This window comes from Lepisma saccharinum, unplaced genomic scaffold (genome assembly GCF_977018435.1).
Source record: "Lepisma saccharinum unplaced genomic scaffold, izLepSacc3.1 HAP1_SCAFFOLD_524, whole genome shotgun sequence".
Classification (NCBI taxonomy): Eukaryota; Metazoa; Arthropoda; class Insecta; order Zygentoma; family Lepismatidae; genus Lepisma; species Lepisma saccharinum.
Window position 1 is genome coordinate 131,526 of NW_028143205.1, and position 62,475 is coordinate 194,000.

The 62,475-nt window shown below is 39.2% G+C and overlaps 2 protein-coding genes across 6 annotated transcripts in view; one reads left to right on the plus strand and one right to left on the minus strand.

Annotated features, from left to right (window-relative positions):
* The window catches only part of LOC145982990 (protein Mis18-alpha-like), a 16,173-nt gene extending 9,922 nt beyond the window's left edge, over nucleotides 1-6,251 (minus strand). The window contains exons 1-2 of one of the 5 annotated variants that reach the window (XM_083116274.1): nucleotides 6,228-6,251; nucleotides 859-1,029 (exon numbers count right to left, since the gene is read on the minus strand). In XM_083116274.1, the coding sequence (XP_082972400.1) occupies nucleotides 859-988 (130 nt within the window). In that variant the 5' untranslated portion in view covers nucleotides 989-1,029; nucleotides 6,228-6,251. Of the gene's footprint in view, nucleotides 1-858; nucleotides 1,034-5,959 lie in introns of all 5 variants that reach the window. The other 4 variants (XM_083116273.1, XM_083116271.1, XM_083116270.1 and 1 more) reach the window with 4 other exon arrangements.
* A 9,858-nt stretch (nucleotides 6,252-16,109) lies between these two features.
* LOC145982991 (phosphatidylinositol transfer protein beta isoform-like) lies at nucleotides 16,110-60,537 on the plus strand (the record flags this gene model as incomplete). Its single annotated transcript, XM_083116275.1, has 3 exons — nucleotides 16,110-16,430; nucleotides 21,349-21,379; nucleotides 60,374-60,537. Coding segments are annotated over exons 1-3 (212 nt in total), but the record flags the coding sequence as incomplete, so codon positions are not given.
* Nucleotides 60,538-62,475: the final 1,938 nt, after the last annotated feature.

Genomic DNA, 62,475 nt, shown 5'->3' on the forward strand with positions numbered 1-62,475 from the left:
CTCGAAGAGCCAGGGCTTGCCAGAGTGGCTCTTCGTTGGGTGATGCGTAGTCAACACGTCGGATCCCATCGCCGCTGTTTCCCTGGCTTCCGTGACTGCAGCCTGCTAATTTTTCTTTTCAAGTAGCTTTGCAATTATTCTCACGACTCTAGGTAAACACCGAAATTTTAAAGGCTCGCACCAGGAATTGAGCCCAGGACCACTCGCACCAAAGGAGAGAGTGCTTGAGGGCCAGTGCCTATTATCTACAGACTGGCAGCCTGACCTGCACCACAGCCATCAAGTACTTATAGGGTGACGTGTGGTCAGCACAACTAATTCCCAGTCATTGTTGCAGGTTTCTATGACTAGGTAACACTTATCATTTGTAGCTCCTCAATTTCCTCAAGATGGTGGGTGGGCAGCAGTCTCATATTCAGGACGAAATATCAGGAGAAAAGTTGTTACGCTTCCCCCCCCCCCCCCCCCCGGATACTTGAACCTGCACTTGAGTAGTAGCTGGAGACCAAAGCTTATGCCTCAGACTGCAAAAACAAACATGTATGAAGGATCTCTGCCACTGACTAAATGATTGGTTAAAACCAAAACATGTGACTTTTACCAATCTTGTCTTCCAATCACAATGACTTCTGAGCCTCCATCAACACCTTTGGATAGTAAATATATTTGGAACTATTTGATTCGAATATAATTTTGTGTGTTAATTCCTATGTATTTACATATTATGTACATACACATTACTACAACAAAATTTCCAATCATTTACCATTAAATTACTAAGTATGGTAATATCTCAGACAAATTCAGCTTGTAAATACAACATAAAATATATTAAAAGGTATATGAAAAATCACCTACCATTAAAAGCAATGGCGCAAACTTCATCAACTTTATTGATCATATTAAAGCTGTTTCCCAATGATCTCTTGCACTTTCTGCACCGAAATTCAAAGACTGGTGCTTTCTGTTCATTTTGGATGTATTCCATTGTGTGCTGTTGAAGGTAAGTTTCAAATTATGACTTCTTGCCTGTCTTGCAAAATAAGAAAACGTCAGTAAATATCGCAAAAATAACACCGCTTGTTATATTTCATTCTGAAATAATGAATAGGCAAAATTTTTACATGAAAAATTCATTAATTTCACCTTTGAATATAATTTTACAATTTAGTTGCTATATTCTTACCAAATTAAGAGAATTTAAAAAAAAGTGTAACACTTTACTATAGGGGTGACGGATTTCTTACTTTTTACAGGAAAAAGTACTTACGCAAATAATTTTCTTTAGTGTTGTGGAAGTTTGTGAATGTAGTTTTGATCCATTTTAATGCGAATGCTTGTTGTTTTCTGTGAAAATCTCTTGTCAACAGAGAATACCTTGTCCATGGGAAGCGCACATGCTTGCGTAAGGTAATCATTAATTTTATTATTTGAAGATAAATAACAGGTAATTGTCTGTTATATCGGTGACACATTTCTATCAAATATTTTCAGATTTAAATGGTTTGTACTTACCAAATGTGTATTGCAGAACATAGCTGAAGGTGCCATTATGCTTTTTACACAAAAACACAGTGGCGTCTCGTCCCTTGGGGCTTCCGGGGGTTAGCCCCTAAAGAAAAACGGACGTATTCACGTAATTATCAATCACCATAACGCATAACTATCACACAGTCTTTTAAAAGGCGATTTTTACCCACGTAAATTCATCGTCTGTTGCAATGGATACGACAGAGCTCCTAGCGGCATTGATGTCAATTATCGTTTTCCGGGGCACGTCGCAAGGGAAGGCGTGGCCTACACCCACCTACGCTACAGTGAAGGTCACATGCTAGCAGAGAGAGGAGGGAAGAGTGCAATGGATTTGAGTGCTGATTCGGGGCTAGCTCTGTTGCGTCGCGTTCGATCTCGCGTGATGTTCTGTAGTGGTTTGGTGGCTTTCATTCGCTATGTTTGAGTGAGTTTGACAGGGTTGATGTTCGAACACAAATTGATGAAGGACATAGGCTGTCAATTACAAGACACAATGAATTTGTCCAAAAAAATAGCCATATATTAAATAGAATTATCGATTGCTTAAAATTCTGTGGTCGACATGAACTTGCTCTACGAGGACATAATGAAAGAGAACAATCTTTAAACAGAGGCATCTTCCCAGATATATTATCCCTTCATAGAAGAGGGAAAACTAAAGAGGGAACTTCGTGTTCTTTATTGTAGTGAAGAGTTGAACAACATAAACTCTATCAGTATATTGCATTCATTTTTTATTTAAAATTATTTAGAGGGTAAATTTTCAGAAAGAGTAAAAATGACAAACATAGTTTTAATAACTCCAGTGGCAACAGCTGAATCTGAACGATGTTTCAGCACACTGAAGCGTATTAAAACCTGCTTAAGAAATGCAATGGGACAAGACAGACCAAATGCCTTGGCACTTACTTACAATAGAGATAGAATACATTTCAAACATAGAGGGTTTCAACGAAAAAGTAATAACAAAATTTGCTGAGCAGAAGAACAGGAGTCAATGTTCGTAGAAAGGTATGTTTCACAACAATACCTGTTTCTTTTGTAATCATGTGAATTGTCATTATTTTTTAAATTCTTTAAAAAAATAAGTCCAGTTTTGTAGTTTAGAAGAAGATAAATACCCATCTTTTTGTAATTCATGTAATTTGTCATTATATTTTAAATTCTTTAAAAAATAAGCCCCGGCCAAATTTGAGGCCACGAGACGCCACTGCGAAAAGAACTTCGATTTTTCACATTACGAGTAATTCTTTTGGGTCCTTTCTTCCATTGCGGAACATACAATATGGCACGCACAGCTGTGGATCATCGCACGTCATGCTTGTGTTTTGTCGATTTGGAGTGGGGTATGTAGTGTTCCAACCTTCTTAACCGAAAAATACCTACTTTTGTGTTCATTATGTCATCACAAACCATTGACGGATAGCACCAAAAACCATTCCCAATAGCCCCAAAAACCATTCTCAATAGCTCCACAAACCATTGACGGATAGCTTCAAAAACCATTCCCGATAGCCCCCACGAACTATTCACGGATAGCCCCAAAAACCATTCACAATAGTCCCAAAAACCCTTCACGTTAGCCCCACGAACCATTTCCGGCAAGCTTAGGTTAGCATAGTTAAAAAAGAAAATAAATAAAATTATGGTAAAAAAAGGCACGTTTGGAAACACTGGCGAGACCACATGACTTTCGACACTCGCAACATCTGCAGGTACATAATGGAAACAAGGGCATAATGTTGCCGCTTTGCACAAAATGAAAGATTATTATATCAAAAGTGCTTACGGTGAGAAAAAACCTCCAAGAACTTTCAAAATACTACAGAAACTCATTTCCGTAAGTAGTTTCTTCTGTAAAAATGAAGAAATGTGTCTCCGATTTAACAGACATTTACCAAATAACTTTTTATGGAAGGTTCAATTTTCGTCTGACAATGATTTCCAAAATTCTACGATAATTAATCTTGTGCGCTAGGAGAATTTGAAAAAAAATCATAAAACAATCGGAACCGTTACCTAAATACACTAAGGTTCCGATTTAATTCCCACTAGTATACGATACTTACTGTCACTCGTCAACAGAGAATACCTTGTCCATGGGAAGCGCACATGCTTGCGTAAGGTAGGGTGACCAGATATTTGTTGACCAAAAAGAGTATTGTCTATAGGCTAAAGGTGCGCATGCACAAAACATAAAAAGAAAACAAAAATAAGGGTGGCTATTTGTTATTGCTTCTATTATAGCCCCTATAAAATAGACCTACACTCTTACAGATTCAAATTACTTATGAGTCTAATGCAATTAGCTAATTACAAATACTTACTCACCAACGGGCATCATCATTCATACTTCTGGGATGATTTTGCTTTCTTGAGTATGTATAAATCATCCTTTATTTTGGTCATGTCCACATTGAATTTCACTTTAATTTCATTACTTGTTCGAGTGTTAAAACCAGGAGTGTACTTTTTTTCCTCTCATCAATACGTTTTAATAACAATGAAGAAATTTACACAATCAACATTTGTACCAGGCAGAGTAGAGTAAACAAGAATTTTATAAGAGACACATTACTTTTAAATTTGACCCGGCCTGTACTAAATCTTTGTACACTAACCTCCACTTACGCATCATTGTTTCTTTCTTTCCCCCCAATCTTCAAGATGTTTTTCAACGGGTTTTGAAATTGCACAGTAAGTGTCAAAAATATAATTTTCTTTTCCCCCCAATCTTCAAGATGTTTTTTAACGGGTTTTGAAATTGCACAGTAAGTGTCAAAAATATCATTATCATTAAATTCCAATGAATTTGAATTATGTTTTGCTTGTTGATGGATATAAGAAAATGACTCTTGAAATTGTTCATAGGAAATTCTTGAGTAAAGGAGTAATTACCTCAGTGTCTTGACATCTTCAAAAAACTAAGTTACCATGTTTCTAAGTATTTTACCACTTCACAATAAAACCTAATTGGGTAACACTTTACTATACCGGAGACGGATTTCTTCAAATTTACAGGAGAAAGTACTTACGCAAATCATTTTCTGTAGCGTTGTTCATGTTCGGGAATGTAGTTTTGATCCATTTTAATGCGAATGCATCTGGTTTTCTACGAAAACCTATTTCCGACGTGCTATTGCTGCTGCTGCCATTTGTTTTCCGCACGTCATCGAGAAAAACTGATGTTGTCCGTATATGCTAAATTGAACGAAAGGAGTGCTGGTAAAAATTTACTATCCTTCGGACACCTCTAATTTTTTCGTTTTGTCAATTTTTGACATTCGTACTTACGTATCTGCTTCGCGGAACATTCCTGAAGGTGTATCAACGTTGTTTTGATGAAATTTGAACTATGTTTCCTAACCTAACAGAACTAACCTAACCACGCGAGAATGGTTCGTGGGGCTAGCGCCAATGGTTCGCAATTATTTCCAATTTCTAGATCCTGATACTAACACGACACCAAATTTTAACTATGTTTCCTAACCTAACAGAACTAACCTATCCACGTGCCAATGGTTCGTGGGGCTAGCTATTCTCCATCGGAGAATTAATTTTCAACGAACAACATGAATTTCAGCTATGAAACATTCCCACATCACACAAAACACTTTCCCGATGTTCGACAATGCTACAGGAACCTATTATTACGGTAAGTAATTTCTTCTGTAAAAATAAATAAATGTGTCCGAAGGATAGTAAACTAGTACCAAGTAGGTTCTTCTGTAAAAATAAATAAATGTGTCCGAAGGATAGTAAACAAGTACCGAAACTTCAATTACTGTTATATCACCTCTTTCAATTTTTAAAATAGTATCATTAAACAGGAGTAGCTGTGCATGCACAAAAAATAGCCATAGTTCTTTTGTATAATCTTGAAAAAAAATTACTATTGCAATTGGGGCATTTTCCTCACTCAAAAAATAGGCCTTTATCGCTTCATAATGACGTATAATTAAAGTAAAGGGAGGAATGTTATCTTTGAGTGGTATAAAAACCCTCATAATGGCACCCAAAAAATTCAAAGCTTCTTTTCAAATTTTCTGTTCTCTCAGTAAAAATACTAAAATGATTGTATATTTTGAAAACCAAGTTCTGAACATATATGGGTGTTATTTTCGCACAAGGTACAGAAATTGCATTATGTAGAATATGAGCCCCACAACCAATAGGCAAAATATTTTTTTTCTATTCTGCACTCTAACTCTCTGTGCACATTTTTATTTCCTGATGTCTTGTTTATGCTATCAAAATTTAATGGTGCATTATCTGCTACAAATCCAAAAACCTTCGTTTCTAAACCATATTGACTTACTGTATCCACCAATACACTTGAAGAAACTATCCAACTTACGTGTCTCAGAAACCAATGAACATTTTATGTGCGACTTTGATTTTCTATGTTGTTCAATATAATATTTACCTTTGTTTTTATGGAAAAGAGTATATGGTAAAAATTTAAACCGTTACCGTCAAACATTTCAAATGAAGCCAAACTTACGATTGCTAGCTCTGAATTTTGGGGTTACACGATAATTAGTAACCTTGTCAAGAAATGCACGTAAATAAAATACAATTCACTTATCAACGTAAACTTAATTCGGTGCTTTAAAAATGACACAGACATGCACAAACATACAAATAATGAATCAAAACAAAATACTCTATCTAAATCACAGCATCAAATTTACATCTTTTGTGTGGTATCTTGTATGCAGCCGCGCTTGTACTCCAGTGTTGCCGGTAGCCTCATGAAAATTATAACCACATCAACGGGAAAACAATTTGGCAGAATTTAACAGGAATGAACATTTCTCGTCCGAACGCTGGGATTTTTCATTTCAGATTTCACTTCCAATCTCGTCTTAAGACATTTTCGTTGCGCGATCGCTTGATTCGTAAATAAAAGGCCGGTAAGTAGGAAAGAAGAGTTGGGTGAAGGGCGGCGATGAAGGAGCGACGATGGGCGCATCCAGAAACGCTCAACGTTGGGGCAAGGTGCGCTCAGTAAAAGCTGATATTCATGGACTTTCATCTTGCGATTCCTTGCTTTTCATTTTCACACTGCACCTCAAACTTGACTGAAGGGCCAGAAAAGTTAACAAAGGTGTATTTTACATTAATTAAGAACAATGTTATGTACCGTATTTATGGGGGTTATTCCTGATCCTGTGATAAAACAAAAAATAATCGATCAGGCAATTCGATTATAGATGGCAGGGAAAGAACTTCCAGATGCTTCCAGTTTGGGCAATTTTCCAATGTAAACAAGGGAAATACAGATCGTCACCGAGCTTATTTTCTTATAAAAGATGGGCTACAAAATGGATCACTTGAATTTTTTTAGTGATATGGGGGCTATTCACCGGATGTTTACATTTCTGTGCTTCTTGGCGCGGGCGGGAACTTTACTTCCGGTTTTCAATAGAATAAAGCCCCTATCACACGGAACTGGATATCTAGTAGGAATGCCCTAGTTGGCGATGAACAGACTTTCTAGGAAGAAATCATGGCCGCCTGGCTGACTACCTGACTGGTTTGGAGGAATAGGACATGTTCTAATTGCCAATAGCTTTCCTCGACTGGATTCTGTGGAACAGCCAATCAGAGCAAAGCTTGGCCATGTGAAAATAATATGTGAGTTTGCAAAGGAACGTTTTTTGTGTGTGGTTTCCGAGTGTTTCTCGATAAAAAAAAAAAAAGTAGTGTCTGCTGCCACGTTCTATTTCTGCTGGAATCTCAAAAAAGATGCACGTGGCAGCAAACTCGGTCTTTGTTTTATCGTGATTTCATCATGCTATGTATGCAATTACGTCTGTAACACATACTGTGAAGTTGTAGCGATTACTTTCACATAAATGTTTTAAGATTAGGTCCTTTAGCATTCTTCTAATTATAAATCTAAATGCTCTCGTAGTTAGATTACGTTCCGTTAGCATTAAAATGATATCGCTAAATGCTTTCTAAAGAAAAAGGTTCTAATTACCTGTACATTCAATACCACTAATAATAAACTTGCATTTTTCTTGTCTTCATCTGTTCTTAAGATTTCTAAAATACTTATAGCAGACGAATTACGTGGCAGGAGCAAATTTGACGCTTATTCTTACTGCTGACACGTGCGTGGCAGCAGACTCGGCCAAAAAAAAGGTAAAGAGATGACATGATGTGTAGGGGTGTGCGGGATCCCGAAAAGTCGGGAACAGGATCGGGAAAAAATGTTCCGTTTCGATCCCAACTTTTCGGAATCCCGAGCAGTCGGGAAATACCGAATGGTCATTTTAAAAAGTCGTGAATTCTCCACGTTTTCGGTACTTTCGGGACTGGAACTTATCGGAAATTGTTAGGTTTTGTACCTGAAATGCAAAAACAATCATTTAAGGTGAAAATCGCATATGGAATTCGAGATTTCCAGAGCTTCGGGAAATTTCGAACATTTCCTGTCCCGAAAATTTCCCGACTTGTCAAAATTGCGAATTTTTCCCGTCCCGAATGTCGGGATTTAAAAAAATTCCCATCTCGACTCAAAAAAATTTGTCGCGAACACCCCTAGCGCAGTGCATTCGTGTTCAGTTCATTCATATTTAGGTACTTATGCAATGCGATGAGATGTGTATGTGACAAATATGATTAGCTGAAAATGAAAATCCTTTAATAAATGTTTGATTTTTTTTGTGAATGAATGCTACGAATCTCATGTATGAATTTAAAAAGCTTGTTCGGTACGGATTGATTACCATATTTTTTTTCGAGCCTATCTCTAGTTCATACTTTTCCTTTTTTAATAAAAGCACAAAGCAGTAATTCTCCTACAACATTCTTCAAATTGCCCGTCCACGTCTAAATTTAAGCCGACTATAGACGAAAGCATAATTGCTACCTAAATGCTTCCAAAAATCGTATAACACATAGTACTTAACAGTTTTACACCAAAGAATTTCATGGATCATTTTGGTTATCTGTTCCAATTATAATGTATAATACATACAACACGAAAGGCACGTCGAGTTACACCGTCTATCGTGAGTGCACGGTGTTTACAATTGAAATAGCTAAAATATTCTTCCATACGTGGACAGTAAACGTTGTAAAGTGTATATTTTATCAGCGCCATTCTTCTCTATCTAAAACCATTTAATACGAAGCAATATTCCTCTCGGTTGAACAGTTATCGTATTTTAAAAGTGTGAAGTGATACGCTGTTTATATCTCACGCGGGCGCCATTATGGGAAGAAAAGTCTATCGACAAGTACGGTGTAATAAGTATCGTGTGAGCCGAAATCTAGCGAAATGGGTAGTCAGTCCAGCGTCAACTAGAACATTCCTACTGGATATCCAGTTCCGTGTGATTCAGGCTTTACATGGAGTTCAAAGGTGTAAAGGCAGTGTCTTAAGAAAAGGCGACAATCATTGTGTGGCTTTTGGTTACAACACAAGGTTGGGAACAAATATTCTTTCTCGGGTATCTATGCATAGTTTCCAGACAGATCCGATTCGGAAAAATCAGTTAAACCAGGCAGTAAAGCGAAAAGACTGAACACACATACCAAGGAAAAGGCTCTATAGTCGACACTATCACCGGAGTAATTCAAATTATAATATTTTACGTGTTTCGAAAATCATATGTGTTGACTATATTTAAAAATTGAAACTGTTTACAATCATCCAGAACTCCAAAAATTATAATTTTATAATTTAATGTAATTAATGTAAACTTTATTAGTAAAATAAAGTATTTTCTTGAACGACACTTGAAAAAGTTAATAATAAAATACAATATCTGTGCATTTCAGTATTGTAACCGTTGTGCTGGATATTCACTTGAATAGCATTAATAGATAAATTATAGTAATAAATTTCGAATAAATTTATTTCATTAGTTTAGTAATTATTTATTGTATTTATGACAGTTGTAATTATTATTATTATTATCTCTACTATTCTACTTTTATTACTGGTCTTTACCATCTACGACGCTCTCTGTAAGCAGTGTTTTCAAGTGATCCATTTTCTATCCGATCTTTTCTAAGAAAATAAGCTAGGTGACGATCTGCATTCAACTTGTTTACAATGGGCCCGTTCCGAAAGTCGCACGAGTTCAACGCGTTAAATGAGTTATGTATGGTAACTGGGCGTTCCATAAGTGCTTCCGTGCGTTTCGTGAGTTTCATTATGCTGTCCCAAAAGTCGCATTCCGTGCGTTTCGTGCAAGAACGAGATTCACCAAACACACGGGCCAGGAGGCTGGTTTGTTCTGTGAAAATCGTCTGCTCCTTACAGACAAAGCGCGTGCTGATGGATTCAAACTGTACTAGTTCGGAAAATGTATTATAATTTTAACAGATAGCGATATCAAGCAACATGCACAAGACGAGTATGCCTTGACCGTTCTTAGAATGTGATTAAAATGACTAACAGTGCCCATAATAGAGTTTATTTTTGCTGTAAGGACATTCCTTCCGCTGACGCCATGCGGAAACTTTCTCTAAACAAAACGCTGCGCCTGCGCTTTCGTCTAGAGTGTCCCATAAGTCCGTAAAATAACTGGTTTCACCAGACTTACGAGCCCAGTTATTTTCGTTGAATGCGCTCGTTTCGTTAAGACTTTCGGAACGCACCCATTGGAAAATTGCCCAAACCGGAAGTTCTTTCCCGCCATCTATAATCGAATTGTCTGATCGATTATTTTTTGTTTACTCAGGAATAACCCCCATAGAGTAACAAAGGTACATAGAAAAGATTGGCAATTTCCCGGATCCTTTGGATGAAAATTTACGGAAAAATAGTAGTATTTTCCGAGACAATGTTGATCTTCTACCAACCGTTTCGTGTTAAGACTTCCGCAGGTTGAAATAAAGCTTACGTAAATTATAAACATTGAAATACTTCAATTTTAGAACAGTAAAATGTATAATTTTCGATATTGTGTAATCAAACACAGCCCCTATAATTTTACATAATTTTTATCATGATATGGCTTAGAGAGAGCGTCGTCAGAATTTGTTTGTAGTGAGTAAAGGCCAGTAATGAAAGTGGAATAGTAGAAATAATAATAATAATTACAACTGTTATAAATGTTATGCAATAAATAATTACTAAACTAATGAAATAAACAATTTCATTCGAAATTTATTATTATTATTTATTTATTAATGCTATTCGAGTCCATATCCAGCACAACAGTTACAATACTGAAATGCACAGTTATTGTATTTTATTACTAACTTTTGCAAGTGTCGTTCAAGAAAATACTTTATTTTACTAATAAAGTTTACACTGATTACATTAAATTATATTTTTTGGAATTCAGGATGATTATAAACAGCTTCATTTTTTAAATATAGTCAACACATGTGCGTTAGACGATTATGATTTTCGAAACACGTAAAATATTTTAATTTGAATTACTCCGGTGATGTAGTGTCGACTATATGTAGAGCCTATTCCTTGGTGTGTGTCTCCAATCTTTTCGCTTTATTGCCTGAGTTCACTGATTTTTCCGTATCGGATCTGTCCGAAAACTATGTATAGATACCTGAGGGGGAAAAAAACATTTGTTCCCAACCTTGTGTTGCAACCACAAGCCACACAATGATTGTCGCCTTTTCTTAAGACACTGCCTTTACACCTTTGAACTCCATGTTATTCTATTGAAAACCGGAAGTAAAGTACCCGCCCGCACCAAGGAAGCACAGAAATGGAAACATCCGGTGAATATCCCCCATAACATTGATGACTTTAATCTAGGGGTGTTCGAGACAGAATTTTTTGGGTCGGGATATATATTAGCTGCCAATAACTTGCTGCTACTGTTATTCCATTCGCAAAAAAATAAGAGATATTTCTGGCTATTCTATTTATATAGGAATTTTTATTTAATCCTGACATTCGGGGCGGGAAATGTTCAAAATTTCCCGAAGCTCTGGAAATCTTGAATTCTACAAGTCATTTTCACTATTGTTTTTGCATTCCTAGTACAAAAACTAAAAATATTCGATAAGTTCCAGACATTTACAATTCAGAAAACGTCGAGAATTAACGACTTTTAAAAATGACCATTCGTATTTCCCGACTGCTCGGGATCCCGAAAAGTTGGGATCGGATATTTTTTTACTGATCTCGGTCTCGACTTTTCGGGATCCCGCACATCCCTACTTTAATCATAAGTCATATCTTACAGCAGTACCGGCGATTGGGTGTCAAGTGGGCAAGTACACTTTACTTCCTCTTGTAGACATGACTTCAGCATGAATAGGCCATAGTGCTGGGCTTTTATGCGGTGCAGTGCAGGGGCAAAACGTGGAGGGTAACTGGTGGCGCCGACACCCACTAGACATTGGTGACCCCGCCATCTATAGTGGAGCCCATGTTAAGAGTTAAGTATGGGCCCTTATGGGCTTTTACTTTTGTTGCCACCACCCCCAAATAACAGTGTTTCTGTCAGAAAGGAAAATGCTTAACATTCGAAGAGTAAAAAATAAATATGCAATAAGCAGAGGGATTGTAAGGTTTTGAAATTCTACACCTTCTTTTACAAGTCAGACCATCGAATAAAGACGTATTCTTTACTTGTGTTTACGTGATTTGGGGAGCTAAAAATAACAGCCCTCCGAATGTTGCCACTTGCTGCAAACACGTGTTGGCCTGTTGGGAAGAGGGAAAGGGGGGGGGGGAATGTCCAGGCAAAAGTTCCTCAATAGACTTCCGTCCTTTTGTCCCTTGGGATCAAGAGTTTTATTGTGTGCGCGCTTTATCGTTTTGGGTAGTCGTTCAAGGAGTTCATTATTAGCTCTATTATTATTGTACGTACAACAGCAAAATGGAAAGTGGAAGTGTTATTAAGCGAAAAAGTGGCCAGTGTCTTAAAAGTAAAGAGAGACAAATTGTAGTAAATATTTTTGATTATTTAAAGCAGAAAAATTCTGGCAAAAGTGTTAGTTGGATTGTGAGTGAAACCGCTGAAGCGACTGGAATTTCATGTAAAACTGTTTACAAAATTCGCAGCGAAGCGGTTCAAGGAATTCTTACAACACCAAACAAAAGGAGACAGAGGAGAAACACGCCAAATAACAGCAGGTATGTAAAATACAACGACTTTGTTCGAAGCGCTGTGCGGCGGAAAGTCCACGAGTTCTTTTTCAAAAATCATCCTCCAACCCTTCAATCTGTGCTGCGATCAGTAAATGCTGACCCTTCGTTGCCAAATTTTAAGAGAACAACATTTCATCGTTTTTTGAAAGAACTTGATTTTGTGTATGAAAAAAGGGGAAGCAAAGCAATGCTCATTGAAAGGGAAGATGTTGTGTCTATGCGTCACAAATATCTGCGTCAAATTAGAAAATTTAGGGCACATTGTGCAGGTACATTGTATACACGGACGAGTCGTGGGTTAATGCTGGTGCAACTGTGCAAAAAGAGTGGAGGGACAAGACAATAAACACTCCACAACAAGCCTTTCTTTGCGGCCTTTCCAGTGGTTTGAAAGCACCTAAAGGTCGGGGGGCGAGATTTGCTTTGGTGCATGCCGGTAATGAACACGGTTTTGTTCCAAATGCGAAACTCGTTTTTGTGTGCCGGAAAAACACCGCCGACGAACATGATTAAATGGACGGCGAGACATACGAAAAGTATATTCGGGACCAGATATTTCCAAATCTCCCACCACGGTTCGTCATCGTTCTGGACAATACATCGTACCACAGCCGTAAGAAAGAACAGCTGCCCACCAAATCATGGAGGAAGGATGACATGCGAAAATGGCTGCAGACGCACAACATCACTTATGAAGATGAGATGCTTGAAAGAGATCTGATGGACATCATAAATATTCACCGGTGCAAGTACGATATCACCGGTGCAAGTACGATATGTACAAAATAGACGAAATGGCAAAAGATCTTGGCCACACAATTCTTCGGTTACCCCCCTATCACTGCGAGTTGAACCCTATAGAACTTATTTGGGCCCAGGTCAAACACTACGTGAGCTCAAGAAACAGCACATTTAAAATAAAAGACATGGAGCGACTGATTTGTGAAGGTTTCGATGAAGTGAGAAGTGAACTGTGGAAAAAGTGTGTGGAGCATGTAAGAAGAATTGAAAGTGAAATGTGGGATGCAGATGAACTTCAGGATGACATCGAACCCATAATTATACAACTAAACGAGGATTCTTCGGATGAAGAGATGACCGCCAGTGACGATTCCTCAGGCAGTGGTGACCCAATGGACGGCGTTGCGCCTTTGGAATAAGAATTTAGTAGCATTGTAAGTACATACATCATTATTATTATTTTGCTATTCCCTATTATTTTCTCCTTTTTATTAAAGGGAGGTTTCTTTGTTTTACTGATGTGTCGTCGAATTTGCGCTCTTGTATCATGGCCGTATTTAGAGGGGGGGTTTCTAGGGTTCAACCCCCCCCGAAACTTCTGACATGTTGGATTAATGGAAGTTCAGAAACCAAAATCTGTAACAAATTTTCATTTTTTTTTTCGAAGCATCACAAAAATACAAGGAGACAATGTTGAAACGATCGAGCTAGAATGTTCATACATTTGGAATTCTGAAAGTTGAGTGAAACAGGAAGGAATATAGACTGAATATTCCGTTATGATTGTCCCAAAATTCCCTTTCCAGTTTTTAAATTCCCCGTCCGATAAAGTCGAAAATAAACCCCCCTTGACAGGAGTTCAAACCTAGGATCTCCAGTTTTGTAGCGCATTACGTTCGCAATTGAGGTTACAATCCATCACCAGGCTAAGTTTTTAAAAAGAATAACTGGTTCCACACTTTTCAAAATTCCAAAAAATTAATTTTAAAGTCAAACAACAAAAACTTTATGACTAAAATTTCCATCTAACTTTTAAAGCTTTTCTCTTGAAGGTATCTAAAGTTTAATGACGAAGTATAATAATTGTGCATTTCAGTACACACTGTGTGAAACGTAAAAAAAACAAAAAGAAACTTGTGCTGGATATTCACTCATTTGCTGTATTGAGTAAGCCCCCTCAAGGATATAACAAAAATATAATAATTATTATTATTAGTATTATTATGGAATAAAATTGTTTTATTATTATGAAATTTTAATAATTATTGTACAATTATTGTTATTATTTCTATTATTCAAATTTCTGGCGACGCCCATGTGGGGGAGGGGGTAATTGAAAAAATGTGGAAGACATTTTTTAAATTTGGTTTATTGGTTTATTATAATTAGGGCTCGGAAGTTAGGACCTATAAATTACCAAAAAAAGACCTAAAAATATCAAAAAAGGACCTAAAAACGGAAAAAGGACGTAAAAATGTGATCCAAATTAATTAATAACTCCAGTTTTAACCTCCCCATCCTCATCCTCTGCGCGGCACATTGAGATCTTTGCAGGCGCGTGCTGTCTGGTCGTATACACCGTGCTGAAAGCTTCAAATCAAGAGAAAGTTGCCACTTACAGCGCGACCTTCCACACACGATACGGTTAAAGGATCTTGTGCCGTACCTGCTTCAGTCGTCCAAAAATGTTTTTATCTCGTTTCAGGGATGGTTCAAATATATTTATTTCTCTCTTTTTTAATTTCTTTACTACAGAAAGGATGTTTAAGAGGTGATGAACTGATGATGATTCGAATTGAGAATGGGCAGTAAAAACGTAGTCGAAAGAACGTGAAGTTGCAAAAAAAAGCCGTTAATATCTAAAATAAAAAAGGCTAAAAAAGTACCAGTAAGCCATAAAACGCCGAAAAAGACAAAAAAGGACAAATAAAACCTGCCTTTTTGTGGCCTACAATGACCCAAAATGAACATATATTATGTTGGGCCTCGTCTTTGGACACTAGGAAAAAAAAAAGATTTTTCCTCAACTTCCGAACCTTAATTATAATATACATACAGTATTTATTATGTTACATACATAAGTAAATTACTAAACATTATGCATAAAGGAATTAATTTGTTACTTTTATATATTTCAAATATTTAAAATGTTGAAAAGTAGCAAACTAACTGGTTAAAATACCAGATTGCAAAATGTAGTTGAAATGCTTTCATTACGTTTAAGTTCTGCTTTCTATTAACAAAATCAATTAATATTCCATTACTATATTTATCTTGCATTCTTGTTTTACTTTTATTGCTTACAGTGGTGGCGATTATGGGGTCGGGGGGGGGGTGCATTGCCCCCGCGCTATGCATAAAGTAAACTGTATTCCGCAAATTAGAGATATTTTAAAATTTCCTTTTATACTCATTTACCAGTATAATTCTATGTTTAGAAAATAATATATTTATAAATTAAATGATACGTATTAGCAAAGATTCTTGTAATCTTCGAGGGGTGGTATGGCTCCCATGCACCCCCTTGAGTATGGGCCTGGGTGCACCATTAACTTTCGTGTTGTCATGTACTACAGCAGACGCTCAACGCGCTCTGCTGCGCCCCATGCGGCAACGCTGTCGTCATAAGCCCCATACTGAACTCTTAAGTTGGGCTCACCAATAGATACTAGCAGACAACTCTTGCCGCAGGTACCTTGTACCCAGGCTGCAAGTGCCTCTTGCTCCAACGTTGAGCGTTACTGGAGGCGCCCATTGTTAAAACCCCTCTGTGAAGGGTGATCGCTTGATTTTATTTTTAGGTGTCAAGGAAGAATCATCTATTTTATGAGTTGATGAAAGAGATCGTGAGATAATAAATTAATCAAACTGATAAGCAATCGATAGTTGAGCAGAAATGTTCAGTGAATGTGAGTGTGTGTAAAGCGAGTGTCACTTGTTCCTTCCTTCCGTTTACATTTTGGTCGCCTTTTTACGTGAACATCCGGGTGAGGCGCTTCTTACGTCATTCTATATTGTCCGCCCCATGTGTGTGGAAGCTGACGATGCTCATCAAAGAATAGTAAGTTAATTGTAATTTACTGTAATTTCATCATGATGCAGTAAAATGTACTCTGTAGGCAATAAACTTACTGTTTTACGTATTTATTCTGTACGGAATATTGCAGGATATTCATAATGGTTGCAACCGGCGTGATGGTTTTCAAAGTGTGAGCAAGAACTGTCGCTTACTCGTACTGTTAAATGCTTATATTCCTATAATTAGTGGAAGTCGTGTTGTATTATAAGTCTATACAATGCGTTTCGAAGGTGTGAGTAACGAGAAATTGTCGTTAGTTATTCACTGACACTTTTTATTTCATTAATGTAACGCTTAATTGATCCCAACCCGGGGGAAAACAATCTATTGAAGCCAAGCTATCAACTTCTGGATGGAAATTACATTGGAAATTTAAGCGATGTGTCATACGATTTCTAAGGGAATGCCAGAAATGCGGGTTTAACGTGGCATGTAATGTCACGTACATTGTGTAGGCGGCTTTCGACGACGTAAAATGCCATTAGATCTGTGAACAGGTTATTCCATTCTAAAATATAAATCTTGGAAGGGGGAGGTTAATTAGTATCTACAGGTATCTCTCGTCGAGTCTTGCTGCCCTTGTGTATGAAGTGAGTGGACTTCTCACGAGATCCCCTTCCCCAATTTGAATATACTGTAGACAGACAGTTTATGCAAGTTTTCCAAGGTTTTCCATATTCTTTTGACAATTTCAGTGTAAAAATTAGATTGATCTGTTACAAAACAGAAATTATTGGTAACACTTTACAATACCAGAGACGGATTTCTTCAAATTTACAGGAGAAAGTACTTACGCAAATCATTCTCTGTAGCGTTGTTGATGTTCGGGAATGTAGTTTTGATCCATTTTAATGCGAATGCATGTGGTTTTGTACGAAAATCTATTTCCGACGTGCTATTGCTGCTGCTGCCATTTGCTTTCTGCACGAGAGCACAATACGTTCCGTATTGTCCGTATATGCTAAATTGAACGAAAGGAGTGCTAATGGAACCTAACCTAACAGGCCTAACCTAACCTAGTAGGCATACCTCGTCCCTGTGATGGTTCGTGGAGCTATCGTGAATTTTTGGGCTAATGTCAAAGGTTTTTGGGGCTACCCATGGATGGTTTGGTGGAAATAAGGAACAACAGTAAGTACTCGTTAATGTAAGAAAAAGACATTATTTTCGTTAGAAATTCATTATTTCACCTAAATAAATGTTCCGCAATGCAGAATAGTACGTTAGCAATGTAAAAAATTGCAAAATAAATCATTGATAGGTGTCTCTGGTATAGTAAAGTAGTACCGGCAGATTCAAAAAGTTGTTGAAACTGTCAAGTATATTAACTCTTCAAAGTTTGAAAATGCTCTAATAATAAAACTGTATCACTGAATGTTGAAAAAAACAACTTGAAAATTACCTTACGCACTTCTCACGGACAAGATATTCTCAGTAGACAAGCGACAGTAAATATCGTAGAAGCATGGGAATGATTGTAGAAATAAATCGGAACCTTAGTACAATGCATTTAGGGACTACGTTAATGCTAACGGAACCAAACCTAACCACGAAAGCAAATATTGAACAATATCTTAATTAATCGCTAAAACTCTGTAGTATGTGTTAACAGACATACATCGAAATCGAACCATGCAAAAATTGCATTCATAGCATGATGAAATTGCAATAAAACAAACGGAACTTGGGCCTTTCCTTGAAAATTTAAATTTTCACACCTGTAATTGAGATTTCAGATGACTTAAAAATTTTGTTTTAATTTCAGTGAAAAATGACAATAATATGAATAAGAAGATCAGATTGTTTTATGATTTTTTTCAAATTTTCCTAGCAGAGAGACTAACTATCGTGGAATTTTGGAAATCATTGTCACATGAAATTTGAACCTTCCTTAAAGTAGTGTGCACTGTTTGGATTCCAAAAAAAGTTATTTATGTTATTAAAAAAAAAAAAAAAACTTAAAAATTACCTTACGCAAGCATGTGCGCTTCCCATGGACTATTCTTTTCCGTTGACAATCAACTGTATCATAGACTAGTTGGAATGAATGTAGAAGTAAATTGGAACCTTAGTAGAATGCATTTAGGGACTATATTTTAATGCTGAGGGAACTTTACCTTACCTGCCTAACCTAACCATGACAGCATATATTGAACAAAATATTAAGTGATCGCTAAAACTCCGCAGTATGTGTTAACAGACATAAATCGAAATCGAACCATGTAAAAATTGCATTAGTAGGACGATGAAATCTCAATAAAACAAAAGGAACTTGGGCCCAAGGAAATTACATATAAGGTAGCAGCACTGAGTACTATTCAATTTGTGAAAATAATGGGTACTAGTTTACTATCCTTCGGACAGATTTTGTCATTTCTACAGAAGAAACTACTTACTGTAATAACTTCCTGTAGTATTGTCTAACGCCTGGAAGGTGTTTTGTGTGATGTGGGAATGTTTCATAGCGGAAATTCAACCACTGACGCATAGCCCCACGAACCATTCATACATAGCCCCGCGAACCATTTCCAGTAATGTTAGTTTAGGTAGGGTCACAATAGGGTACAATAGTTAAAAATTGGTTTCGAAAAAAATATGCGTAGCCCCACCCACCATTCTCGCATAGCCCCACGAACCATTGACACATAGCCCCACAAACCATTTGCGGAAACGTACGTTCTTCAGTTACAAAACACTTATTTTTTTAAAAAAAAAATTGATCAAAAAAACGTGAATACACGTTAACAAATGATCCGCGAAGCAGATAGCTAAGTATAAATGTCAAAAATTGACGAAACTCAGAAGTTATAGGTGTCCGAAGGATAGTAAACATTTACCTTCAAATTTACAGGAGAAACTACTTACAGAACTGAGTTTGTGTAGATTTTCGGAAGCTCGTGGAAGTGTTTTCTCCTTTCGTTCAACTTATTTGGCCGGTAAATCATGTATTTTTCGACATTAGAAAAATGCACAATAGCTCTTGCCACCATTACCATCGACTACATGAATCAAATGTTCTGTGCCTTCGATTATGTAACTCCCTGTTAGTGTAGTAACCACACAGTAGTTTTACAAGATGACGTGTGAGCGTTTTTTTTAAAATTAATTTTCTGCTTGCCTAACCTAACTGAACCTAACCTTCCGTGAATGGTTTGTGGAACAATTTTCGCATTACAAGGTGACGTGTGAGCGGTTTTTTTTTTTCCAATTTATTTTTCTGTGTTTGTCTAACCTAACTGATCCTTACCTAACATTTTATGAATGGTTTGTGGATCAATTTTCGCTTAAAAACCTTCTGTGAATAGTTTGTGCAGCATTTTTTGGTTCATAAGTTTTTAAACACTGCATATCAGCTGACGATAGACATGAGTCAAGATTTGCCCACTATATTGTGTGTAACGAATGCAAATTAGCAACGAATAATAAATACTTGTAATGTGAAAAATTATGCTTTTTTAAAGTGAAAAAAACAAAATCCCACGTTCAAAAATGTTCCGCTATACATAACAGGTACGTACAAATGTAAATAATTAGGAAATAAACGAAATGAAATGTGTTTTCACTATACCATACTGTTACCAAAAAAGTCATACAAGTTTGTGTAGCACAGCTTGGTGTCATTCTAGTTTGCTGCACTTTTTGACACTTGGTGTAGTGCAGGTGTATTCCAGTGTCAGGGTGGTGCAAGGAAATGATGTTCAACCAAGTAGACCGAAAGTGGTGTTCAAGTTCAGAAGATTCAACAAATGCCTGTCTGTTGCTTTAAATGTTCATTTGATTAGTTAGCATACACCACACATACACCAACCCAAAATGTAGTGCAAACGGTGCAGACACCAAATACACTACTTGACTCCAAATCAATGAACTAGATGACTCGGTGTTGCATCGTGTTACCAACTAGATGCTTCGGAAAGTGCAGTGAACTAGACAGGGCTAATGAGATGTTGAATTTTCGGTACTACTTTACTATACCTGAGACACCTGGGAATCATTTCTTTCGCACTTTTTTACATTGCTAACGTACTATTCTGCATTCCGGAACACACATTTAGGTGAAATAATTGAATTTGTTAGGAAAGTAATGTAAATTTCTTACATTTACGAGTACTTACTGTTCTTGTTTATTTCCACACACAACATGGTGATAGCTTACCGTTGATCGTTCCTTGAGCCAGAAAAACCATTGACATTAACCCAAAAATTCACGATAGCCCCACAAACCATCACGGGGACGAGGTATGCCTACTAGGTTTGGTTCCATTAGCACTCCTTTCGTTCAATTTAGCATATACGGACAATACGAGAGCGTATTATGCTCTCATGCAGGAAGTAAATGTCGGCAGCAGCAATAGCGCGTCGGAAATAGATTTTCGTACAAAAACACATGCATTCGCATTAAAATGAATCAAAATTACATTCCCGAACATCAACAACGCTACAGAAAATGATTTGCGTAAGTACTTTCTCCTGTAAATTTGAAGAAATCTGTCTCAGGTATAGTAAAGTGTTACCGAATTTTCTATGTGACCATGCTGTGCTTCCCTATTGTTGCTTTTAGAGATTTTAAAGAAGATATTGGTATTTGCCAGTATGTCACATCTTTTGATTTGTTCTTTAGCTGTAAGATTGATTTTTACTGAGAACAGGATTTTCACTAATATAAAGGTGCAAGAATAACATAAGATTCAGTAATATACATGTGAGCTTTAAGATGGTGATGGTTCGTATTTCCTGTATTTATTAATTTCGTATTATTGTTGTGCATAACCATCAGTTTGTTCTGAGTGATACCATCATTATAATTGTGTTAAGACATGGCAGAAAAAGACAATAGCATATTTTTGCATTCATCTATAAGTTTCATACTGTTTTACTAAAGGGTTCCTTTCTTTTTCAGTCGTGTAACACTCCCTCTGACTGTAGAGGAGGTAAGTGTTTTTCTTTTTAATGAATTTTTTAGTAATATCAAACAAGTGTAAGGATGTTATTTCTATTGCGCTGCAGTAACTTGAATGTACCCCAAATGCATTGCTTGGATACACGTGAGGGACACATTTTAAATCTGTTAATTATCACTGTGCCATAAATAATTAAATTGAAATGTGCCAGAACACATTTTAACTTCATCAGTACCTTTGATCCTTGTGCCCCCTCGAGTAAGTAAAATATTTTGCATGGTTTGTGAAGATTTTGTTTATGAACGTTTTCAGTTATTTTTACCTCGCAGAAGTGTGTTATTATGAAGTAAAGTATGCCCATTACAGTAACATGTTACCTTACCATGAAGGGGAAAGGCCCGAAAACTTTATGCAAGTGAATATAGCACCCAACACAACATTCCATAACAGCAGCTGTAATAGTTAGGTTAAGATTGTTAGATTTTGGACTGATAGTTATTTTCAGTGTGTTCTTTTGCTATTTGAGTTAACATACAAATGGTGTTTACTAATAAAAAGTGCCAAAGTTCTTACTTACGCTGGCCATACTTTGGGATCAAATATTTCTGTTTGTGTTTTCAATCTGCTGGAACCAATTTTACATTGTCAAACATCGAAATCTCTCAATTAATAAAAATTCAACATTATTCTCGAGGGGGACAATGACCCTACTTTTTTTTCTTTTTTTTTTCAAATTGTTGGATCAACACTATGAGGCTATAAACTTGTTTTATTTTGTCTGTGTTCATTGCTGAGGATATACTATAGTGGAACCACGAGCAAAACAACCTGCACAGACCCGCGACTCTTGTCGGCGGTACTCCCGTGAATAGAGGAGGGGGAGAGTGGACCATGCTTCCTTATGCCCCGAGGTGGAGGGAAGAAGGGAAAGCTGCATGGGGACTTTTCGTCCCAAGGTTTTTTTTTCCTTGTGGTCGATCTATACCGCCAAGACTTCTATAACGTCAGAAAATATGCGAACTACAGGCTTCCCCATAGACTTAAGCTAGCAACACTAGTGCCACAGCTTTCTGGCCAGGGTTTCAAATGCGGTTGTGGATCTGTATGTAGGGAATTAATATAAAATCTTTTTTTTTCTTCGATTTTTTCTGATTTTGAAGAATATAATATATGACTTGAAATAGCCAAATTTGATCAATAATGAGCAAATGTCACATTATTGAGTTACCAATGAGAAAAGTATCAAGTTGAAGCTACTTTTCCAGTTATCATAAAGCCATGTTTTGAAAATTTTTAAAAAATCTTAAAATTCTGTGAAATAATTCTCTTATTTTTGTATTAGGATTATTTATTCTTAACTATCAGTTTGGAGTGTGCTGTTGGAAATTGCATATCCCTCATTTTATTGATACATTAGATACATAATGGAAATTGGTTCATTATTTCTCAGTTTTCAAACAATGGAATAGTAGATGAGTCAGTATTGGGGCATTCCACAAAAAATGGTCCTCCTCCATGCAGATAAAATGAATCAATGTGGAAATTATTTATTTTGATTGCTTTCAGGTTTAAATTTTTTGAAATCGTATTCCGTATTTGCTGGCATATAAAATGCACACTCATTTTTGGAGACATTTTTAAAGTGTTGCATGTATCACATTTTCATTAATGCATTTGTGCTATGTAAACATACTAAGTTTTTTTTTTTATGTATGTATATTTGTTAGCGGACAGCACAATGTACTCGATAATTCTATGATATATTTCCTTTTTAGTTGTTGCTAGTCTTCAGCTAATGTTCCCATAACTCTGTTAAAAAAATATTTTTAATTTAATATTTACAAAACATGGCTCTGTGAAACACTCAATTTTCAAAAGAATTTATTACTGCAAACCCTATTGTATCACATTCCATATGAAAACAAGTAGTAGGTTTAAAGTATGGTCTTGTCCAGTTCCCTTCATGGGCTAACTCCCAGTGTAGTAAATTTTGGCTTCTCATTGTTTGGGCTAAATATGTCAACTTGAATTGTCATATCAACCTAAGATGGGGAAGGTTTTCTTGTCTCCATTGTAGCATTCAATATGCCATTTAAAGAGGTGCGAGTTTGGTATGGAATGATATGTGTGTACTCAATTCCTCACTGTAGGACATGGTAATGTTTCGTGACTTCGAGAGCGTCAATGTTCGTTTCATATTGCTGTACACATCAGTGGCTTATTCTGAAAATTTCGCTTGGTTTACTGGAACAGTGCTTATTTATTGTATAAATATTTATTACATGCAATGTCTATATTAATTAGATGTAATGAAAATAAAGCACCAATGTATGCATGCTAGTGAAACAAAAAAACCAAGTCCTACAATTTGAAATTTTTCGGTAATATCTACATTTTTCATAATTTGTTTATTTCTTACCTAAAAATTGGAAGGAAAATTTACCTTCATGTAGCAAACACTGTCTCTGCCAAGCACAGCAGAGTAAACAGCTTTCTCTCACCAATGTTGCTGGCAGCATTGGAACTGAACATGAACATGTGCTTTTAAATTAAAGCCCCTATCACAGGGAACTGGATTTCTAGTAGGAATGCCCTAGTTGGCGCTGAACTAACTTTCTAGGTAGCAACCATGGCCACCTGGCTGACTGCTTGACTGGTTTGGAGGAATAGGACATGTTCTAATTGCTACTTGCTTTCCCCGACTAGATTCTGTGGAACAGCCAATCAGAGCAAAGTTTCGCCATGTGAAGATAAGCTGTGAGTGTGCAAAGGAGCATTTTTGTCTGTGGTTTCCGAGTGTTACTCCAGCAATGCATAACATTTACAGCATGAAAGGCACGTTGAGTTACACCATCTATGCCGAGTGCACGGTGTTTACATTTGAAACAACTAAAATATTCTTCCATACGTGTACAGTAAACGTTGTAAAGCATGTATTTAAGCGGCGCCATTGTTTTGTACCTAATAACATTTTATACGAAACGTTATTCCTCTCGGTTGAATAGTTATCGGCTTTTAAAAATGTGAAGTGATACACTGTTTACTTCTCATGCGGCCACCATTACAACGTCCCTCGTATGGGAACAAAAGTATTATCAACAAGTATGCTGATAAGTATCGTGTGAGGCGAAAACTAGCAAATTGATATCAATTCCAGCGCCAACTATGGCATACCTACTGGAAATCCAGTTCCGTGTGATGCGGGCTTAAATAGCCACTCGTCCACTTTCTCTTTGGCTCCCTCACTCTCCCTGCATACAATCGGGAAGGAGACCCGGTCGTCAGAAGGGTGTGTTGGAGGGGAGCGATCAGTGGTGTACATAAACCAGTCTTTAACTTCTTGTTTTAATAGTTTGTGTAAGTTAGAAGGAGTAATTACCCATACATTAAAGCTAAATGCATACAAAAATAGGAATAGACGGATATGAAATTTTGGCCAATACTGATAAAGTATCGATTTACTGATACCGCGCTTATTCTACCGATCCACTATAAAATCCCAAATGGTCTTTGAAGAACCTTAATTGTTCATTGACCTCCTTAATAATTGTGTGTTTCCAGATGACTGCAGTGCAAGAGATGTTGCATTTGTAGACATTTACTTTTTTAAAAAAAATTAGGGTGTGGAGATTATTAAAAGAATATAACAAAATGGCAGAATTTTGCATTAAATTATAAGAATATATATTTATAGGTATATCAGGTCGGTAATATAATCGTTAATTTTACCGATGCACTGATGTGTCTATATCGGCTGATACCGATGGAGTACTGATTAATCTGTGCCATCCCTAATAAATATATATGAAGATTTGATTTACTTGCAGTAAACACAGTAACGTGTGAAGAATATAGTGCTGGTCACTATTATTTGAAATTAATAGGTTACCGAAATAAGTAATTGTTTCCCTCATGCTTGCATTAGATGATCAGACGATTACACTATCTTGAAAGTAATCTTCTGTTAACTAATTCAGTGAATATTTTGCAAGTACACAGTTTGTTTGTCGAAGGTCCCAGTTTGAAGTTGGCCTGGGGAACATGTATTTTTGTATGTCTTCCCATAAGTTTAATCTTTTTGGATACTTTTTCAAAAAAAGTAAATTCCTATAAATGCATCATCGTCGCAATTATTCTAAAAAGACAGAAAAACCTCCTATGCTTTATACCTTCAATTCATGTATATTTTTATAGAATTAGTCAAGGGAAAGTGCCCATGATAACTTATTGACAAACGATTTGGCAGGAGGTTTGCATTTCTAATTCGGGCTCTCCGCCTCTGGTGCAAAGTGTTTAACTTAATATGATTCAGTGAATATTTTGCAAGAACACTGCTGTAGTTACAGTTGGTTACGAAGATTAAGGGACTCATAATTTGTCTTCAGTACAAGGCACACAACACCCTGATATTCTCGGGATGTAATGGCTCTCCATGTAGGTTTCATGTGGTTTCCTTTTGCCCATGCATGTGTGTGTTGCAAGTTTATGTAACCACTCATATGAAACCAGGCTTCATCAGTAAACCATGTAATGTCCAAAAACCCTGGATGTTCCACAAGTAAGCATTGGAGAACCACAAACAATATTGTACATAGGTTTTCCCAAAATGATTGGAAGCAACTTGTAGACAACAGACACACTTAGTGGGTCGGGCATTCCACAAAATGTGCTGTATGACATCTTGCGTTATTGTGGCGGTCCTGTTTGCAGGAGAGTGGTGTTTTGCACCTAAGTGGTCACGAAGGTAACTGACGTAATAGTCTGCATTCACTGTAACACCTTGTTGAACGTTATGTTCAAGGATAACCCCTTCATGGTCATATGCCACAATCATCACCTTCAAATTCGCCGCTTCCTGTCTTGACTTTTTTTGGGCGTGGTGAAGCCGGATGACGCCACTCATTCGACTGCCGCTTCATATCCGGCTTGTATGATCTGGCCCACGTCTTGTCAGTGGCAATAATGGGAGCAATGACTGTGTTACCTTCAAATTGCCAATGTGTATGTGTACACATTCCCATCCGTGCCAGTGCTGAACTTCCATCAGGATATGCAGTACCTATTTTGCCAGTATCGTACCCAGGTTCTGAGTTAGCATCTGGTATACAGAGGATGGTGAAATCTTCAGTTCATTTGCTGATTCACTACACCTTCAGGGTGGTCTGGATCTGTTACGGTGCAAGGATGCCTGCCACCATGTTCTTTTGCTGCTGATTCATGACCACTTTCAAATGCGTTGGTTCATGAGGCAACAGTACGATACGGTAAAGAGTGGTCCCCACATGCCTCGCGTAAGCCCTTGTGAATTTGCCGTGCATTCCTTCCACGTGCAACCTGAGAATTGATGAATATTCGCTTTTCTTCACATGTGAACATTGTTCAGGGTGGTATTATCCACACACTTACTTTAACATTTTCTAACTACCACACAACAGTACTATTCAGCACCAAACACCTACACATGTTCCATAGTACAAGACTAAACAGGACCCTATTGTCTTTTGTCAAAGCGACAACGTACAAATGTATACCAACAGTGTTGCCACTACAAGAAAAATGGCTCTTGTATATGAAATCATTATGAATATTTTAATCCAATCTCATGTCTAGATCCTCAAATTTTGTGTGTAATGTCACGCATGTAACGCTGGAATGCCCAGAGTGAATTTTCAGTTTGTTGACATCTCTGTGACATGATGAGTAAGGACTACCTGATTTTTGCAGGATTTTCTTGACCATGCCAATCTAACATCTTCCAGTCTCCTGTGTGTTGGTTTAAATCACTTCCCATTGTCTAATTTTTTCATTGATTCGTGAATAAAGGATCTTGATGGTAAACTTCTTCCACAATGTATATTTCGAAATTCACCTTCTCATTTCTTAAAATGAACTGTTCACCAGTTTTCATGACCAATAAACTTGTCTTGTCATGTTTGTGGCACACTGAATCACTACGGTAAGTCTAATGCTTGTGTGGCTGTCATGGGTATATTTTAAAGTCTATGCAGTCAGCTCATCTGTACATGCAGGACAGTCTATAAAATGGCAGGCATCAATTCATTTGTTCTCAAGGGGTGCATAGTACACCTTGGTAACTGCAATGTAGGAAGCCATTGAGAGACTTGACACCTGCACCTATGGTCATTATAACCCTCTGTAGGGCTGTGTGTTGCAAGAGGAACTGATACGTGTTAGTGAAAATTTCTTTTAAAAATGCCGTAAATGTGTGGGTGCAGGAAGGCATCTTTTCCAACACCTGTTGTAACAAGGTGTGCACTCATTTTAATTGCAACTGGCAATGTAATTGGATGAGCTTCTTTCATTACATAGCTAGCGGCTCCAGTTACGTGGATATTCTATCCTGTTTGTCATCTGACGAGGCCTTACTTTCCGCCGTTCCGTGGACGACTCGACCAAATGAGGCACTGTATTTTTGTTGTGCTGTAGAGGACACAGGCATCCATTCATTTGTTCTTGAGGGCTGACCTTTTGAGATGACACCAAAAAATCAACCTCACTTCAATGTGGTCCGCCGTTAACTCAAATCATCAAATGTTGCAGGCCATTGAGGCTTTGGCATCTGCACCTACGACCAGTATGGCTGTGTGTTGCCCTTATATTTTGCTGAATGCCCCTTGATAGCCCTAGTTTTTACACTGAACCATCATATTATTACTAACACCTAGCTAATAACAGGTTGGTACCCCTTTGTGGCCGATTACAGCTTGCAGACGTCAGGGGACAGATTCCACAAGATGGCGCACATCTTCCATGTTCAACTCAAGCCATGGCTGCTGCAGCATCTTTTTTAGTTGATACACAGTTTGCTGAAGAGTGAGAGCAAGCAGCCTTCCAGCATTTCCCAGACATATTCGATGGGATTACCATCCGGTGAGTTTGAAGGCGAAGGTAAAGTGGAGAGTTCATTGGCGTGTTCAACCATTCTGTAGTGGCACGGTGCATTGTCCTGTTGAAATATGGCATTGTTGTCTGGAAAGCCTACCTGGAGATATGGGTCCAGAGTGACAGCTAACAGGTTCCTCTAGCCTTCACTACTCAAAAAGTATGTGGTACGATGACCAATGGCCCTAGGGCATGCCAGGAGAACGTTCCCCAGACGAGACAGTATCGCTGCTACTGCCGAGATACTGGCACCACACACCCGGACCCAAATTATCTTCGCCGGACAAAGTCGTTTAAGTCACCACGTTTACCTACAACTGCCGAATATTACCGTTTGCAGTGCAGAGGACAGGCTAACACATTATCTGTGAGCCTGTCATGTCATTGTCAACGAAATGTTACGTTACAGGTGTTCCTATGATCGGTTAGTGTAAATGGGTATGGAGTTTTTAGACCTCGGAGACAAGTTTTGATTTTAGCTTCGGTAAGGGGCTAGATCCTGTATAATGTGACAGGTGTAAAATAACAAAAGTGTTGGCACACCCAAAAATTGTATTACAATCAATACATGTGGAATAACTACAAACAGGAAACTGAGTGTACACACTTAACTGTGTAGGTTTTTGTGTATTTACTTAAGTTCACAACATGCAAGGTATATATTACTGCTGAAGTAAATCATGTAGTACCGTAACTTATTTTAAAGATTGTAATTATATAATCTTGCTAATTAAATATTAGTTAGCGTAGTATACACACATTAACATTCAACATCAGACAGAAATTACAAAGTTGAATGAATGTAATAAGAATTATTGCAAAAAGGTTAAAAAATTGCCCATTTTAAAGAAAACAACCTCATGTTTGGCCTACTCTTAAAAACAAAGTTAAGAACCGCACAGACAGTAAAAAGACAACAAGCTTTCAACACTGTCTGTGTTATCATTAAGGATTGAAGGTCAACAAAGCAGCCAGTTTGTGAAACTCTTTCTACACATGGACCTTCTATCCTTGATTATGCTGAGAGTGTTGAAAGCTTGGTACAATTTATTGCTTGTAATTTTTTTACAAAGTAAACCAGGGATACCTGCAGTACGTGGTGTTAGAATCTCTTTATTGAAACATATGTTATCAGGTACAGAACGTTTCAGTTGCAAGAACGAAGTATTTGAGTATAAAAAATGTAACACAGCACATTATGTTAAGCAAAATAAGAATTGCAGGAGCTGGAAAAGTTCAATGGCAACTTGTTCTAAGAGAGAGAGTTGCATATGCTTAATCCTCCTTCATAGGGACCTTTATTTTCAATGTTATTATTTTGTAATGCAAGAACTATAACTGGAGATAGGAATACGTTCCCCCCCCCCTACTCCCTACTTAGGAGGGGAATGCCAAAAGTTTTTAGCTCTGCCCACAAAAATCATCCAACTGAAACCAGACATTTACATTTTTTTTAAAGTACTCTCCATGGACACGAATACACTTTTTCATCCTTTGAAAACACTTAGAAAATTGTTCATTCCACACACTTTCGGCAATGTTCTTCACAGCCTCCAAATAAGCATCAGATGAAAAGCGACATCCACGCAACTGTTTCTTCACTTTGGGGAACACAAAGAAATCGCACAAGGCCAGGTCCGGTGAATAGGGTGGATGTGGCAACACACAGACTCCTTCGCAGCTCAAAAAGTATACGGTTCTTGCAGCACTGTGGGAACTTGCATTGTCATGATGCAGCAGCAGATGACCAAGTTTTGATCTTGGGTGTTGGGCCTTCCAGTTTGTGAACACATTAAGGCAAACTGTTGACTACCACTCAGAATTCACTGTGCGCCGATTTTCAAGTGCAACTGTCGCAACATGTCTCTTCCGTGAGAAAATAGATGCCACCATTTTCTTTCCAACACTTCGAGCTCTCTTCACTTTTGTTGGGGGTTCTTCATTCTCGAAGCACCACACTTGCGACTGCTGCTTTGTAAGTGGATCGTAATGGCAAATCCAGGTTTCGTCACCCGTGACGATGTTGTAAACATCACGACTTGCACCGTGGTTGAATTTCTCCAACATAAATTCACACCACTCCACCCTCCCCTCTTTTTCCATTTCCGTGAGTGAATGTGGGACCCAGCGAGAACACCTTTTCCTGAGACCCAAGTGTTCATGCACAATTGTATGTGCTGTTGTTGACCCAATGTTGAGAGACGTTTCTATCTCCAAAAAAGAAATATGGGGATCATCTTTCACCATTTCCCTCACAGCTTCGATGTTTTCGGACCGTCGGAACGAGGTTCATCTTGAAGTGACACGCGACCCCTTTTAAATTCTCGAAACCAATTTCCAACACTGGCTCGTGAAGGGGCAAATTCCTCGAAAGTATTCACTAAACTTTCAACGCACTGCTCTGCGGTTAAGCCTTTCTTTTAATCGTACAAAATCATGGCACGAAAGTCGCGTCTTGACAGCTCCATGACTAACAACAACAATGGAAGACGCGCGCTGCTTTATCGCTCTTACCTCTCACCCCACTATCGCTGACTCACCCTGGCCATTGTTTGCTCAAGGTCAATAAACATCAGGCTGTCAAATGCAACACATGCACAGTTGCTGCGATGTTACATTATTGCGCTGCTATAAACTTTCGGCATGCTCCTCGTACAACATGCCATGAAGGCATATGTACCATTCGGAGATAGGGCACCATACATTTACAGGTTTGGGCATTTGTGGAGGTGATGTGATCAGCATAATTGCTTTGGCTGCCTTTACCCCTCTGCGTTGCTCCACAGGTACACATTTGTATTAGAGACTGGTGAACGCCAGATATTTGAATCACAAATATTATTGCCAGTGGAGGTTTACAAAATCGTTCATGCAATGAGGTAAGAACGAAGCCTGTATGGGGTCTCTAAGCCCTTCAAGGAGTTCATTTTAAATCTTGATATAGAGAGGAACTCGTACTTCGTAGATGTAGACAATTTGCTGAGTGCTCTCTGCGACCACAATATGTGGAGAAGGCTAAGTGCATTTTATACTGTTTTCAGTTTCTGAACTTGCACTTATCATTCACATAATTATTATTTAGTTCCTGAAGTTTCTCTTCCATACAATGTGGAGAAATCATTATTTTGGTTATTGTTATGATGGCAAGAGACATTTAACTTACAAGTTGTGATGCTGCATGGCTACCAATCAACTTGGCAAATGGAGACGGGACTGGTTCATTTCCAGCAGGTTTACTGATAGAAATAATTATATTGTCTTATGTGGCCTGTGCATGAAAATAAACTCGCCTCAACTGGGACAGTGTTCCCTCTGTTTGTTTATGAAGTATAACTGCTTCATAACGTACTGTACATAACACTGTGCATAAAATAAACAAGAAAGTAGGGCTGAACATCGGTATTGGCATCGGTGAGCATCGGTTGATTGTCTTTTACCGATACCAAAGATTTTCAGTAGCTAGAAGAGCAGGCAAAGGCAACAGCTCGTCTCATCATTGTCCTTTTTAAAAGTTCGTTCACCCTTCCTTGTGACAGATTGGGAGATCAGCACAGGAAGTTCCATAGATTTTCCTAGAAACACTGGATAAAACCCCACCCTCCTGGGAAGCAGATGGCAACTGGATAAAACCCCACCCTCCTGGGAAGCAGATGGCAAGATCAAAGACATGGGTAAGTCACCCAAACGTGACTCTTCTGCAGCCATTATTGCTTTATTCTGATGACATTTTATTTATGTATTTTGTTGCAGTGCAATTTGACATTTTCCCCTTCCTTGTTTTGTAATATCACTCTATCAGGGGTCTCACCACTGAAGGTAATTTTCATTGTCATAGTGCTTAGCCAAGGCCCAAGACAAACAGTGGAGACCATGTGATAATTCCATGCTCTGACAGCTGTTCCTATTACAGTCTAGTGTTTGGGATTCGATTCCCAGATAAGGTTTCGTCAATCATTTCTTTCTGTTCGTGATTCACCTGGCGAGGTTCAAAGAAAGTCAATGTAAAATAATAGTTCATTATGTAGCCACCAGGTAAAGTAAAACGCTACATTTCACAATTGATTACAAACTAACGGGATTCCATTGTGAAGCCTGTTGTAATTTCATAGTAGCAATTAGTTTTTATCAGTTCAGGATCAAATGCGCTTAGTAAATAATGGGTAATTAATGACGTATTCCGATTAACAGATACGATAATGTACCTTCACTTCTATATTTTTTATGTACATTGCATATAAAATACTTAAAATTTGCCTGTGGTGAGAAGTTAAAATTCTTGCATATTTGTCTTCTGCCCTCGTTAGGTGAATGTGCCTCTGTATCATGTCAGCCATTGCTCAGGATGTATGTAAATTAGTGATTCCAGCAATAATTTCACCACCATAGTATATATATATATATGTACAGTCTTAGAAAAAAATACCTGGGCCACGGGACGTAGAATTTCGTAACGTCTTAAAGCCTGTTGTTTATGCAACCCAAATAACAAAATATTCGCTTAAGTTTGCCTGGTGATTCCTTCTCGGGAAGGATTGAGCTTTGATAGCATGAGTCACATGACTCGTGCCCCAGCCACAACAAACAGCTGGGTGCTACGATGCCTCCAGAAGAAAATTTCAGGAACTGGTTTCTTGGCAAGAGCTACTCGTAAGGAAATACTATTCTTTCAAGTGATATTAGAGTCATTGTCAAGAAGGTTCGCTTAAATGATGGTTCTCATCACAGACCACATGCCACACGTTAATTGTTTAAGTCCAGTTCATGCACTGGACCTACAGATTAAAATGGGATCCGAACCAAATGCCTCTGTATTTGGTATTGAATTCGGAAGCCTTTCATTACATGGCGAAGACGTTACCACTACGACATCAGAGAGGCAATGGAACCCCTTGAAAAAGAGATAAGCGAAAATTGCTACGTGACAAACCATATTTGCCCGTAAATTTTAAAAATAAGACAATATTTTGTACTGACAGTTTCGAACCGTGGGAGTCCCGGGTTCGATACCCGGTGGAGGCACAAGTGGTTCGGATCCCACTTTAAACTGTAGGTCCAGTCCCGATTAGCCTTACTGCGCATAAAGTGGACTTAAAAACACCAAATCAAACCAAACAAAATCTAACCGTGGGAGAGGCATATATTTTTTTGTACCATCGTCCATTTCACGAGTTTATAATTCTTCCTCACCGACTCGAGTAACGCGAGTGGTAGAAGAAAAGCGAAGTAAAATAACTGAAACAGAAATAAAAGGAAAAAGCGAAATAAATTTTATTCATAATATTCTGCAGTCACTTGAGTTGTATTCACGGGATGCTATCTTTAAAGAAAGCCGTGGTCTCTTCCTTGTCTTTTTCGCTTTCTTTGTGCTCTTGCTTCCCCCGTCACGATTGGTCTAAAACTAATTAATGCGACGTTAATTAAACAATCCAAACAACGAAACAATGCACAATCAACTGCACAAAACAACATTCCAAATGTTTTCGAATCGGAAAACAATTGAGATGCTGTAAAATGACTTAAAATGCAGTAATAAAGTGGGAATTCGGTACCGTATAGCATTAAATCGGTAGAGATGTTCGATTTGATTGGATGTTTGTTATTTAGATTTGCTATTCTTTCACTTTTGGCAAATAGCGATGATGAAGATGAGTGATGCTATGATGAAATTGATGAAGGGACACTCACCAAGGACACCCACGCCCAAGTCGAGATTCTAACCAGGGACCCATGGCATCGTAGCGCGCTGTGCTAACCACTCCTCCATGGAGTGGACATTATACCATATTTTGTGTGTGCAGGGTGGCGACAGACCTGGAAAACCGGGAAAAGTCAGGGAATTTGAGGTGTCAAAAAAAGTCAGGGAAATGTCAGGGAATTTCGTCTTCATTGACTTCGAACACTCTTTTGACGAAAATTGTTATAACTCTGGCACTATGGGAGTAATCTACTTCTGATAACTTTTGTTTTGCAGCTAAAACATGAGCGCATGCAACGGTGTACAATTTAGAACACCGGACCGATGAAGGGGGCTTGGGGGGCACGTCCCCCGAATTTCAATGGAAAAAACAAAAATCTGGAGTTTGCCCCCTCTTCTCCCGCTATTTTGGGGAGAAGGCGCGAACTTTAGTATTCTTTTCAAAGAATGGACATTTCTCAAGAGAATGAAACATATTTCATGTTCTTGGGTGCCTTACAAGTTGAATAATAAGCCAAAATGTGAAACGGTTTTTTACGAAAAATAAGTAATTTGCATGTTTGGAGGAAAATTGTAATAACTCGGGTACTATGGGAGCAATCTACTTCGGATTGCAGCTAAAACATCGTAGCATGCAACCGTGTACAATTCAGAAGACCGAACCGTGAAAGGGGGGTTTGGGGGCGCGACCACCGAATTTCAATGAAAAAAAGACAACATAAAAATATGGAGTTTACCTCCTCTTCTCCCGCTATTTTGGGGAGAAGGCGCAAACCTTAAACTTCTATTCAAATAATGGACGTTTTCAAAGAGATTGAAACATGTTTCATGCGCCTGGGTACCATACAAGTTGAATAATGAGCCAAAATGTGAAACTCTGTTCGGAAATGTGGCATGGATATGTTGCGGAGAGGGGGGAGGTTGGTCATCAATATGAATTTCCCAGGCTTGCTCCAGACTTGTGTCAGAGTTTCCACCCAAACATAAGAGTATGAAGGTCCAAAAAGCACATTCATTTCGTATCAGCACCATGATACCATATGGTATCATCGGGCCAGTACGACCTTACTCTGATGATACCATATGGTGGGTATCATCGGGGGAGTAAAGGTTAAGCCTCTAAGTATTACGTGAAAAATGCATTAAATTATCATTTTTTTCTTGTCCGTATGGGAGTAGTAAGGGAACTTGTCAACAGATGGAGGGGATAAGAGCGGGTGGCGCCGTCCGATAGTTGTCGGACGTCGTAGTAAGGCATTTTGTTGGGCAAACTGAAGGAACATGGAAACAAATAGGTTCCATTGATACATACGATTTTTGTCGAATATCGCCACCCGACAAAGTATCTCACAACAACATGCGACAGAAATTGCATGAACTGCAACATCCAACAAAAATCGCATGCATAAACATGAAGAGCTTTAGACTGAAAATATGCTGCTGGAATTTTATTACTCTTCTGGCTCACTTCACCTTATTTAATGTAGCAGTGCTTACGAAGGTTTTCTTTCATCATCCTGACTTATTACTGGTTTCGCACAAGTTAACATACGTTTACAATGACATTGCAATATTCTTAGATATCAAGAAGAATCCAACCAAACGGGATATATATTGAATACTATCACGAAAAAGTGAAACATAAATCTGCATTGGTGAACGTTATAAAAATTGGCAAGTGCATGCTCCCAACCTCAAATTTACTGCAACACTAGTATTGCAATGAAATTAACGCCACTCTCTGTCCTGTCTGTTTAATCTCGTGAGAGATAGTCTTAAATCTCTCACTGAGTGAAGTTAATGTCCAATATTATGAAATAAAATACTAATAATAAATACGTAAATATTTTAATATCATATTTACTCGAGTCATTCATTCATAACAGCAAATCATTTCCTTCAGGAATTGACTTTTCTTTGCCAGCCCTGCTAAATTTTCACTTTCCATCTACTGATTTATACGAGGGGTGGCCAGAAAGTAATTTCCTATTAGTAGGTACATTGATTTTTCGCAAACGCCAAAATCGTGAAAAATGATAATTGCTGCGAAATTATGTTTAGGAATGTACAGTGATGTCTGGACACATTTTTCGCCCGTTCGAAATATCGAAATAATGCGAATTTGGCAAAAAAAATGCGAATTGTTGGCGTTTTTAGCGAATTTTTTTTGAAGAAATGTCCTAAAACAACGAAAAATTCCATGAAATCCAACATCCTTGTCTTTTCTAGGCCATGTTTATGTACATAGAACATGCAAGTTTTCCAACATTTTACTCAAGAGTAAACTATAGAGTTATACGCACGTGGAATAATTCCGACAGCCACATTAAATCATTTATTTCCCACGATTTTTTCAACTTCTATCAAAACCATTTGCATCACAGAGCAAAGTGGCAGGGTTCTAACAAGAGATCGAGTGCGTATCTACCGTCACACGGGAGCCACATCTTCGTATTTGTCGCACGAGATATGTTTTGAATTACCAAGCTAAGTGCGCACTATTGGCATTTGTCGAGCGAGTAATAATGGAGCTCAGTCGTTAGGGCATCTGACTACTATGCGAGAGACCCGGGGTCGATCCCCTGCAGGGGAGAACCGGGATGTTTTCCACCTACTCAAACTGCTCCGGCGCCCACCCAGCATCATATGAAGCTGGTACCTTGAGGAAACTTTGAGGGATAAAGGTAGCCAGGAGTGTGGTGCTGATCACATCACCCCCACCTTCAGTCGTGATCAAGAAAGTGTGGGGCCCTAACTCCACACCAAAATTCCATTACCTAAAATTCTTACCTTAAAATTAATAAAGGAGTATGGAAAATAACTTTCCCAAAATAACTTTCAAGATATCAAACTCTCGCGAAGAGGCGTAAGCCATGTGACTTACAATTTGAAACAGTAGTTTAAAAACACCATGAAGGTATAATTTTAGATATTTGCCAAAAAATGCGCTAAATGAAAATGTGAATTTTGGAAAAAAACACCGTATAGTAAAAAATAAAAAAATACACCAATTTGAAAAAAAAAATATCAAGGTCCCTACGGATTAGGCATAAATAAAACAAGAATATCAGTTGTAATTTATTGCATTAGTAACAGTGAGTCCTAACCTAATTTTCGGCATAATCACCACCGTTGTTCTGGCATTTGTCGTAGCTTGGCACTAAATTTTGTATGCCCATGGTATATGTGTCTGACAGCAAAGACTGGAACTATCTCTACCGCAATGTAGCTGTCAAATCCTTGCCCTGCCAGAAACCTCTTCAGTTAAACAAGGAGATGAAAGTCTGTACATTCAAGGCCAGGGCTGTACAGGGAGTGGTCTAAGATCTCTCACCTGAAGTGATGCAAAGGGCCCGTGTGTACTCAGCTGTATGGGGTTGTGCACATTCGATTGGCCTTCCATGAATTGTCTGCACCATCGTCTGACCGTACTTTCACTCACAACGTCCGGTCTGCACAACTCACACGATTGCTGGTGGCTCTGTGCCAAATTCTGAGCGTGCAATGTAGGCTACATCACAGTCGGTGGGAGACTTTATGAGAGCTGCAATCTTTAACCTAGAACTGTCCTAAACCGGTTGCATTGCAACTGTACCAGATTACAGCTACATGCCTCTTCTTCCTGCCTGCATGTGTGTGTGTCGCTCTCCGAACACTAGTGCTGCATGTAGGCACCATTGGAGCTTTTTCAGGATGCCCCTCGTATATGAACTTTCAGAAGCTTACCTATACAATGCAATTCTATAAATTCCTTGCGTTAAATTTCTAATACTTACATACCCTTTTTGTCAGCATTAATGGTATAACTGCATGTTGTCAGTTTCACAGCACTTCACTTGGATATACTGTACTGAAGCAGAAATCCCATCGATAATGTAAGGAAATATGACACTTTCTTTTGTTCGATCAGTTGTTTCACTTATATGCAAGAGTTGTTTGCTTTACAGAGTAGAGAGAAGTAGCTTTATGCATTGAAAAATGAGTCCGCACTCATGGTTCTTGCAAGCAGAGGGTTCCAAACCTCAGTGGAAATATCAACATATAATACCGAGAATGTATAAGGCAGACTGATAAATTACAAATTGTATTTCTTAATCAATCACTCTTACCTCTTATCTCATTTAGTCGTAACTTTAAAAATAATCAAGTATTTTATTTTTAACTTACTGCCTATGACAACATTCCGTAATCCTTCCCTAGCTTGTGAATTGTAATAATTTTCCAAATTCACTATTTTGCAGTTTGAATTCAAATCATAGAGAATAGAGAAATTAAGTCAATTTAATATAAGATAATATTGGTACTTAACAAAACCATACGTGGATCTGTGTGAGTTTATTATTTCTATTTGCAAAAACATCGATTTAGTTTAGTTTGTAATTGTCAGGGAAAAATGTAAATTTTGTCCTGGAAAACCTGGAAAAGTCAGGGAATTTCATTTCTGCTTGTTTGTAGCCACCCTGGTGTGCAATTGGGATCAATCAATGGAATGAATAGGCATATTATATGATTAAAAAATTCATATCATAATACCACGTCATATTATTCAGCACGAAGTAACATCAGAGACATTCAATCTTGCATTTTTGCCTTTCAACTAATTCTTTGAATTCAGGTTAATCACAACAATAAGATAAATTATGAAGCAAATGATAGTGAATGTGGGATATTATTACGAATTACCTGACAGAAACAACATTAAGCAGGCTCGGTGGTCAAGCTCATTAAGTGATTGACATTCGATATCGTCGCCAAAGTTCCCGGGTTTGAGTACCGTCCTTGTCGGGGGTGTTTGACTATTTCGTCATCAATTTCATGTAATGGTCACTCGTCCTTATCGTCGCGATCATCGAACAGGGAATAAAAATTATAAAAATAAATACGATGGAAGAGTACTTATTTCATCTCTCACGAAATCTCCTACAAAAACGGAATATATAAAATACATGTATATACATTCACATACATTTTCGATTTCTATATTTAACTAATCGAGACCGAGAACGGGAGAGCAATTTTCAATTCGACAAACCGAGAGATGGAGAAACTGTCAAGTCTCGTTTCTTCTTGGCACCTCCGTAATCGAGTTGTTCTGTTTGTCATTGGCTTTGTATTGGCAATTATTGTCATTATTCTTTCCCTGCAGGTAAACCATAACGATGAATTATGATGAAATGAAGCAGATAAAAGGGCAAGAACAAGAAAGTCATGCCTGTTCGGGACTCCAACCCAGAACCTTATGTAACGAGATATGAAATTCTGGAGAAGGCGTCCGTCTTTCGCTTGGTTTTCTCTTTCCTCTACTTCTCTTATATTATCATACATGTATAATAAAAATGGATCTGATACAATATGTTGCGATTCATAATTGTGCTGGTTAGATGCTACAGATGTGAACTCCAACCTGCAATATATTATTCCCTTTTGTTTCGTATCTGGTTGAACATGAAATTTTCTTACACTGTGACAATTTCTTTCTTAGTTTTGGTTTGGTGCACAGATATGCTAATCTGGACTCGACCTTCAGTTTAAAGTGGGATACTAACCACTATGTGCATCCACCGTGTATCAAACCCGGGATCCACTGATTACAAGGCGACGACGTTATCACTACGCCATCGAGGAGGCCCCATGACAAAATGTTATTCACTCGATCTCTACCATAATTTATTTCAGCATTTACATTTTCGTTTTCTTCTTCTTTTTTCCTTTTGTTGACTACTCTTATACAACTCTTTTTGCGTCTTCGAATTTCTTCTTGTTTCAGGAAAAAATAATACATGCAGGCTGTATAAAAATCCCCCGTTCAAATAGATAAAACGTTCACTCTCGAGAACTAATTTACATGTTTATCACTAACGTAACCATTAGGAAGGAAACTATTGAAATGTTAACTGATATAACTGCAGATGAAACAATACTTACAGCCACTGACGAAATATCTATTCTTGTGTAGCCTCACAGACAACAAGTATATGGTGAGTCATTCACTCTTGCTGACTACGGGCGAAGGTCACTGAACTAAAGGGTGGTGGCAAGCAAGCAGGCTTCTGCTCTACCAAAGACGAGGTCACGTGCTCCAGTTATCAATGGCGTACGAAATAAGGAGGAACACAGCTATCTGACGTATGTTTTTGGTCCCGTCATTGCACGTAGAACACTTTATCATCGTGGCCTTGAAGTTCCCTCAGAACACTCCTACGTAAAGGCTTCTCAGCTAGAAGGATATCTTCCCCATTGAGTGGAGGAAAAGTGGGTGCGTATAGAAGTCATTCAACTTTCGTATTCTTTTTCATTTCAGAACCCGTGCTGTTTCGTCGACTTAATCCAATCTATCCGATCTAGGTTTTAGGTTCTGTTTCTGTTCGGTTATTTCACGTTGTCTTCCTGCTTATGTTATTCGCGACGAAGGTTCTGGATTCGATAATCTGGACAATAACGGGATTGTGTTGGTTGCTTGATTTTGTGTCTTAAGTCCACTTTATGTCATGTTAGGCTAATCGTGAATGGACCTACAGTTTAAAGGGGGATCCGAACCACTATGTTCCTACACCGAGTATCGAACCCGGGATCCCTTAATTACAAGGCGGCCACGATCCCACTGCGCCATCGGGGATTGTGTTCGAAACGAATGAATCAAATTTGAGTGATATGATATGCAACCATTGGAAGACTATTGAAAGAAAAGCTATGGGAACCTGCCAGTTTTTCTACTGCAGACAGGAAACCATAAACATGGAAGAGAAGCTTATATTCTATGAAATCTGACGCTATGTGCTCGAATACTGGCTAAATATAATCCATAGAGGCATAGCAACGTTAAACAACCTCTTATATGATACATATAGGTTTAAAAAGGTCGAAATACAAAGATTGTGTGCGCCTCACTGATGGCGTAGTGGAAGGCCTTGTAATCAAGGGGTCTGGGGTACGATACCAGGTGATCGCACATAGTGGTTCGGATCCCACTTTAAACTGTATGCACTTCAGATTAATCTATCTGTGCCGGTGACTCAGTCGGTAACGCGTCTGACTACCATGCTATAGGCCCCGGGTTCGATTCCCGGCCGGTTTAAGCCCGGGAACTTTTCTAAAGTTGGAAGCGGCCCCAGCGCCCACCCAGCGTCGAATGACATGGGTACCTGGGGGAAACCCTGGGGATAAAGGCGGTCAGGGGCGTGATGCTGATCACATCACCCCCACTCACGAACGAATCAAGAAAGTGTGGGGCGTTACCCCCACACCCCCTATACGCCTTCATGGCGTAGCGCCAAGCACAGGTGAGAACTTTACCTTTTTTTTTTTTTTTTTTGCATGAAGTGGACTTACAACAAAATTTAAACTTGCGATAAAGATTATGATAAGGTATTAAAGAATTGGGTCTAACACATTTTTTTATTGTTTACCAATGACATTGTTAACTAATATTCTTAATTTCAGTTTCAAGATGAAATCGGCTACGAAATAAAAGGAGTGGGTTCATATTTCTGTTACGAAATTCCACTTTTGTAGTAGACCTGTGCCACACTAAGTTGTGACAATAAACAAATCTGAGACACTTTCAAAGTATTAAATTGCTATCTACGTATTTGGGAAAAATCTTTCAATATAATACTTTTTTTGGACGCGTCAAATCATAGTATTTAATTCCTGTTTTAGCAGCTTTAAGAAACCTGATTTTTTTTGGGGGGGTTACAAATGCCCTTTCTGCTCCCGTCAAGTTACGCCTATGACAAACAGGAATTCAAAGTAAAAGACTGTCCCGCCTAAATCGGGAGACACGTCTGATAGATTTACAATTGTGAAAATCATAATTAAGCGTGTAGTTGAAAACAACCTATTTTCATATATTGCATGCAGCTCTACTTTTTCTGCAATGTGGATCAAGAACTGGGGACGTGGAGAAGCACAACACTCCACGTAACCAATAGTCACGTGACCCTCTTTGCTTTCCTGCCATGTTGACCTTCGCGTGGAACACATTTCTCGGTGTTAAGACAGGCAAAATCACCCGATCATCGAAGGGTGCAATATGTGTTGCCTACCCTCCTGCATTACTTGCTCCTATTAAAGCCGTATGGGGAAGAACTTTTTTCCATGACTGTACAGCGCATTCCCTGACATTCGCTACGAGACTCGGCGGCAAGCGGCCCGGCGTCAGCGCTTGTCTTTCCCGGCGAACAGGGTCCGCGACAGTCGGTAGAGTCGGCTATTAAAATTACAGTTTTCATATTGTGTACTAACCTTGACTACAGAAGGTGTTGAAAATTATGTCCCTCTGCTGCAACACATTCCTGGCATCTCCGAAGGAAATTGTCATTTACACGTGCAAGTTCGTCTACTGTAATTCTCCCGATTTTTCGTACAATACTCTCTTTCAACTCACGGATGGTGTGCGGATTGTCTTTGTATACTTTATTTTTTAGATGTAAGAATTTTAGCGGCTTTAAATGCTGTGGTGTTTGAAACACCGGTTTCTTGTGAGGCGGCGGATAGATTTCCGAGGAGACTGTTCTAACCTTTGTCCTATCTCATCGAGTTTTTCCTCAGTAAGTACACGTGAGTTTTTCTTTACACTTTTATTCAGAACTGACTGTTACTCTTAAACTTTTTACGAGGTTTAATATAGTGGTCCTATGTGGAACGGGAACACCAGGAAATTTCGTTGCAAAACGTCGCTGCACTTCTCCACAATTCCTCTTTCCGAAGTAACACTCGACAAGATAAATCCTTTGTTGTAATGTAAACTTTTGTGGTGCATATTAAGCCGCAATCCTCAACACACGGACACGACACAACACAACTTCCGTCAACAGAAAGGGAAAGAGAGCGAAAAAAACAGACTGTAGCGTGCGACTCTCGTGGACCCCGTTCACCGGGGACGACAAGCGCTGACGCCAGGCCGCTTGCCGCCAAGTCTCGTAGCGAATGTCAGAGAATGATCCATATATAAACATATAACAGTGTGGCTGATAAGTTCGCAGGCTAACATAGTAAAAAATATCGATTTTATTATTCAATATAGTTGCCTTCGAGGGCGATACAACGATTATAGCGGTCATACAATTTTTCGATGCCATTTTTATAGTACGATTTCTCTTTAGCCTCAAAATAGGGCTCAGTTTCGGCGATTACCTCTTCATCAGTGCTAAATTTCTTTCCAGCGAGCATTCTTTTAAGGTCTGCAAACAGGAAAAAGTCACTGGGGGCCAGATCTGGAGAATATGGTGGATGGGGAAGCAATTCGTAGTCTGATTCATATAATTTTGCCATCGTTTTCATTGTTGCTTTTGATCGATTGTGAGCACGCGCGGCACCCATTTTGCACACAGCTTTCGCGTGTTCAAATATTCATGCACAATATGTCCAACACGTTCCTTTGATATTTTTAAAGTCTCAGCTATCTCGATCAACTTCACTTTACGATCATTTAAAATTATTTTGTTAACTTTTTTTATGTCTTCGTCGGTAACAGCCTCTTTGGGGCGTCCACTGCGTGCATCGTCTTCGATGCTCCTTTCGCCTCGTTTAAATTTAGCAAACCACTTCTCAACGGTTGATTTTCCTGGTGCAGAGTCCGAATAATGTTTATCAAGCCAAGCCTTGGCTTCAACAGTATTTTTTTTCGCCAAAAAGCAATGCTTTATTAACACACGAAATTCTTTTTTAACCACTTTTTCACAATAACAAAAGTTGCTTGACTCACAATGCTATATCTCACGAACTAATTATCCGGCACCTGTGAAATTTATACACGTATCTTTTGAAGATTAGTACTAAGTAAAAATCACATGGATTTAATTCTAGTAACGCCATCTATGAGTCAGCCTACGAACTTTTCAGCCCAACTGTTACATATACCGCGTGAGGCACCTAAAAGTACCACCTGATATAGCGAAGAAACCAGAAACAGTAGCGATGTGAGGTTTGCGGGAAACAATAATATCAAATGGGTCTCGTAAATCGGAGGTATGGGGTGGGTCGAAAAATATCGACAAATGGGGCATCTGGAGCAAAGTCATATTTTTTTTAAATGGAACGATATACAATAACATGCATAATATAAAAGAGCACACGCAGAGAAACACAACGCCGTTGGTCTCATGCATCTACTGCACATAGCAACGAAGATATGGCCATGTGAAAATATGTAAACAAACTAACAAGTGGCCCACTTGACCGTCAGTACCATGGCATGTAAGACTTCTCAGGTGCCTGACAGAACTGCCTTTACGCAGAGCAAGTTTTGATAGGTCCACGAGATCGTGTTAGTTCATAGCAAGCAGACGTAGTGGTAAGAGCGAAGATTATGGTGTTCACAAACATAGAAAAAGCGGACATGATCCTGATTTATGGGAAATGTCGAAAGAATACCTCAGAAGCCTACCGTGTGTACGCAGAGAGATATCCAGACAGACGACAGCCATCTCGACGTCTGTTTGGTAAGTTATTTATTAAATTAAGAGACACCGGAAGTGTAACACCACGAGCACGTGTGTTCAAGCCAACGACAGGTGAGGCAGGTGCAACAAATGTTCTCGCCGCTGTTGCTCTGAATCCGCACGTTAGCTCCCGTGAAATTGCCAGGGATGCTGGGATGAGTCAGCGAAGTGTATTGCGCATTCTGCACACACACAGCTTTCACCCATATCATATCTCCCTCCATCAGGAACTTCACGGGAATGATTTTGTGGACCGTGTTCGGTTTTGCACATGGATGTTACGACACGACACACCCGATTTGTCACGTATCCTCTTCACTGACGAGGCAACTTTTACCAATCATGGAAATGTCAACCTAAGGAACATGCACTATTGGTCGGTGACAAATCCACATTGGTTTCGCCAAGAGGAACGCCAGCGCCCATGGAGTGTGAACGTGTGGTGTGGTATAGTGGGTGAACATCTCATTGGCCCTTTTTTTATACAAGGGACACTGAATGCTGACTGATACATACAGTTTTTACAACATGAACTGCCTGTACTATTGGAGGACATACCACTTCAGACAAGGAGGGAAATGTGGTACCAACATGACGGGTGCCCAGCTCACAGTGCAAGACGCGCTACAGCATGTGTGGAAAATACATTTCCAAATCGTTGGATTGGACGTGGAGGGCCTGAAAAATGGCCGGCTCGTTCCCCAGATTTGACACCGTTAGGCTTTTTCCTGTGGGGAAAGCTGAAGGACATTGTCTACCGGGATGTGCCAACAACTCCAGAGGATATGCAACACCGCATTACTGCGGCCTGTAGGGACATTCCCTACGAGATGCTACATTCTGTGCAACGATCTTTGCGTGGGCGCCTCGTTGCCTGTATCGCAGCTGACGGCCACCACTTTGAACACACTCTGACAGGTTTTCGCTTCTTACGCAGTGGTTCTTCGACATACTGTCATGGTCATTTTCATTATGCTGTAACACTGTCAAATACATGGTGCTGACGATGTCTACTGTATTTTTTTCTTCCTTTAACACGTTCTGTCTTCATCTTGTCCAATGGCTTCCGACATCTCATACTTGTACATGCCGTGGTACTGACGGTCAAGTGGGCCACTTGTTAGTTTGTTTACATATTTTCACATGGCCATATCTTCGTTCCTATGTGCAGTAGATGCATGAGACCAACGGCGTCGTGTTTCTCTGCGTGTGCTCTTTTATATTATGCATGTTATTGTATATCGTTCCATTAAAAAAATATATGACTTTGCTCCAGATGCCCCATTTGTCGATATTTTTCGACCCACCCCATACCTCCGATTTACGAGCCCCATTTGATATTATTGTTTCCCGCAAACCTCACATCGTTACTGTTTCTGGTTTCTTCGCTATTTCAGGTGGTACTTTTAGGTGCCTCACGCGGTGTGTATACAGTCATGGACATAAGTATTCATACAAAGACATTGTCTGAATGAAACATATTATACAAAGAAGACCGTAAAGGCAAGTCTGTAGCACATACGCGTATGCTCCATTGGAATGGCAAGAATAGAAACGCAAAGCAATTATGTGCATACAATTGAAATTGTCGTGAGAAATGTGGGTAATCCTTAGATAAACTGCTTTCTGGATGGTCATAAGTATTCATACGCCAGGTTATAAATCCCCAAAAAAGTTCGTGAAACAACCGTTTCCATCATTCAGTGCCAGATGTGTGTTTACTGCACTTGCACCTGTGTAAGGAAGTGGTTGGTTTGGTGTTGGCGTGCTGCAGGAAGTCAAATGGGCCGCAAAGGGAAGGGAACCACAATCGAAGAGAGGAGAATTATGATATCATTATACCACAATAAGAAATCATATTCTGAAATCGCGGACATAGTTGGGAGAAGTCGTGGGACTGTGCAAAGTGTCATCAAACGATATAAAGACACAAAAGTGCTGGTAAATAGGGAAAGGGTTGGGCGTCCTCAGAAGCTTACTTCGAGAGAGAAACAAGGACTGTTGAGAATGATCAAGAAAAACCAAAATTAACATCGTCAGCAGTGTCGGCACATGTTCACGAACACCTGGGAAAACAAGTGTCATCAAGAAGTATTAGAAGGCCTTTCAACCCGAGCAGGGTACAGAGCTAGGGTACCTAGAAGGAAGCCATACATCAGTAAGAAGAACAAGAAGGCCAGATTAACATTTGCAAAGGAGTATGTGAGTAAAAGTTTGGACTTCTGGGATAAAGTGTTGGTTACGGACGAGAGTAAATTTAATATTATCCATAGTGATGAAAGAATTTTGGTGTGGAGAAAGACCAATACTGAGCTTGAGTCTCGAAATCTCTTGACCACAGTTAAACATGGAGGTGGTGGCGTTATGGTATGGGGCTGTATGTCAGCCTCAGGTGTTGGAGAACTCGTCTTTATTGAGGGAATTATGGATAGATTTGTCTATTTGGATATTTTGAAAAACAATTTGCAGCAGAGTATCGATCAATTGGGTCTTGGGAATGATTTTTACTTCCAGCAGGACAACGACCCTAAACATACAGCTGAGATTGTCCGCCTTTGGTTGTTATATAATAATCCCCACATACTCAGAACTCCACCTCAGTCCCCCGACCTTAACCCCATTGAACAACTTTGGAGTCATTTGGAAACCAGACTCCGAAAACATGACATAACAAGCAAGAATAGACTGAAAGAGGTCATTTTGCATGAATTCACAATATTACATCTGAAATAACCACGCCTCTTGTTCATTCTATGCAAAAGAGACTTGACAGCTATTCTCCATAACAGAGGAATGCATACTAAATTATGACGACATGGTATTTGTTTCTTTCTTTTCTTCAAAGTGAACTTTTATGTTGGTGTATGAATACTTTTGTCCAGCCAAAGAAGCGGGTATTGAGAATGTTTTGTATTTTATTTTTCTACAAGCAGCATCTGTTATTTATTTTTGTTGTCAATATATCGTTTGGTGCATACATGGTAAAGCATTAACAGTTTTGACTTCCTTATTGTATTCCTAGCTGCTGCAATTCGTCCTTTCTTCCTTTCAGTTCCACTGTATGATTACTTTTGTCCATCACTGTATATATACAAGGCTCGAAAAATCCCGATCGTCAGGTCGCATGGCGACTAAAAATTTCAGCTTGGCGACTGACCGTTTTTTAAGTTTTAGTGTACGAAAGTTTCAAGATTCTAAGTTCAAATTGCAGTACAGCGTAAGTTAGCAAATGATTTTTTTTATCAACGTTGTGAACATTCTATAGAATCAGTAACAATTTCTTACTCTTTGTCCCCCAACCCCCCATTTCCAGCTTTCTCACATAATTTAGCGATGTTTTGAATACGGTGATGCTCGGCTTATAGACTGATTTGCTTTATTTTACTTCGCTTTTTGTGCCACTTTTGGCTAATTTGCAAAGATGGTGATGAATGACGATATGATGAAATTGATGAATGGACACGTACAAACATCCAAGCCCAGTCCGGGATTCCGGGACCCCTGGCGTCGTAGCGCAATGTGCTAACCACCCCACCACAGGGGCTGGCTCAGCTTCTTATAGTATCCACAATTACTAGTAGGTGGTTTCCTGGCGCCTGATTTTCAGACCTGGCGCCTAGCTCTGAAGAAAATTTTTCGAGCACTGTATATATATATATATATATAAATAAATGGATGTATGTGTGTGTGTGTTGTTTGTTGCGGCATAACTCTCGAACGCCTGGAGCGATTTCTTGGTACACATATGACTTACAATATGGAAAGAAATACTGTGGAGGTAAGACACCCCTAGCACCACTAGGGGTGGTGTTACGAGGGGGTGACATGTAAAAATAATCGAAGACTACCGATATTAGTGTGGAATCCATAGTTGTCGGAGTCGCTAAGATGAATAGTGACACTCCCAAGACACCCCTGGCACCCCTAGGGGTGGCGGTGGGAAGGGGGTGACATGTAAAACTACAAATATTAGTGTGAAATCCATAGTTTTCGGGGCCGCTGAAATGAATAGTGACACTCCCAATGCCGTTCAACTCCAAGTTAATTTTACACTAGTTAGGATTCATTATATTCCTGTCTAATAGAAGATTGGGATAAATACCCGGGCAACGCCGGGCAATCAGCTAATAAGTAGTAATAATGGAAAATCATGGGGTTTGCACATGCTCATAAGTAGGACTCTGAAGTTGATGACCTACATAATTACCTTAGGATTCTTTTAAAAAAAAACCTAAAAATAATTTTCGCTATTGAAATGAATGCTTGAATTTTCATAAATGAAGGGCTCGGGTATAACCAGTGATCGGAACGCTACATTTTAAAAGTAGCTTCGCTACAGCTACAGCTACTCTTCCAAAATGTAGCTTCGCTACAGCTACAGCTACATTTACCAAAAAGTAGCTCGCTACGCTACTCCTGTTCGCTACTCGCTACTTCGCTACTTTTTGCGCTACTTCTGCATAAAAAAATGAAAACAACGATATGGGTATTAAAAAAATCCCCTACTACTGCTAAATAGATTATTTATTATCATGATTCCAGTCATTCGATAATTTTGATAGCAATGTTACTTCAGTCACTTATTTTTACAATAGTTTTTGAGAATACCATACCTACGCAAGTGGCATATCAATTCAAATTTGATATATGAATATTGCAATTAGGGTGTTGCCCAAATTAATTATTACAACTATACACAAATAAAATTTGGTAGGATTACGTATTTATGTTCACATCAACATATTTTTCTTGAGAATAAATATTTCATTTTTTATAGACTGATATGAAGTCAACATTTTGAATGAAAAGTACCTGGAGCCCTTTGACTACAATAGGGCCCCAGGTTCGATACCCAGCAGAGGCACATAGTGGTTAGGATGCAGTCTCGATCAGATTATCTATGCTTAAAATGGACTCACAACAAAAACTAGGAAAGATGCCAAGTTGGAAGGATGAGATCCACCTGCTCCTCCATTCCCCACACTGCTCATCATTCATCATTCTTCCTCGTTCTCACAATTAGCCGAAAGTGGCAGAAAGCGACTATAGATAAGAGAATAATTAAATAAACCATTCATCCTCATTGTCATGATTGAGAGAAGTGTAAGAATAGATGAGGAGGTAAACAGAAGAGAACAAATGAATGGTTGTGGATTATATCAAAGCGTTCGAAGAATAATATGGAATAGGGATGTACCTATGAAATGCAAGAATGTAATATGTAACATACTATGTGCCAATAATTACGTATGGAGCAGAGACTTGGACAATGACATAGAGACACAAAGAAAAGATGCAGGCAGTGGAGATTAAATTTCTAAGGAGTGTTTTGAGGAAGACTAGAAGGGATAGAATAAGAAATGAGGAGATCCGACAGACAGGGGTGTAGTGAAGCTTCAGGACAGAATAGATCAGCCACAGATGAGATGGTTCGGACACATGAGGAGGATGAATGCAGAAAGACTGCCAGTAAGAGCTTACAGTGCACAAGGAGTGGGAATAAGGCCAAGGGGGAGACCAAGATGTCGGTGGAAAGAGCAGATAGTGGAGAGTGTTAGGAGACAAGATTGGAACACCTTGGAAAGAGAGGAGTTGTGAAAGATCAGGAAAAAATGGAGAGGCTTGACTTCTATGCCGACCCAGCCAGAGGCAGGAAACAGCGAAGGATGATGATGTCATGATTAGCAAAAGTTACAGAAAAGTGACGCAAAAGTAGGAGAAATACATAAATTTGAAAACTATGTATATTAACTAAAGAAAATTGTCGTTTCTGCAGGAAAGTCAATAACTCATACATACTTTTTGCAAAATGATAAAATTATTGAGTAAACTGTCGTATAAACCTGAGTGTTCTAAACGTATTGTAATTTTAAAATTTGTGAACAAATACTATCACGAAAATAATTGTAATTACAGAAACTCTATCATTCTTGTAACAATAATTTCTTGCTGGTGAGATCCTACATACTGACGATGATCAATGCTGTTAACGTACTGAGCCATTTATTCCTGGCACTATTCCCTTGTCAGTGCAGTGGATATTCCATTGCTCGTTTTTGCACTGTAAGTTGTGTCTTACACAGCAATTAATGACATTTTGGTGTCTCTTACATAGTGTTGCCCACGAGACGAGACAGGCCAAAGTCTGTCTCGTCTCGTGGAAATGCTGTCTCGTCTCGAAAATATTCGTTTGTCTCGGGACACATGATCAATCTCGTCTCGAATTTTTAAAAGACTGTCCCGTCTCGTCCCATGGGCAATACTACTCTTACACCATGAATATCCACAGGATTTGTTCCGAGGGTGACGCAAACGAGGCACTTTTTTCGAGTGGTGCAGCAAACGAGGCAAAATAGCGATGCAGCTAAAAAAACGTAGCTGTTAGCAGGAATATATTCATATATGTCAGTTAGTTATCTGAATTCTTCAGATACTAATTAAATAAATTAGGCAGATATCTATAATCTACAATCTAGATAATCTGTATCTCCATGTAATAGACTGTCTTTATGAACCTCCTGCAAAATTAAGGGTTATTGTCTATTTTTTCTGACGCTGTTGCCACATTCAAAATTCACCTCAAAATGTCGAGAAAAAATGTAGCTGTAGCGAAATTTTCGCTACAACTACAGGAATTTTGTAGCTTCGCTACCGCTACAACTACAATTTTCAAAATGTAGCATCGCTACAGCTACAGCTACAAATTTTGTAGCTAGCTACAAGTAGCTCGCTACTTCTGACCACTGGGTATAACACATGGTAAATGACAAAGTGCTCCCCTGTGCTTTGCACCACGCCATGAAGGCGAATAGGGTGTGTGTAGTTAGAGCCCCACACTTTCTTGATCACGGCTGAAGGTGGGGGTGATGTGATCAGCACCGCGCCCCTGACCGCCTATACCCCCCAGGTAATTTATAGGACGCTGGGTGGGCGCCGGAGCCGCTTGAAAGGGTGGAAAAATTCTCGGTTCTCCCCCGTCGGGGATCTGGTCTCACATGGTAGTCAGACACCCTAACGACTGAGCTACCGCGGCTCAGCAAGGGATGGGGGACAAGTAAGTGCTAATGTAGTTTTATTTTATTTTTACTTCAAGGTTACGTAAAATACACTGCAAGTGTTTTTTTATAGTAAGTCATTCACCTCGTTTCATAGTAAGCCTCTGGAAATGCAGCAGTGTTTCGCATGCATCGGATTATAATTTATTTCGATGTGAATAATTTTACTTTAAAAACCACAGATTAAAACAATAATAGTGACCAGCAAGGAAACCTCAAAGTAGGCTTAACCTAAAGTATTTTAAGTTCGCTGGAGGAAAAATAAATTTACCACAATTAATTATTTAATTCATTGTCAGAGATTTAAGTTATAAGAAATATTGTGCTTTTGTTGATTAAATAGCGTGCTTGCTAAAGGGCCCACGTTAGGAAATTTAAATATGTACAGGGTGGGAAATAACCTTTTGCTAGGGGTCTGCAGGAAAAAGTAACAACAATTAAGAAATTATGGTAATACCAAATGTTTACTACGACAATTGTGGTTACAAAAACAAAATTAAAAGTTAGTTCACGACAAAGCACCTTGCTTCAAGGCAAATGCTACCCAAGACCTTCTTCGGCGAAGTGGCATTGACTTCTTCAGCAGTTCTGAATGGCCGGGTGCATCACCGGACCTGAATGCAGAGGAGCACTTTGGGGCTATTCTGAAGGACGCAGTTGAGTCCTTGATGATAGTGGAACGCGGACCGGACCGCTATTCCCGGCCAACACTCCTTGCACATCTGGAACAAGTCCTCCGTGACATGGAATGGAATACGGACTTGTTTGCGAATCTTCTGAGCTCCTACCCTGATCGTCTTCGTGCTGTGAGAGAAGAAAACGGCCGACATACTAACTTTTAAATTTGTTTTTGTAACCACAATTGTCGTAGTAAACCTTTGGTATTACCATAATTTCTTAATTGTTGTTACTTTTTACTGTGGACCCCTAGCAAAAGGTTATTTCCCACCCTGTAAGTTATCCTAGCAAATTAATTTAAGATTCACGAAACAACATGGAAGGAGAAAAACCTCAAGAATGGTTAAGAACTAAAAAATTCTGAAAATGATTTATTACCCAAAAAAGGCCGGAAAATGCAAAATGAAAACAATGTTTTCTGGTTCTAACTGAAGGAAAACTAGCTACTGTAAAACCTCGTTAATCCGAACTAATGGGTGGGATAAGTTGACCGGTTTAACGAAAGTCCGGATTAACTTAAATAACCTAAAATAACAGTAGAAATTGCATTAAAGCTTCGTTTATAGCAACAAAACATGTTTATTATGGTGTATTTAAAGGGCATAGGCCTAAATACACTATACAATACATACGCGATATCCATATTATGATGATGTGCGATTGTTGACTTCTAGCCACATTTAAAACCTTTGCAGTCTACTTTTTTTTTCCGGATTGCGATTGTTGACTTATAGCCACATTTAAAACCTTTGCAGTCTACTTTTTTTCCGGATTAAGCAAAGTCCGGCTTATGGGGGTTCGGATTAACGATGTTTTACTGTACTATCATATTTAGCATTGTGTTGAAGACCCATAAAGTAACGCTACTGCATACAGCTGTGGCAATAGCTTATGTTCCATAATATCATCTACGGATAGTACTGAGACTAGAACTATACCAGACATTTCGAGAGTTATCGAGTACGACACAGACCTCAGTAAATTCTAGACGAACCCTAGGTGTCTAAGACGAAACCTAGGTGTCTATGGGTTTCATTCGAGAACGGTATTGAAAGAATTGAATGAAACCAAATTGATCGTGTTGTGCAACTTCTTCAGATATACCAAGCTAACATCTTCACGGCTAATTATTTGTTTAGTAATTACGAACTAAGTCCATTAGTGACAATTGTGAACTTATTCTGCCTGCTTGCATATATCCAGGCTGAAATTCCCTTTGTTCGAGGGACCGTAGTGTTGAAACGAGGCACGTTATCGAGAAACGTGTGTGCCTGATTGATTTCTCGACTCTGAAGTTTTGTGGAGTGACTGGTCTACGAGTATGTTGTTTACTGCTAGTAGTAATTTTCGAGACAAATGTTTATATTATGGGGACTGTCCCTGTAATATCAACTGTTATCCGTGGCGAGAGGTCCATATATGTTAGTTAGTGTTTGTCCAATCACCCATTTTATCCTCATCGGCGCGATTAGCCCTAACAGTATAAAGGCGCCTAAAATAACCTGAATAGTGAAATAAATATGTGTCAACCAATTGCGACATACCTACTTGGCATGGTGAATTACTTGTGTTGGATGCGAATCAAACCATTAATCGCCGACCTCCAACGCGCTACAATGTCAGAGGTCCCTGTTTGGAATCCCGGCATGGGTGATCTTTCTGAGTGTCCCTCCTATCATATCACTCATCCTCGTCGTGGGATATGGGCTCACATAGTGGTTCGGATTTCACTTTAAACTGTAGGTCCAGTCTCGATAAAGAGCCGGTAGGGCGTCTGACTTCCACGCGGGAGACCCGGGTTCGATTCCCGGTGTGGGTGATGTAAGGTCGGAAAGCTGCTCTGGGGCCCACCCAGACTCAAATCAGTGGATACCTGGAGAGTATAGGCAGCCGGAGCGTGATGCTAATCACACCACCTCCAAAATGACCTAGATCGAGAATGTGTGGAGTCCTATCCTTACATCCCCTAAATGCGCCTTCACGGCACGGTGTACTATGTGCACGGGGATCTTTACCTTCACCTTACCAGTCCTGATAAAGTGGACAAACTAACCAAAGAAACTCATTTTGAGCAGCATTCGAATGTCAACCTCACGTCCGCATATTGCACCCCGGTAAGTGCAATTTTGCAGGACAACGAGGCTCTGGCGTATGGACCTATGGGCGGTATAATTCTCTGTAGGGTTGCGTTTTTTCATTAACAGTTGGGCTGAAAAGTTCGTAGGCTGACTCATAGATGGCGTTACTAGAATTAAATCCATGTGATTTTTACTTAGTACTAACCTTCAAAAGATACGTGTATAAATTTCACAGCTGCCGGATAATTAGTTCGTGAGATATAGCATTGTGAGTGAAGCAGCTTTTGTTATTGTGAAAAAATGGATAAAAAAGATTTTCGTGTGTTAATAAAGCATTGCTTTTTGGCGAAAAAAATACTGTTGAAGCCAAGGCTTGGCTTGATAAACATTATTCGGACTCTGCACCAGGAAAATCAACCGTTGAGAAGTGGTTTGCTAAATTTAAACGAGGCGAAATGAGCATCGAAGACGATGCACGCAGTGGACGCCCCAAAGAGGCTGTTACCGACGAAAACATCAAAAAAGTCCACAAAATAATTTTAAATGATCGTAAAGTGAAGTTGATCGAGATAGCTGAGACTTTAAAAATATCAAAGGAACGTGTTGGACATATTGTGCATGAATATTTGAACATGCGAAAGCTGTGTGCAAAATGGGTGCCGCGCGTGCTCACAATCGATCAAAAGCAACAACGTTTTGATGATTCGGAGCAATGTTTAGCGATATTCAACCGTAATAAACACGAATTTTTCCGTCGATATATTACAATGGATGAAACATGGCTCCATAACTACACTCCAGAGTCCAATCGACAGTCAGCCGAGTGGACTGCACGTGATGAACCGAATCCAAAGCGTGGAAAGACGCAACAGTCGGCTGGCAAGGTTATGGCATCAGTATTCTGGGATGCGCATGGTATTATATTCATCGATTACCTCAAAAAGGGCCAGACCATCAACAGCGATTATTACATAGCGTTGTTGGAGCGTTTAAAGGATGAAAGCACGAAAAAACGGCCCCATTTGAAGAAGAAAAAAGTGCTGTTTCATCAAGACAATGCACCGTGTCACAAATCAATGAAAACGATGGCAAAATTATATGAATTAGACTACGAATTGCTTCCCCATCCACCATATTCTCCAGATCTGGCCCCCAGTGACTTTTTCCTGTTTGCAGACCTTAAAAGAATGCTCGCTGGAAAGAAATTTAGCACTGATGAAGAGGTAATCGCCGAAACTGAGGCCTATTTTGTGGCTAAAGAGAAATCGTACTATAAAAATGGCATCGAAAAATTGTATGACCGCTATAATCGTTGTATCGCCCTCGAAGGCAACTATATTGAATAATAAAATCGAATTTTGTCAAAAAAATATTTTTTACTATGTTAGCCTACGAACTTTTCAGCCCAACTGTTATGTAGGCTGAGTGCCCATTTAAAGCCTCAGGAGATTTTAATTCTCAAAGACAAGTGTTGATTTTTAGCTATGATAGGGGTTGCAGCCCGTATAAAGGGACGGGTGCAAAATAGCCTAAGTGCTGACGCACCCATAATTTTGATTTCAATCATCCTCATCGTCGCTATTAGTCAAAAGTGGCAGAAAAGCGACGTAAAATAACCCAATCAGTAAACCTTTAATCACTTAAGATATAGCACACCCATTTTTCACGAACAGAAAGAATACGTTTGTTGTACTAGCGTAGAGTATGTGTACAAACCGAACGGGATTCATTCGTGGCAGTATTTATCTCGACTGTGACCTGAATGACAAGCCGAATGCTAACGAACTGGTATCTCTATCCCCTTGTTTACGTGTACGAAACCCACATGAGGCTATTTACCGAATGTGATTATGGTTTTCCTCAACCAGTACCCTGCAAGGCACATTTAGCAAGCTTTGGGATGGAATGATCTGTTTGGGTCATTTTAATTATGAAAGAAGATTATACTACGACCTTTTACGTGTCTATTGACAAATAAGATTAGAGTTTGTTGTGGATGTTTTTGAATGGAATTGGATCATGTCCAAAACGTTATCTTGTTATTTTTTCTCAAATTATCTCCAGTGCCGGCCTCGCGAATTTCGAGAGGGGGACGTTCCACCTATTTTTAGCAGTCCGTAGCCGGTCTCTGTGACGGAGTGGTCAGCGCGACCGAATTTAACCAAAGGTTCCATGTACAAACAGGCATGGGTGTATCGTTGTGCTTGTCCTTTTCGGGAGTTTGTCATTAATCCTCATCGTCGCGATTTACCCACGATGTAGAAAAGCGACGCAAAATAATCAAAGTAGTTGATTTATCATCTTTTCGTGCATCTTGGGAAATCCGGACCAAATAACTTGTAACTGATATCTGACAGTCACTTCTCTGCGTTATCTTTTTAGATTTTACTCGTATAATACATAAAGCGGTATTTTCAAAACCGGTAAAGACAATAGGCTAGACTGAAATTTTATTGCATTGTTTTTCACACTTTTGTTTCACAAATTTCAGGGTCAGTTGAACTGCTTTCTTAATACCCCTTCATCGATATCATTCATCCTCATCGTCCCTATTAGCCAACTGAGAGAGAGAGAGAGAGAGAGAGAGACAGTTAAATGAGGCGAATACTGGATGGAGGTAGTTTTTAAAAACATGTGAGAACGGGCTTCATTTTACTTCAAGATTTTCTGATGTAATTTATTGCTGCTGTGAATAAATTACATATTTACTATTAACTTGGTGTGCTTTTTTCCTTACGCCCCCTTCCTGTTTGCTTACAGCATCTATGAGTACCAGAATAAGTACGTATTCATAGCAGCTAAAAGAAATTGAGGCCTCCAAAATTTGTCGTACCCGGCTATGACCTAACACCCCCCCCCCCCGCTCGCTCACTTTATTTTCCCCTAATCTCTTGACTTTTTCATCCATCTCTCTCCTATTTATCTCCTACTCCTCCTATGTGTGTGTCCCTGTTTTCCTACTTTCCATTTATTGTTAACCCGTAGTGGGGAGGTGTAATTGTGAACAGTCGTCGCACGATACCTATACTCTCAGTACAAAGGGGGTAAAAAGTCATGATTGTCACTGTAAATGTACAGATGGTTGCAGGATCGTAACACTACTATTTTTAAAATTTGTTTTAAGTCATTGAAGGAACCTTATCCGAGAAAATCGTGGAAAAAGATTGTTTCTGCAGGACAATGCTCCTTTCCGCAAGGCTGGGAAGACGCTGGTTGTTTTGAAGGATTTTTTGTTTCGGTGCACCCATCCGACTCGTCAGATCTTGCTCCATCTGATCATTACCTATCTCCTAACTTTAAAAAGAGACTGAAAGGAGCAATTTTGAAAGATGATATCAGCAACATAGCAGCCTTTTGCAGACCAAACATTGTTTGTGGAAGGGTTAAAGGAACTTGAGGCACGATGTGCCAAGTGTCTTCAACTTCTGGGTGAAAGTGTGGAGTACGCAGCAGAAACGTTTCATGGTTCTTGATCGGGCCGACAACCTTTCAGTCGTCCCTCGTTTTGGTTTGGTGCAAGTCCACTCCATGGTCGGGGTAGCATTGTGCCTACACCGGGAATCGAACTCTGGACACTTTATGACAAGGCCCCAATTTTGTGGGTAAGAACACGTGACTGACTCATGTGAGAATAGTGATTACGCGACCAACATGGGAAAAGTAGAACATAATCAAAGCTGAAAACACTGAAATTATTAAAATTGTTCCCACGTATATGCGTGAATGGAATGAATAATCCCACGAGAGATTGTAAAGTTTCGGAGCCACTTAAAATATGGCAGTTAACAAATGTAGTCACGGAAAAAAAAATAAAACAGGCACCGGCGGTTTATATTGTTTAAGGTCTCATTGGACCTTGAACATCGTGCTACAACGACTTCTAAAATTCCTCGGTTTCGAAAACTCAGGAAAATAACCCTGTTCAGAATTTCTAATGAGACTTAAACGGCCTTGTAAGCATAGGGAAGAACGCGATTACTTGAGACGGCACCGAGAATATGCACGAACATATTTCAAATATGAAAACAACTAATGCAAACCACATGAATATTCTCGTGCATATATTCTAATGGTTAATTCTAAAGAAATCTAACTTATTTCGAAGTAAATCCTGTTGTTTTCTAGGTATGATCTCAATGGTTAAACTGTGGTCTCGATTATCAGTCGCTTGCGTAGGGAAAAACAACACGTGTCTCTTGTAAACCAATCTTCAGAAATAAAGGAAACCTTTCGAACCGAAGCGACACGATAAGCTAGTGTCTTGTCGCTTCGGTGTGAAAGCTCCGCGTTTTGTAAGAAAACTCCCTTAGACTTAATGGGTCCGTGTCGCTTGCCGCTTCGTTGTGAAAGCTCCCTTGTCGATTCGGTCTGAAGGCTCCCTAACAGGACGAACCCATTGCCGTGAACACCCCGGTAAGTCTAAATGGTTGGCATTTGTTATGAGAAGTGTATCCTTTGAAGTGTAGACCGCCGTGTCAGTGCTTGCCCTAACGGCAATCGAGGCGCTCGCGGTCCTTTCATGTAGACAGTGTAGACTGTCCGTGAATCATGATCGCTTAAAGAGTGATTTATTTACGACATGAAACTTTTACATCCGGGAATCTTGTTTCAAACCGCCTTTGAACTTCACGTGCAGATTTATACACACAAATAAATACACGCTTTGCAGTAGAAAACATTTGCGGAGCCATAACAGTTTGCAACAAGCACCCTATCACTTCACAGTTGCCACTAATAAACAGGCCATGCAATACAAAACAAGGATCCTTATCCCTTAGGTTTCCTTTCAGGAGTCAGGACCTCCGTAAAAACCAGTTGTAGTCCCCTCGCCAGCTTACGTTAGTGGGGGGTGTCTTAATGAAGATGTATCAAAAATGTGTGCTCATAAGAAACGATTAGTTTGAACACCTCCTTTTAAATCTTTCTCTAAAATAATTACGGAAACTGTTATGTCCTTGCTTCATCGACACTCGACGATGCCGACAAACGGCCGCGAGTGCCTCGCTTGCCGATAGCGCAAACATCGATGCGGCGGTCTATACTTCAATGCATCGCTCTGTAGTTGTTTAGGGCAGTGGCCGAGCGCGTTGAGCAGTCCACACATGAACTCGCCCATCGAGGGGTCCTGGGCGAAGTTGTATTTGTGTGTGTGTGTGTGTGTGTGTGTGTCTTCCCATAAGTTTCATATGATTCATCATCGTCGCGATTATTCTAAAAAGGCAGAAAAGCCATACGTCTTCAATTCAAATATATTTTCGTAGAATTGGTCAAACGAAAGTGCCCATGATAACATATTGACAAGCGGCAAGAGGTTTATATTTGTAATTCGGTCTCTGGCACCCTCTCCTCCTCCGGTGCAAAGTGGTTAACGTAATTTGCCGCCACTGGCCTTAGGTTCGAATCCTGAATATAGCTCGTAAGTTTCACGTGTTAACAGTGGTCATTTTCATTCACCCGTTTAGCCAAAAGTGGCAGAAAGTCTCGTAATAAGGGAAATACTGGTGCTGGTGTAATCAACATCATTCTCCGACAGCTGTTACCTCTCCAGGTATACATTAGGGTTCAAAATCGATTCCCATATAAGGTTCCATCAATCTTTTTTTTTCTGTTCGTCATTCACCTGGCAATGTAAAATAACAGTTCATTATGTAAGAAGTATAATTCCACACGTCAAATTTGGCTGCAAACAAGCCTGTTGTATTTCATGCTAAGAATTAGATTTTATCCGTTTAGGATGAAATGCGATTAGTAAGTTATGGCCAATTAATGACGTATTCCGATTCACAGATAAGATAATGTACCTTCACTTGACTAGGTTCGAATCCCGGAAATAGCTCCCATATTTTGCCTTTTCCGCGTCAAGAGACCCGTGTTCGATTCTCAGGGTGTGGAATCTCAGGTGCGACCATTTTCTGACAATGCTGCTGCATAAAGGACTCTGGGACCCCTCTCCCAAGCCTTTAATGAAAGTGGCCTGGCCCCCATAAAGTCAACCGGAGCGTGATGCTTATTACACCACCTCGACAATCGTTCTGTCTTTTCTGGGGACGTATTTTTCACAAGTCAACCTCATTGTTCAATCAACTTAGGAAATGAATTAATAATAAAAGCTTGTATGAATTTCGTTCATTTGTTTCAGATGACGTCATTTATATATTTATTCTTTGTTTCAGTACCAGGTTGCCCAGCTCTACTCTGTAGCGGAAGCCAGTAAAAATGAGACCGGGGGTGGCGAGGGTATAGAAGTATTAAAGAACGAACCTTTTGACAATTATCCTCTCTTAGGCGGAAAGTATTCTAAAGGCCAATATACATACAAAATATACCATCTTGCAAGGTAAGTGACAATAGTAGTAGCAATAGAAGTATAACATAGGTTTGTTGATTGCTATTGTTATCACACACTTGCTTGTTCATATGCTTCGGAATAGTTACATAGAGAATTCACGTCCAAAGTGTTTTTGCAGTGAAGGGTAAGACGCCGGTACAGCTTGAGTTTAAAATTATTTGCGACAAACCTACAGTGAAGTTCAAAGATAATACCAACACAAATTGTCCATCTGCTATTTAAATTTTGCATCGTGTGCGCTTGCACGAGGTGGTTTGTACTGGTAACGTTAAGAAGGGTTGATTGTGCCTTCTATTGGATGTTTTGTGTCAATTCTACACCCTGTCCCCCAGGAGTCTCTCTTGTCGCACAATTCTCAAACTTCTTTTTGGTCAAGTTGAACCCTTCGTCTTCTGACGTCAGGCTAAATGCTTGTTAGCTTTAGGTCTCTGAACTGTATGCAACTCCCATCCCTCTCCTTGCTTTCGATCGCTTGCCCTACAGACTCCTGGTACAGATTGTAGAATATCATGTAACGCAAGACAAATTGGGTAATTATGGGACAATTTGAATGTGAGTGTACCAGTCTTGTAATTATTAGCACCTTGTAGTTAACGCAAATTACTGTAACTGGAATGAAATTGCATGTGTGAGATGTAATTTTCGAATGGAGCGTGTGACTGTCCTCCCCCCCCCCCACACATTTCTAGACGCGGAAATAGAGGTGCGTTTGCAGTCGTGAAGCTAATCTAACTTGCAGGCTAACCACCATTCTTGCTTTAGACAACCATCACAAAAGTTTTAAATTATTTCTTATACAGGGTGAGGCAAAAGTCAAGTTGCATAGGTTAATGGCCACCGCGGTCGCCAGACCTCCCCGGGATTTCTACTTGTTGCGACACGCAACTCAGGTGCATATCTCTCAAATCACCTGAACCTCACTAGCAAACGTCTGAGGCAACGCGGAGCGTCGAAGCATAAATTCAAGCAGATGGAGCCCATATTGAACTAATACTGTAACTCTTACATATTAGTCTTTGTACGTATTTGTTTTGCTATGTAACCAGACTTTGCCCTCACTTTGCATTTTGTTTTAAGATGAAACTTTAAAAATATACTGCTGGTGTCAGGTGTCCTCGCACATTTTTTTCTACAATCGTGTTCACTTGTAATCTCGAGATAGTATTTTGCATTATATCTCCCTCTCACTGCCTCCGCTAGAATCCTTCAGATAAGAATTAAAATGTATTGAGACCTTGATTTCTCCCTAGCTTGTCTCGTTGGGCGAACACGTCGAATGCTGGATGGATGGTCTCGATGGTGACAGTCCCTCGTTCGAGTTCTTGCGTGGAAATAGTTGTTTTATGATCTTCATTCTCATCAGTCGACGTCCGTGGCGGGGTAGTTATCTCAAGGCGCTACCACGCCAGGGGTCCCAGGTTCGAATCCCGGGGTGTTCTCTCTGCGAGTCTCTCTTCATCAATTTAATATCACTCATTCTCGTGGGGTGTAAGGGGTGACTCTTTTCAAAGGCACCCACATGTCAACCTCACTTCCACGTAGAACACCCTGGACTGTATTTTGCGGACTAACAAGGCTCGGGCGTCTTGACCCATGGCCAGTATAATCCTCTATGGGACTTTATTTTGTCTTGTTCATGTGTGTTTGTTATCGTCCCTTCATTTTATCTCGCGATTAGCCAAAAGAGGAAAAAGAATGATAAGTAAAATAAACCAATTCAAAGAATCATCGCCAGCCCCCGTGGCCATCCCGGCCTGGGCATGGATGTTTGTGAGTGTCCATTCATAAATTGCATCATATCATCACTCATCCCTATCTTTGCAAATTTAACCAAAAGTGGCACAAAAAGCGAAGTAAAATAAAGCAAATCAAACAATCATCGTCGCGATTAGTCAAAAGTGGAAGAAAAGCTACGCTAAGTAACAA